The 72,089-nt window shown below is 38.0% G+C and overlaps 1 protein-coding gene, 1 long non-coding RNA gene and 1 pseudogene across 6 annotated transcripts; all 3 read right to left on the bottom strand.

Annotated features, from left to right (window-relative positions):
• Positions 1 to 27,121: 27,121 nt before the first annotated feature.
• LOC131257431 (uncharacterized) lies at positions 27,122 to 28,572 on the bottom strand. 2 transcript variants are annotated; one of them, XR_009177395.1, is made up of 4 exons: positions 28,361 to 28,572; positions 27,980 to 28,174; positions 27,491 to 27,583; positions 27,122 to 27,259 (listed from the first exon to the last, which is right to left on the bottom strand). It is a non-coding gene; the product is annotated as an uncharacterized LOC131257431 (long non-coding RNA). The 2 variants fall into 2 exon arrangements; XR_009177394.1 differs by having other exon boundaries at positions 27,980 to 28,135; positions 28,239 to 28,569.
• A 1,521-nt stretch (positions 28,573 to 30,093) lies between these two features.
• LOC131217486 (histidine-containing phosphotransfer protein 1-like) lies at positions 30,094 to 31,045 on the bottom strand (annotated as a pseudogene).
• Positions 31,046 to 56,417: 25,372 nt separating this feature from the next.
• Positions 56,418 to 70,663, bottom strand: LOC131258292 (condensin-1 complex subunit CAP-D2-like). Of its 4 annotated transcripts, XR_009178048.1 has the most exons (5): positions 70,225 to 70,663; positions 69,278 to 70,063; positions 68,991 to 69,182; positions 57,724 to 58,108; positions 56,418 to 56,759 (listed from the first exon to the last, which is right to left on the bottom strand). XR_009178048.1 is itself a non-coding variant. In XM_058259519.1 (3 exons), the coding sequence occupies exons 1-3, from the start codon at positions 69,338 to 69,340 to the stop codon at positions 56,727 to 56,729; spliced, it is 288 nt and encodes a 95-aa protein (XP_058115502.1). In that variant the 5' UTR covers positions 69,341 to 69,654; the 3' UTR covers positions 56,428 to 56,726. The 4 variants fall into 4 exon arrangements, 1 of the variants encoding a protein (XP_058115502.1); XM_058259519.1 differs by lacking the exons at positions 57,724 to 58,108; positions 70,225 to 70,663 and having other exon boundaries at positions 56,428 to 56,759; positions 69,278 to 69,654; XR_009178047.1 differs by lacking the exons at positions 56,418 to 56,759; positions 57,724 to 58,108 and having other exon boundaries at positions 68,904 to 69,182.
• Positions 70,664 to 72,089: the final 1,426 nt, after the last annotated feature.

Raw genomic sequence — 72,089 nt, 5'->3', positions numbered from 1 at the left:
ATATTAATCGTATGTCCACTCAACCAAGTGAATTTATGGCACCGACCACCTGACCACGTGGGAGCTTAATAAAGTTGTTACCAATAGATGTATGAGCTATGTAGTAAGAATAAGTAACCATGTGACCATATATCCTTTATTATGACAAGTTAGTGGCATTGTGCGGCCACTCAACCATACGAACTTATGATAATTTAGTATCCACGAGACTACGTAGACACATGATAATTGTGTGGTCACTTTGACTTGTGAACTATACTAATTACGTGGCCCTTATGTGTGTGAACTTGAGATGTGTGTTGGGTTGATTGACTAGACCTAACTTGTTGATGGTATGAGACCGCTTTGTGGTCTGTAATGACTTGTTCTCTATGGAATTAGAATGGTGAGCTTGCCAATCTCGACGCTCACCTTTAAGCAAATGCCTTGTGGGCCCATTAGTGGCAAGTGTATTGGGCCTATGTTTGCGTCTCTTGATAAGTGTATGAGACTCCTTGTGATGTGCGTATGCCAAGTTGTATTTGGACCTTGTGAATGAATTATGATTGAACTCTTGAATGGATTGATTGTGGTGATCAAATGGGTCACCCAACAAGCTAAAAATTTAAAATGTAGCGACCCACTGATTGGTTCATTCGAGAGTGGCAATGAACTAGGCTTTAGTCTGCTTAAGACGATAGCTAGACTCGTTGAGGTGTTGGATTGAAATCAAACTATGCATGTGGTGATGGCACATGTGCGGTGAATGTGTAATGTGGTACGTGTGGTGATGCTGATGTATGTATGTGGTTAGATGTGATGATTGTATTTGTATGGTAATGATAATTTATGTTCACATGCTTGGATAGTGACCAATTGAACGTAAGGATTGAGTGTACCACTGTATGTATTACCTTGAGTGATAAAAAGTGCACCTAACAACGTAGGTGGCACAACAATTATGCACCCACTTTCCATGGAACTAATGAGGTGGACCACTTAACTCTTAATTGTGAACGAATATGTTGGTAATATGTTGAGGGTCAAATATTGCATATTATCTCCCATTTATATCTTCGTTTTATGAACATGATATTGCTGAATGTCCTACTTTACTCATGTTTATGTTACAAGGAGAATTTAAGAGCTTGGATTGGTAAAAATGTTAAAAGCATGGATTTAGTGCTCAAGAATTTCTAAGGCAAAGAATGGATCTTTGGAGACCAAGATTGAAGATTCCAAGACTCAAAGATCCAAGAAAACCAAGTAGAGAAGGAAGTCAAAAGAACAAGCGCGGAATACATTGACTGTGTCATCGACCACCGTTCGATGACATTGAAGCGATCATTCGATGACATCAAAAACCTCTCAATGACATCGAATTTATACAAGAAAATCAAGTTGATAGCTAGACATATTAGGTGCCTTTATCGATTCATTGAAGCATCTCTCGATGACATCGAGGAGTTGCTTGATGACATCTAAGTTTGTTCGATGGAATCAAATTTAATGAAGAATTATGAAGCGACTCGCTGGACTATTTTGAACACTTTTTTGATTCCTTGAAGACATGCTCGATGACTCAAAGCTTCGCTCGATAACATTGAAGTAAGGTTTACGTAGTGCGAAAGAAGAAAATACGCATAACTTCCATATTCAAATACCTTCAATGTCATCGAAGGAGGTTCGATGACATCGAACGGGTTACGCAAAGTTTATGTAGATTGCGTAAATTTGATCCGATTTTGCGATTCTGCGGAACTTTGCCTATAAATATGGGTTTCGTAAGTCTTTTTAGGATATCTATGTTTTTAAGGAGCAGAGCAAAGGGGTGGAGCCATCTCCCAAGCGTTTCTTCTTCTCTTCTTCTTAGTTATTAATGCTTTCTTCTAGGGTTTTGAATCCAATCATGTCTATGGTTGGCTAAATTCCTTAGCTAGGGCTAAGGGGTGAAGCTTGTAGCATGATTGGGATGTTTTTCTAGTTTAGTTCTTGTTATTGTTGAACTCCTTTGATTCTACTTTGATATTTAAGGAATACTTAAAATTTTTAATGGTTTGTTGTGAGTCAAATTACAATAGATCTGCAATAGCTTGAAGTATCTTCTTTTACTAACATGACATTATGAAGTTAGTAAATCCTGTTGTCCACTATCATCCCTTGCGTTTGGTTGGGTGATGGAATCTCTTCTAACCCTCACAATTCTCCTATGTTGGTTGTTGGATCGGTATATCCTGTTGTTTGCCATAGTCTCTTGGGCATGGTTGAATAATGGAATTACTTCCAATCTCTAAAACTTCCATCTGTTGAGAATTTGATTGATGGAAGTTTAGATCTGAGTTTATTGATATATCTTCCAATTGGATAGGATAGGACTCCAATTCCAATTGAGTTTCTTGAATCAAATAAGGAGAAATATCCCAATAGCTATAAGTGGATCTTTGGAAACCCTAGTTCTCACCTTTAATTTCTTAAGTTTCTAATTTCATACTTCACCATTACTTTCTTATATTCCATATTTAGGTTTAGATCTTCTTCTAGTTCGGATTCTAATTACTTTCAGAATAGACACGAGATTAGTCCCTATGAATTCAACCTCGATCATACCGAGATTATTTCTACATCGTGACCCTACACGTGGGGTTGTGAACAAGTTTCTGGCGTCGTTGCCGGGGATTAACGATTGCATTTTTATGAGATTGACTAGTTTTGGAATTAGGTTAAGATTAGGATTTGTTTACTTTCTATTTTTTAGGGTATGGTTTTTCTGAATTATTTTTAGAAACTAACTTATCCTTCTATTTCTATTTTTTTATAGAAACTAATTCACTTTCCTTTTTCTTTTATAGGATCTCAACATAAAACCTTCTAATTTGGTAACTTCTTTCTATTTCTAGATTTCTATTTTCCTCTTTCTTTCTTTTTTTTTAAAAGGTTTATGTTAGATATTGAAATTAAGGGCTAAGAGTGTTTCATGCCCAAGTGGGTCCATAATAACACTCGATGTCTCTTGAGTGAAGGAGGATTGGTTAAGGGGTTATCTATCCATCACAGGATTAGACACCACGTGAGATCCATAGAGTTAACTGAAGTTATGGCTACCTATCAACCGGCCGATCAACCTCCAAATCCACCTCAACCTAAGGTTGAGGAAATCCAGGATGAAGACGAGGTGCATTAAGCACCCTCGCCTCGTACTTTATGAGATTATTTACAACTGGCGGGGGTGAGCACTGTCACGCCCCAAACTTGGAAACCGGGCTCACAAAATTTCCGATCGCCGAATCCGGCGCCGACAGCCTCCGTAGAACCCCATTCTCGGCTCCCAGCGCCCATTCGCCAGATTCCGATCCTGGGATGCTACAAGGAGGATTTTCAACATCAGTTTGATTCGTAATAAGCATAACCAAAGGCATAACCCACAAACAACAACCAAAAACTCCATCACATTTTCACTATGATCAAAAACTTTACAAGTACAATGAGCATAAAGGGAAATACAATGAAGATAGACCAAAAGCTCCAAAATGATCTGCTAAGTGCTCCTGCCTCAGCGCTGCTGCGATCCAACGTCACCTGCACGCAACGGTCGTGCATAAGCTTATAGAAAGCTTAGGAGGTGGTGAAAGTGTATGCTCAAGGTGGTAATGTAGTTATGCAGTATCAGAGTAATGCGGAACATGTTGATGAATGCCAAGAATACCATTAGCCGTACCAAGGACATACGGTGCAAAGGATGATGTCGACCATACCAAGGCCATGCAATGCGAAATGCAACTCAAGCATACAAATCCTCATCTAAGTCCACATATCAATACAACTCAAAATTTGGAATATCATCGGGGTCTAGTACACTCCAAGCCAGATTGCCGCCCCATCGCGTGCAATAAGGTGAGTGAAAAAGACCTCACTATCCGCCAGCCAAAATCGGGCTCGGCTCGTTAATAGCGGACCCATTCCTCGAGCTGGTCAGACTCAGCCTAGCATTGCCCCCTACTCTCGGGCGAGTAAGGCCGCACCCCCTTCCAACTGACCACGACACAGTGGAAACAGCAACCGTCTGGTAATCGGCACTCGGCGCTCATGCACCCACTCGGTCTAGACGTTAGAGCAACTTCTTGGTACCATAAGGGTTTAGGGACTTTCACCCAGGGATATCTATCGCACCCCATGTAGAACAGTATTTTCGGTATCCAATCCTGCCAACCACGATACGTCTGTGGAGGCTACGGCCCTGATGTCGCTAGGGCATACAGTAACCATATCACACAATGCGAATGCATGAATACACTATCCAGTCATGCAGTAATCCTGCGCGTATCGTGCGCTCATGTAGGGCAACACCCCCTGTACGGGAGCCCCTAAACAATCTGCCCAAAGGCATATGCTATGATCAGTCATTTCTCATATCAAGCATACGTATGATGCATATGATCATGAATCATGGAACTAAACATGTTATATGGGATGGATGATGTTCATAACGAAGATGGGCCTAGACGGCCTACACATAACATGTACGGGCCTATAATGAGCCCTAGGGTGAGTCATAATGCAGACATTTAACCAACACTATACTTGCAATGTGGACGTCAAACCACCATTGCTCCCAAGGCATAGCCCGACGTAAACATCATTACATAACTCATGTTGGGATCACACATTGCAATGGACCTTAGGTACATCCCATTGAGCCTTAAATACATCAAATGGACCAAATCACATGGGCCTTATATTCATTAAGTGGGCCACATCAATGGGCCGCACCAATGGGCCTTATGTACATTGCAATGGGCTATAACCCGTGGGCCTTAGAATGCATCAAATGGGCCTACTCACATGGGCCTTATATGTATCAAATGGGTCTCGCCAATTGGGCCCCATACATGCATCAAATGGGCCTCAACCCATAGGCCCCAATACATTTTAATGGGCCTCGACCCATGGGCCCCTAATGCATCAAATGGGCCTCGACCCATGGGCCTTACATATATATCAAAGTGGCCTCAACCATGGGCCACAAGTAAACTGAGGTGGGCCTCCCACCACCAGTGTATTAGATATAATATAATATATAATTTATATATATAATACATACAAAATTATATATAATATAATATTATATATATATATATATAAATACACACACGAACACATCCACACACGCACGCACACAACACGCCCACCGTCCCTGGACGGTGGGGAATAATACAAACATCACAGCTGGCCCCACCGTCCGCCTGGACGGTGGCCATAAAACACATACATCACTGTGGGCTCCATGTGGGGCCCACCATAATGTCTGCTTTCCATCCAACCCGTTGAGAAGGTCACGCAGACCTGGATTGACGTGGGAAAAACAAATTTCATATTGATCCTAAACTTCTGTGGACCCCAAAAAGGTTTCAAAGGTAGAGGTTCAATCCCACTGTTTCATACGGTGTGGGCCACCTGAGTCTTGGATAGACTCAAAATTTGGAGGGTGGTCCACTGACCTTAGGGCCCACCATATGAACGGATTAGATAACAAATAACATCAAGGTGGGGCCCACGGCTATAGCCATGCTTGGCTGTACGTCCGCCAGTCCGTCCGCCCGCTGGCGCTGGTGTGCAGGCAGCGCTGCTGCGTTCCTGACACAGCAGCAGCAGCTGCTGTGATGCATTTATATTTTTTTGATTTTTCAGTCTTTCTATGGTTTTCACAGGTGGGGTCCACATCCAGACAATCCACTCCGTCCAACGGTCCTCCGTGGCTCCAGACAAGCAAAACAAGCCCAATATTGGGCATATTTCGACGTATAAAAGGGTTAGAGAAGGTTTCAATGGTGCAAACCACCATTTGCAACGGTATGGCTCGCCAGGACCTCGGGTTGACACCATATTTTGGTTCAACGCCTAACCTGAGGTTTGGAACGGAATGGACGGTGTGGATTGAAGACATACATCAAGGTGGGGCCTACATGAGTGGGCCTCCCCCATTGGCTTGGGAACAAGCTGATATTTGCATTTATCCTTTTTGTCCAGCGTCCAGAGACGCTGGACGGTTGGTCTGGCACAACAGTGAGGTGGGCCCTGCTTAGGTGGGCCACCAAATGGGATATGGTGTGGGTGCAATACACACAAAGTGGGCCCCACTTGTAAATGGTTTGGATAACATACTAACTTCATGGTGGGGTCCATTCAAGTGGGCCACACAATCTCATTATCATCACAAAAAAATTAAAATAAAAGGGAGAGATAGAGAGTGAGACCCACGTGATGGAGGGACCCCGGCACTATGGGCCCTCCCTTGCACTAAATCATACATCAAGTGGGTCCCATTACATGTGGGCCCATTAAAATTAAATCCAACGGTGGAGATCCCTTCTCCACTAAATTAGATGGTCTAGATGACCCTAAATATGCAAGAAAATAAACATCATGATGGGGTCCATGGAGAATGGCCCCATCATGGAATGATCATATTAATCCAAGTGGGCCATTGGCCACATCTTAGGGTCCAAAGTGAGATCCAAACTATTGATCGGTTGGCCTCACTTGGCCCACCTTAAAAACATCAAAAACTACCCTATCAAGGCACCCACCGCTTGATCTTCTTGCTCCCTTGGCTTCCTTAGCTCCTTGTGCTTCTCTTTGATAGAGGAAGATGAGAAATGGATGGTTGAGATGAGAGATGAAGGGGTAGGAAAGGTGGGCCACACTTGAAGCATGGGAGATAAGGGGAGAGGCTCATACGTATGAAATTTTCTTGCTTGGGGAGAGTTTTAAAAATGAGAGAGAGACTTGTAAAGGGAGAGAGAGAGGGAGTGATGGGTGATGGAGTGATGGATGTAGTGGTGATGGGTGTAAAAGGCTCCTTTTTGACTTTTGTGGCAAAAGTTGTAAGAGGGGGTATGGGTGTAAGAAACTTTTTGACTTTTGGGGCTTGCTTGGGAATGGGTGAAAGGTGATGCGTACTTGACATGATGGGATTGATGGGTTGATTGATTGATGTGACACCTTATAGAAATTTTCTCAGAATTCGCACGCGCGGCGTTTTCTCGCACCGAACACTGGCCCACATCTCCCAAACAGGGTATCGCATCGGAACCGCGGCGACGACGCGGTCGCTAAGGTATAAGTCCTGGGTTGAGTCGACTCGGGTTGACGGCATGAGAATCAAGGTCACGCGCAAATACCGGTTAAGGGTCGAAGGTTGCTGGAATCGACCGAGAAGACCGTGGAAGCCTATGGAACGGTACGGTCTAGGATACGGGGCTTATAAGCACACCATGCATGATTTTTTCAGAGAATATATGACATATGGATATCAAGCCAGGGTTGATCCAACTCCTTCCTAAATTTTGTGGACATGAATCTGAAAATTCATATTTACACTTGAAAGAATTTGATGAGATCATACCCACTTTATATGACCCTTAATCATGTGGCACACTTTGGTGGAATGTATGTGGACCACCACCCTTGGCACAAGTTCCAAGGTACACTTCCCACACCACACAAAAGCTCCATAACTAACACTACCTATCTCACATACCACCAAGAAACCTATCCTAGCCTACAACATTGTAAACTTCCCCCCATAGGCAACGATTTCCTTTCTTACAAAGCAATCATGTTCTCTCTCTCTCTCTCTGTAAGACCCGTATCCTAATCTGTACCATTCCGTAAGCTTCCACGGTCCTCCCGGTTGAATTCCGACAACCCTCGACCTATATCCGACGTTTGCGTGCGATCCTAAGTCGAGTCCTGCATACCAATGTCGGCTCGATTCGAAACTTTTACCTTAGCGACCATGTCGTCTCCACGGTTCTAACGTCGCAACTTGCGCACCGAACCGATACCCAGGTCAGAAGATGTGGGCCTGCGTTCATTCCGAAGAAACACCGCGCGTTGCAATTTTTGAGGGAATCTTTATGACATGTCCCATCAATCAATCAATCAATCAATGTCAAGTACAAGTCATACCCCAAGTACAACAACCCATCCCTCCTTTTCCATAAGTCAACTCTCTCCCTCCCCTCACCATTCCTCTTTTACAAATTTTCAAACTCACCCATACCTCCCATCTCCCTTCCTTACAACCACTACATCATCCCATCCCTTTAATTCATTACTTCCCTCTCTCTCTCATTCTCTCTCTTCACTCCCAAGCAACAACATTCCATACGTCCAAGCCCCTCTCTCCCAAAGCCAAGTGTGGCCCACTTTCCCTCTCTCTCATCTCCCATCTTAACCATCCATTCATCATCAACCCTCGTCAATAGTGTAGGTAAGGAGCTAAGGAGGCTAAGGGACCAAGGAGAAGGCTTAGAGGTGGGTGATCCACCATTAATTCTTATTTTAGGGCCCACTTGTTGGTGGGACCCATTTTGATGTATGTGATGTATCCATGAGGGGCCCATAGTGGTGGGGTCCCTCTATCACCGTCTCTCTCTCTCTCTCTCTCTCTCTCTCTCTCTCTCTCTCTCTCTCTCTCTCTCTCTCTCTCTTCCTTTGTATGATGATGATGAAGGGGTGTGTGACCCATCTGATGTGTGTGTCCCACCATGAAGCATATATTTTATCTATACTATTCACTTTCATGTGGGACCCGCCTGATGGATCTACACCATTCAGCCCATTATCGGGCCTGGACAGAAGGAAAAACACAAATATCAGGTGATCCAAAGAGGTGGCCCACGTCCATGTGGGACCCACCATGATGCTTGTGTTATACCCATGCCGTCCAGCGTCCCTGGATGCTGGACAGGTGCGGCTAACATGGAGTGCGTGTACTGACATGGGTGTGTACTAACAAGATAACAAAAAAATATATAATAAAAATAATATATATATATATATTATATATTTGGGCTCTTGGGGTGGGCTGCCCATGCAGGCCCCACCTTGATGTATGGAGCTGATCCACACCGTCCATTCTGTTTCTCTGCCCGTTTTAAGCGTTGAGCTAAAAGATGAAGCCAATCTGATCATCTGGCAGGCCATAGCATAGAAAACAATAGTTTTCACCATTAAAAATTCATTTTGACCTTTCTACACACCGAAAAATGCCAAATATTGAGCTTGTTTGGCTTGTCTCGAGCCATAGGAGACAGTGGACGGGGTGGATTATCCTGATGTGGGCCCCACCTAGGAAAATCCCCAAAAACCTAAGAAAAATAAAAAGAAAAAAAAATAGGGGCAATAGCAGCTGTTGTCGCCGCTGCCAGTCAGAGGACGCCAGCAGCATCCTGCTGCCTGACGCTGGAGGCAGCTGTGGGCCCCACCATGATCAGTGTAAAACATCTACACCGTTCATTTGAGCTGGCCCCTTAGGGCAGTGGGCCACCCCCCAAAATCAGCCTATACATGGCTCAGGTGGCCCACGCCATAGGGAGCAAAGATGATTGAATGTCTGCCATTAAAACCCTTTCCGAGTCATGAAAGTTTTGTATCGATATGAAATTTGTTTTTTTCACTTCACCTGGGTCCGTGTGACCTCGTGAACAGATTGGATGATAGATAAACATTATGGTGGGCCCCAAGTCCGTATGACCTTATCAACAGGTTGGGTGGAAAATAAACATTATGGTGCGCCCCAGGTCTGCGTAACCTTATTCACAGGTTGGGTGGAAAATAAACATTATGGTGGGCCCCACATGGGACCCACTGATATATGTATTATATCCACGCCTTTCATTAATGTGGACCTCCACCATGAGGTATGTGATTTATCTATGCCGCCCATCCCTATGGGACTCACCATGATGCATGTATTGCATCCAAATTGTACAACCATTTTTGAAATAAAATTTTAAGGTTTGAGGCTAAAAATGAGACAGATCTAGGATCAAGTGGACCACACTATAAGAATCAGTGGGTTTAAACGTCCACCATTAAAACTCTTGGGGGCTACCAGGTTTAGACCAAAATGATATCTGTTTTCCTCTAGATCTAGGCCTTTGTGACCTTATGAATAGGCTAGATGGGAAATAAACCCTATGATGGGCCCCACTGGAATTTAATCATGGAAAAATCATTATCTCCACTATGGTCCAGTTGATCTTTTGATATGATTCATTTTATATTTATCGATTCCTAAAAATAGATGAGTTAGGTTCAGCCTATTTGAACTCGGCCCATTCAACTCGGCCCATTCAACTTGGCCCAATTGATTCGGCACTTTATTTCAGCCCATTTGAGTAGGCCCGATGTGTTATATGAGGCCCATGGGTCGAGGCCCAATAGGATGTACATAAGGCTCATTGTAGTGTGATTCCACTATGGTATGTGTTGACATTTTTAGCGGGCTATGCCTTAAGAGTAATGATGGTTTGATGTCCACATTATAAGGATAATGTTGGTTAAATGTCCGCATTATGACTCTCCCTAGGGCCCATTGATAGGCTCATACTTTGTAGTGTGTAGCCCGTCTAGGTCCATCTTCGTTATGAACAGAGCCCATCACCACATAACTTGTTTAGTATAGATCCATGATTCATGATCATACGCATAATATATATGTATGATTTGAGGAGTGACTGATCATAGCATATGCCTTCGGACAGATTGTTTATAGGCTCCCTGATAGGCGGAGTTGCCCCACATGAGCGCGTAGTATGCGTAGGATTGTTGCATGTCTGGTAGGATGATTGTGATTATTGGATGCTCTAGCAACATTAGGGCCATAGCCTCCATAGACACATCGTAGGTAGCTGGATTGGATACTAAAAATACTGTTTCTAGCATTGGGGCGCCATAGATGTCCCTGGGTGAAAATTCCTAAATCCGATGGTAATAGAGGATGACTCCAACGTCGAGACCGAGTGGATATAAGAGCTGTAACGCCCTGAAAATTGAGGGTCGAGGAAAAGTCCAACTCCCGAGTTCCAACGCATCATTTATGCAACATATTTAATGATGATTAAATGTTGTCTGTATTAGTGCATAAAACATGAATAAGGTTAAGCCAAATCAGCAATACATAATCCATGGACAGCTGTGATACGCAAGCGGAAGACTGAAACGAATATGTATAACTCTATAAATCAGTATAAGTCCCCAAAGTGCGTATGCATTGTCAGGTCAATAATTACATGTATTGTTTCAAATACAAAATGTAAAAATGTAATAGTCTACTACAAGTATAACCCTGAAGCCCCGTCAATCAGAACGGCCTATATGAATCCACCTGAGTACTGCATATATGAGAAAGCATCCCCGTCTTCTGCAAAGTCCGCCTCTGCCTCATCAGTCGGGTCTCCATCTGCAGCTAAGATAGAGTCTGGTTGGTGTGTACAACACCGTCCCGTAACGTGGGAGTGAGTGATCAACTCAGTGGAACAATAAAGCAAAGGTTAACATATTATCAATTCAGTCAAGCAGTAATGATAAAGCAATACAATCAAACATCCCTAAGTACTCTGATTAATGTAAGGATGGTATGTATAAATGATGCATGCCCTCGCCTGCACTCCCTCTGCGATCTTCATCTAACAGTCGCGCATGTCAGTCACTTCCTCAGTGCTCTGCTCAACGTCAAACGGCACATGCAGTGCGGTGCATGATCGTGATTACCAAGTTCTTATTAGTCATTTTCATACAGCAGGATTGGAAAGCTAAGGTATCTCCCTTATATCAATTCTCAAACGGTGATCCATTCGGTTCTAAGTCACTGCAAATGGCTCATCACCTTATCAGTGCAGGTCTAGTATGTACTCTTGTTGCTACGTAAGGGCTCGTTGCCTCTACGTGGTCTTAGAGTACGCTCGAGGTCACTACAAAGGGCTCGTCACCTTATCAGTGTAGGCCGACAGCTCGAATACAGTGTCTCATACCACCGTATTCGGCTCACGAGTTTGGGTTGCTCACTGGTCACTACGGGGAGGCTCGTCACCCCAGCGTAGGCCAACAGCTCGACCACGGTATCCCATACTACCGTGCTCGGCTCATGAGTCTTAGGGATCGAGGTACCAAGGTTTAAAGGGATTTTCACTGGTGAGTTTAGTACTTTAGATCCAAGCAGTAGCGTCCATACATGGTGAACATACATCGGGTCAATCGGATTACTTGACAAGATCGACTAGTACGAGCGCACGTTGAGTTGATTGACATGAAGTGTGTAAGCACTCCGTGTGGCCTAACCACTGCCAACATCCTAAGTACGGCTCGGATTCATCGATCACGTCCTACATGGCGAAATCAACCTCAGCTACCTATTCAATGCCTGTTACCGATTGCCTGGACTATTCCGTAGTCCCTAAACACATTCAATTATAACAGATAATCATACAAGCTAAATAGAACAATAATGGATCAACAATTCCAATTATACTAGCATATGAGCATTTGATAGATTTCAACTTAAACATGAAGTCACACATATGCAGTGCCTAAGTAAAACAAACAAAGAATATAAGTTACATGGAGGAAATCATACACATCGTTAAGGTAGTTGAGAATCTCTTCTCAACGCCCATATAAAGTACAATATATTACACACTTGTTCATTCAGACATTTCTACAAACACTTAGACTACATATTTCAACATATATGACGTATATTGGTGATAGCACATCTTAGGGCAAATCCTTTCGCTAAGGAGTTGTTACACATACAACTAACATAAACACACGAAAATTAATCATGGCAAACACACGTTCAAATTTCATACGTATACGACCCGTTCTACAAATACATGGAATACACTAGACTCCATATAGTTCATATATATCTAAAACGTGAAACAAACATCGCATTTGGCATGTGAAATAGCACCCACATCGGTAATAAATCATTAACCGACATTGAAAGCCTTGAAAACCATAACCTATACGTTTATAGTCTGCACCTTACGCCGATAAACGCGTAACGGATTCGTTTTAGACAGTTAGCCTTTGTCAACGGCGTATTGGCAACCTATAACATGAATTAGGTTAGCTATTTCACAACTTACACTATATGAAACCCTAAAACAGGTTAGGGTTAGGTTTTCTTACCTAAGAACGGAATTGAAATCGTCTGTATAGCGACACAGGAGTGGTGGCTAAGCACGTGGAGCGTCAGGGAAGGATCCCGACATCTATCTCTCACTCTCTCTCTCTCTCTTCCTCACTTTCTTCTCCTCTTTTCTCTCTTCTCTCCCCTTAGGGTTTGCAAAATTCGTATGGAATATGGGAGAGAGGGTTTAAGGTCCTTATATAAGCCCAGGGTTGATGGAAATGGCCCCAGGGCCAAGGTATACTTAGGTTATATCCAAATACGGTCCGTTCCGGTCCAACGGAGCACTTCTGGTGGCCCCTTTTCCACATGCGGTCGAACTTAAGCTCCCTAATCATGGATCTAGGTCAGGCTGAGTTTTCGTTCCGATCAAATTTACAGATCAGCCGTGGCGAACCCGTTTCAGTTCAACGGTCACGGTCACTCGATCAGGGTCACAAGTACTCCGACATGTGTGGGACATTTCTCTTGATCCGATGGTGTATTTGGGTCAGATTCTGATGGTCTAAATCCTTATATTTGGCCCGCAAGCGACACGACTCAAATTACTTAAATTCAAATTTTATTTCTGAATATTTTCACTTTTCTCACACTCTTCGCTCTGGGCTCAAGTAGTGCATTTCTAGACACAATTAAGACTTGATTTCCGAGGGAGTTATCAAGTCTAGTAATGCAGCCATATCCATATAGTTTCGGGGTAATCGGACTTTCGACGTGCGGTCCAGGTCCGATACGAAGTTTCAAGATGCTCCCGAGAGCAACTGAGTTTAGAGATGGATACTAGATTTCAGGGTAATGTAGCATCAATGATTTTGCACATTTTGGATCTTGCAGATCTTATTTAAAGTGATTAGTGCTAATTTCACAAGTACTCTAATTTAGCACTTGTTAATATTAACCTAATTTCTAAAGGTTTTGGTCCTGGGTGATTTCTGCCTGAGGTGGTACTCAGGTTTTTGTACGAATTTTTTCGAGACGTTACATGAGCGCAGGAGGGCCGAATACCAGGAGACAGCATTTCCCACTATGTTGTGGTCGGTTGGAAAGGAGTGTGGCCTAACTCGCCCGAGGGTAGGGGGCATTACTAGGCTGAGTTTGACTAGCTCGTGAATGGGTCCGCTATCGACGTGCCGGATAGGTATTGACAGACTATTGGCCAGGCAGATAGTAAGGTTTCTTACGCTCACTTGGACTGTGCTACTGGGAGAGCAATAATGTTATTTGGAGTGTACTAAACCCTGGTGATTATCCAGAATGAGAACTGTACTGATATATAATGAGGATTGGCATGCTTGAGTTGCATCTCGCATCGCATGGCCGTGTTATGGCCGATAGCATTCATATCCTGCACCGCATAGCCTTGGTACAGCTGATTGCATTTATGTACTCACCAGCATGATTTTGTATTACTCTAACCTTAAATTCTAATCACGCTTATATTGCGCACATACTTACACCACCCTCTAAGCTTTCTATAAGCTTATGCACGATTGATGCGTGCAGGCGACGCCAGGACGCAGCCATAGCCTCGCCGCCGTTGGAGCGTGGAGCCGAGCTTCTAGAGTTTCTGTTACTTTCATTATATTGTATTTCTCTTTCATACACATTATACTCAAAGTTTTTTATCATAATGGACTTTGTGATGGTGTTCTTGTGGTTATTGTTCATGGATTATGCTTGTGGTTATGCTTATACTGAATCAAAATCATGTTTGAAATCCTCCTTGTAGGATCCCAGGATTGGAACCTAGTGTATAGATGTCAGGAGCCGAGAATGGGGTACTACAAAGACTGTCGGTGCCAGATTCGACGATCGAAAATTTTGTGAGTCCGGTTTCCGAGTTTGAGGCGTGACTCTCTCTCTCTCTCCTCATTTTTTCCTCCATAGCTAGGAACCTTTCTTCCTAAATTCGTCAGCCCTCTAAACCCAAAAACCCCTCAAATCCCACCACTAAAAATACATCTCAACCATCAAAATCTTCTCCTTGCTCCAAGATCTTCATAGTGTAGAAGTTTGAGAGTTGGATTCCAAGTGGGTGACTATTTTTTTTACTGATTTCCTTTCTTTTCCTTAATCTCATTATTTCTTCATGGATGGATCACATGGGACCCACCAATCCATAGTGGGGATCCCATTTGATCCCATGGATGTGGCCCTTTGGTCCATCCTATATGCATGTCATGTTCCATGATGGTGTCATTCTTCATGGACCCCATCATAATGTATTTCATGATCCACTCCATCTCAAGGTCATCTACACCTTAAAGATCTTGTTGGGATAGCATCTCAACCATCTATTGTAGATATAGATCATGCATGTGATAGACTTAAGATTGTAGGTGTAAATCAATGTAGATCCATATGTGATTGATCTTGGGAGGGCCCATTAGTGGCGGGGCCTTACCCCATGGCCGGATTGTGTTTCTTCTCCATCTTTTCTTTCCTGTCTTTATAGTAAATCTGATGTATGTGTGGCCCACCTGATGTGCCATGCAACCAGGCCCAAGTGGTTGGGTGTCCGGGCCCACCTTGTTGCCCCATGTTGTTGGCATGTTTTGGACAGCCCTTGGGCTTGATTTCATAGATGATCTTGGAAGGGGCTTAGGTCTGAGAGTTGTGTGACCCAACTAGGTGGACCCCACCTTAAGGAAATGGTGATTTATTTCCCTTTTATTTATCTTTTGGGCTGGTTTGGCATATTGCTAGAAATTGTTGTTGCAGCTGATTGTTTGGTATGGATTTTGGTCTATAATTTTTCAACTGGTGGGCTACATCCCTGGACCCCACCTTGTATTACATATATGAGGAGACCTAAAACCTATTTTTTTCAATTTTTTTGAGGCCATAAATCCACCCCATTGGAGGCTCAAATCAGGGTCTATCAAAATTCTGCACTTAGCAGATTTGCTAGAGAGTTTGGATTCCATAAATTAGGGAAGGCGTTTTCGACCTTTAGGAAGGCATCCGTACAGCGGGGGCTTATTCTGGTAAGGTAAAATGAGGTGGGCTTCAACGGGTAAATGGGTCGTACAGTGGTAAATTTCTCGGAGATCAAAGTTACATGGTGGCTGGTGGCAGAGGGAGTAGCCAATCTGTTTCCGTTCAAAGGAGATCAAAGTTACATGGCTCGCAAATGATGTATTTATTATATCCACACCGTTCATCCATTTTGTGAGATCATTTTAGAGCATGATACAAAAAATGATTCATATCCAAACCTTAAGTGGACCACACCAAAAATAGCAGTGGGATAATGATTCTCACTGTTAAAATATTCGTAGCCCCACCGTATGTTTATTTTCCATCCAATCTGTTCATAAGGTCACACAGACCTCGATGATGAGGAAAGACAAATATCATATCGATCCAAATCTTCTGTGAAGCCCAAAAGGGTTTCAACAGTAAACGTTCAATCCCCATAGCTTTTTGCGGTGTGGTCCGTTTGATTTTTGGATCTGTCTTATTTTTCGGATCAAGCCGTAGAAGGAGCTCGCCAAATGAAAAGACGGTTGGGATATAACACATACCTCGTGATGGGACCCACAGAACTTGGTGACGTTAATACACAGACATATCAGTGTGCGGTACACCAGCCAATTCACTTCCCGGATACGGATTGCGTACTTACAGCGTGAGTAGTGAGGTGGATACTGACAACGCTCTGTGGGCCCATCACGATGTATGTATATTATCCACGCCTTTCATCCATTTTTTCTTTCCGGATTATGTCATGGCATGGAGCAAAAAATGAGGATATAGAAATCCCATACGAACCACATCATAGAAAAGAGTGGTGATTGAACACTCACCATTAAAAAATTCTTAATGGCCATAAAAGTTTTGGATTAATCTGATATTTGTGTTTTATATTTATCCAAGTGTGCATGACATTACAGTGAGCCCTGGGAAGTTTTTGACGGTGGGCATTCAATTGACACTGTTTTCTTGTAGTGTGGTCCACTCGAGATCTGGATCTCTCTAGTTTTTGGGTCAATGCTCTACAATGATTTATTAAAATAGACAAATCGCTCTCTCTCTCTCTCTCTCTCTCTCTCTCACACATATATATATCATGCAAGGCTCACTCAACACTGTCAATAGCCACCTGCCTACTAACACTGTCAGTATGCAATCCGCGTCCTACTTGGAAACACCAGCCAACGTGGCCCACTCATGCGACCCACCATGATTTAATAATTAATCCACACCGTCCATCTGCTTATTAAGCTTATTTTCTATCCTGGGCCTAAAAATAAGATTGGGCCAGATCTTAGCTGAACCACACCAAAAAAAATAGTGAGGATTTGACGTCCACCATTGAAGCCTTCATGATACCCAGCTTGGTATTTATTTGCCATCCAACCAACCAACAAGGTCTCACGGAACTGAAGGGATAACAAAAATGTCAGGTTGATCCAAAAACCTCTGAAAGCCACACGAGTGAGCCACACAAGTGCCTTGGCATGAAATTGGACTGCGTGGTGAGTTACTCAGTACCCTCTTAATGTACCGAGTAAACTCAGTTGGGCCCACCTTGAATGTATGTAATCTATCCAAGCCATAATTTAAGGGGTTGAGACCAAAATTGAAGCATATCAGAGATCAAGTGGATCATACCACAAGAAACAGTGGGGAATGATTTCCACCGTTGAAACCTTGCTAGTCCCCTCAATGATGTTTATTTTTCATCCAACCTATTCATAAGATCATACAGACATGGATGAATGGAAAACATAAATATAAGATTGATCCAAAGCTTATGGGGCTCACAAGAAATTTTCAACAACGGTAGACATTCAATTCAATTGTTTCCTATGGTGTGGTCCATTTGAACATTGTATATGCTTCATTTTTTGTCTTGAGCACTAAAATTATTTGATAAAATGGATGGACAGAGAGGATAAAATACATAGATTGTGGTGGACCTCGCAGAGTGTACTCATTACGCTAAGCCCAGTGAGTTAGTCACCACACAATCTACTTCCCCTTGGCACACTCCAACCAGGGGACCACCTCGTTGGGCCCGCCCAGATGTATGTGTTTAATCCACACCGTCCACTTCTCTTCGCCAGATGATTTTAGTCATAGGCCCAAAGATGAGATAGGTCTGGACCTTAGGTGATCCACACCATAGGAATCAATGGGACAATATTGTCCACCATTGAAACCTTCCCAGGGCCATCCATAATGTTTATTTTCCATCTAACCTTTTCATAAGTCACACAGGCATGACTGAAGGTAAAAACCAAATATTAGCTTGGTCTCAAACGGCCGGGGCCACAAGAACGCCCATCCGATAGCAGGACCACTTTGATGTTTGTATTTTGTCCACACTACCCTATCGGATAACAGGACCCACCATGATAAATATATGTTTCATCTATACCGTCCATTTATGTTTCCATATTCTTTTAGGTCATGAACATGTAGGTAAGGGCGATCAGACCCTCAAGTGGGCCACACCAAAGGAAATAGTGGGGATTGAGTACCTACCATTGAAAACTTCCACAAGTCCATTGTAACGTTTGTTGCCACTCATGCCACCCAACTTGTCTATAGGGCCTATTGTGGACCCCACATGGCACATGTTTGTTTAAGCCATCCCAAGTAGAATCCACCTTGATGTATATATTATATCCTCACCGATCATCCGTTTTATTAGATTGCCACATGCAAAAGGTCCAAGTGTGTGGTCGATTATAGTCTTAGGTGGGCCATGCCATGTAGACCCTTACATTCCTAGTGGCAGCTAGGATGGTCACACCAGTGTGAAGGAGAGCTTCCCATAAGAAAATTATATGATAGTCAAAGATACATAGAGTTTCCCGTGAGAAAATTGGATGATAGGAATGATTATTTAAAATAGTAGTACTTCAAGATTTTTATGATTTTCTTTTCCTATCCAACAGTGATGTTGCTGCCCTTAGTGCCCAATGCCTATCTTGTAATTGTTTTTTCCTTTTACTTCCATGGCTTCATTTAAGAATATGGCAACTCTACAGAGAAGGGAGATTGAGTTGGTAGACCTATAGAGGAAGTCCTTAGATTCATGAAAATAGCTTTCTTTTACACTAGCCTTCAATGACACAAAGTCCCATACTTATGAAATAGTAGATTTCACGGAAAGATGTTGACACCATCAGACATCATACAGGACATCGTGGGGATTGGTGGGGTCTCAAGAACTACAAATTCCAGAGTATCAAATAATTACTTCATCTCCGATAGTAACTTAGGCAACATAATGGGCAGCCATTTGATGCTTTGGTAGACAATGATGCTTGATACACAGGCACTTCAACATTACACTTGCGTACTCATTGTTTCTAAGTCACAGAAAAAATCAGATTGGGCGAACAATACTAACATTTAACTAGTGGACACTTTATTTCATGAAATATCATTGGGTTATATTAAATTGACGGTTAGAATTACATTTCATTTGTTTTGAGATCTTGTAGCTCTTAACCTAATTTTGGGTGAGACGCTCAAAGCAGACATGAGCCTCACATTGTGATTAATGAATGTGCCCGCCCAATCGATGCATGAGGAATTAAAAGAAAATTTTAGATTTTATAAGGTAAGCATTGAATGGAGAAAAGGAAAAAAAAAAAGCTAGCTCGCTTATCAAGTGTGCCAAACATGTAGGTCGAATATGGGAGAATAGGCTCCTAGTACTTAACAACCTTTCATTTTTTTCCAAATAAATATTTCTAAATAGTACCACTATCTTTCAATTTATTTTCAAATAACACCTATATTTAGTATTATTATATTCTTATTTTTATTTGTTTCCAAATAACAAACTACTTTTAAATATTTCCAAATATGCCTAATTTTTTCAATACTTTTAGATAAGCTCTACCTATTTCTAAATAGTTTTCTATCTTTTGCTTATTTCTAAATTCTACCTCTATTTTTAATTATTTAAAGATAAACTTTATCTTTTGAATATTTCAAATTAGCACCTTATCTTTCATTTATTTCATATTTTTTATGTAATTAAAGAGTATCTTATCTTTTAGATTAATTATAAATATCCATCTTTTAAATATTTGTAAACAATATCTTATTTTTGAATATTTCTAAATAACTCCCAATCTTTTGAATATTTCAAAATAACACTTCTGATTATTCCTAACAAAGCTCTACCTTTTGATTTATTTTTAAATAATGCCAAGCTTTTGAATATTGCTAAATAGTACTCCTATCTTTTGATTTATTTTTAATTTTTACACACACACACACACACCCCCACACACTCATGCCACAGTGGGATTTCATAAGTATTTCACTACTTATGGATATTCGAACCTATCTTTTGTTTTATTTCCAAATAACATTTATATTTCCTTATATTTAAATTATATCTTAACTTTTTTTATTTATTTTCCTATTTTTAAATATTTCCAAATTGGCTCAATGCTTTCAAAACTTCCAAATAAGCTCTGCCTTTATAATACTTCTAAATATTTCCCTATCTTTTGCTTAATTCTAAATAGTTCCCCTATCTTTTAATTATTTCTAGATAGCTTCTTATCTTTTGAATATTTCAAATTAGCACCTTACCTTTCATTTATTTCCTATTTTTTTATATTACTAAAAAGTATCTTGATAATTCTAAATATCTAACTTTTAAATATTTCCAAACAATATCCTATTTGAATATTTCTAAATAACGCCCAATCTTTTGATTATTTACAAATAACACCCTATCTTTTGATTAGTTCCAAATAACGTCCTATTTTTTAAGAATTTCTAACTAACGCTTTGCCTTTTGATTTATTTCTAAATAATGCCAATTTTTTTAATATTTCAAAATAGGCACTATCTTTTGATTTATTTCTAAATAGTACCTAATCTTTTTTAATATTTCTAAATTATGTCCAATTTTTTAATTATTTCCAAATAATCTTAATCTTTTGATTATATTCCAAATAATGCCCTATCTTTTGATTATTTTCAAATAATGCCCTATTTTTTATATCTTTTCAAATAATACTTATATTTCCCTATAGGTATTATTAGAAATATACCTATATTTTTTAAAATATAGGTATATGATAGTCACAAACATCACATCAATCAATCAAGCACACATCCCATCTCAATCCTTTTTTTACATCGTAACTTCTTTTTTTAAACCAAATAACAACCTATTTTCAAATATTTCCAATTACACCCAATCTTTTCAATACTTCCAAATAAGCTCTAACTTTATAATATTTCTAAATATTTCCCTATCGTTTGCTTAATTCTAAATAGTACTATATTTTAATTATTTCTAAGTAGTCCTTCAAATTAGCACCTTATCTTTTATTTACTTACTATTTTTTATATTATTTTTTATATTACTAAAAAGTATCTTGATTCAAAATATCTATCTTGATTTTAAAATATTTCTAAATAATCCCCAATATTTTGATTATTCACAAATAACGCCCTATCTTTTGATTATTTCTAACTAATGCTCCACTTTTTGATTTATTTCTAAATAAAGCTAACTTTTGGATATTTCAAAATAGCCATTATCTTTTGATTTATTTCTAAATAGTACCTAATCTTTTTTAGTATTTCCAAATAATGCCCAATCTTTTGATTATTTTCAAATAACTCCCTATCTTTTATTTATTTTCAAATAAGCCCAATCTTTTGATTACTTTCTAAATAACGCCCCATCTTTTGATTCTTTTAAATATTTAATAAATAGCGCCTCTATCTTTTGATTTATTTCCAAATAACACCTATATTTGATATTATCATATCCTTATGTTTAAATTATACCTTAAACCTTTTTGATTTATATCCAAATAATACTCTACTTTTTAATATTTATAAATAAGCCCAATTTTTTCGATACTTTCAAATAAGCTCTACCTTTAGAAATTTATAATATTTCTAAGTAGTTTCCTATCTTTTGAATGTTTCAAATTAGTACCTTATTTTTTATATAAAAAAAAAAGTATCTTATCTTTTAGATTAATTCTAAATATCTAGCTTTTAAATATTTCCAAACAATACCCTATTTTTGAATATTTCTAAATAACTCTCAATCTTTTGATTATTTCAAAATAACTAACTAGCTCTGCCTTTCGTTTTATTTCTAAATAATGCCAATCTTTTGAATATTTCTAAATAGTACCCCTATCTTTTGATTTATTTCCAAATAACACATATTTCTCTACATTTAAATTATAATTTAGATTTTTTGATTTGTTTCCAAATAACACCTTATTTTTAAATATTTTCAAATAGGCCCATCTTTTCAATACTTCTAAATAAGCTCTACCTTTATAATATTTCCATATCTTTTGCTAAATTCAAAATAGTACCTTACTTCTAATTATTTCTAGATACCTCATCATCTTTTAGATTTATTTACTATTTTTTATATTACTAAAAAGTATCTTGATAATTCTAAATATCTATATTTTAAATATTTCCAAACAATACCATCTTTTTTTAATATTTCTAAATAACGCCCTATCTTTTGATTATTTTCAAATAAAACCCTATCTTTTAAATATTTCTAAATAATGCCCAATCTTTTAACTATTTATAAATAACGTCCTATCTTTTAAATATTTCTAACTAATGCTCCACCTTTTTTATTTATTTCTAAATAAGCTCTTTTGAATATCTCTTTTGAATATTTCAAAATAGGCACTATCTTTTGATTTATTTCTAAATAATGCCGAATATTTTGAATATTTCCAAATAAAGCCCAATCTTTTGATTATTTCCAAATAAACCCTATCTTTTGATTATTTCAACTAAAAAGTATCTTGATAATTCTAAATATTTATTTTTTAAATATTTTCAAACAATTCTCTATTTTTAAATATTTCTAAATAATGCCCAATGTTTTGATCATTTACAAACAAAGCTCTATCTTTTGATTATTTCCAAATAACGCCCTACCTTTAGATTATTTCAAATAACACTATCTTTTGATTATTTCTAAGCTCTGCCTTTTGATTTATTTCTAAATAATGCCATTTTTTGAATATTTCTAAATAGTACCCCTATCTTTTAATTTATTTTCAAAACCTATATTTTCTTATATTTAAATTATACTGCAACTTTTTTTATTTGTTTCTAAATAACACCTTATTTTAAAATATTTTCAAATAAGCCCAACATTTTCGATACTTCCAAATAAGCTCGACCTTTATAATATTCTAATTATCTTCTTAAATTTTGCTTAATAAATAGTACCCCTATCTTTTAATTATATCTAAATACCTCATTATCTTTTGAATATTTTTAATTATATCTAAATACCTCATTATCTTTTGAATATTTCAAAATATTTCAAATTACTTTTCTTTTCTTTTATTTTTTTTTATATTACTAAAAAGTATTTTGATAATTCTAAATATCTATCTTTTAAATATTTTCAAACAATACCCTACTTTTGAATATTTCCAAATATGCCCAATCTTTCAATTATTTTCTAATAACTCCCTACCTTTGAATATTTTCAAATAAAAATATTTTCAAATAAATCATCTTTTGAATATTTTCAAATAACATGTCTTTTGATTATTTCCATATTATGCCCTATCTTTTGAATATTACTATTTAAGCTCTTTTGAATATTTCAAAATAGACACTATCTTTTGATATATTTCTAAATAGACCTAATCTTTTTTAATATTTCCAAATAGGCTCAAACTTTTGATTCTTTCCAAATAAAGCCCAATTTTTATTATTTCCAAATAACGCTCTATCTTTTGATTATTTCGAAATAATGTCTTTCAGATTAGCACCTTACTTCATTTATTTCCTATTTTTAGATTAGCACCTTACTTCATTTATTTCCTATTTTTTATATTACTAAAAAGTAATAATTCTAAATATCTATTTTTTAAAGTATTTCCAAACAGTACCCTATTTTTAAATATTTCTTAAATATTTCTAAATCTGTTTTGATTATTTACATATATTTTATTTGGATTATTTCCAAATAACACCCTATTTTTTTATTATTTCCAAATAATGCCTTATCTTTTGAATATTTAAAAATATTTTCTAAATACCCTATTTTTAAATATTTCTAAATAATGCCCAACGTTTTGATCAAATAATGCTCTAATCTATAAAATAACGCTCTAATCTTTTGATTATTTCCAAATAACGTTCCAAACAAGCCCTATTTTATTTATTTATAAATAACGATTATTTCCAAATAAGCCCTATCTTTTGTTTATTTCCGAATAATGCCATGTTTTGATTATTTACAAATAATGCCCTATTTTTATTTATTTATTTGTATTAGCTTTTATTTTCAAAATAGCTATGTATCTTTCATTTATTTGGAAATAACGCCCCATCTTTTGATTATTTCCAAATAGCACCCATCTTTTGATTATTTCCAAATAATCCAAATCTTTATATAGCGCCTTTCATTTATTTCCTATTAACGCATCTTTTTTAATCTAAAAGGCACCCTCTATCTTTTGATTTATTTCCAATACCTATAAAACAATACCCATCTTTTGATTATTTCTAAATAATGCTCGCATAAGGGACCCACCAAATACACTGTGTGGATGTCCAATGCACATCACAGTGGAGCCCACACAGGTCGACCTCTTGGAAAGCTCGCATAAGGCCCTAATCCGCTCCCCAAGTGGGCCTCATGATGGACTTGCCGTCCTAAAAGTCAATCCGTTCTCCCGTTTGCATTGCCAGTTGGCTGCATTTCTTTATGAGTTTTTCACCCCTCCACTCGGGGATTGAACGGCTGGGATGATCCGATGTGGTAGACACTAGTGCAGGGCAGGGCCCATCTCATTAGTGTAGAGGCATGCATTCCGCATTTTGTTTCTCGTTTACTTTACACACGTAAGAGCGTGGAATTGAACATCAGCTGGATGGTGCGACCTCACACTCGTGTGCCACGGATTCACGTGTTTGGGAAGAAAAGCCACACGCTTCTACAAGTTCCTTTATTCTCTGCAACACCTGCCTAGCTCTGTGGAATCCACCAGGTTGTGCGTGTGACATTCAATCCGTCCATCAAGTGCGTATTCTCATTTTTAAGATAAAAAAATCAGCCCGCTCTAAATCTCAGGTGGGCCACCACCGTGAACGATGTAAACCACGTCTGAAAGCACTACGCCAAACCCTGGGCCCACCCGAGTTTTGGATAAGGCTGCTTTCTGGAGTGAGTGTTCGTCCTTGCGAACCCAACTAATGAACGGGTTGGATGGGATGTGCAGTCATAGTGGCCCAACAAATGAACCTATGGTTGACGTCACCTCGCGAACCCAACTAATAAACGGGTTGGATGGGATGGGATTTTCTCCTGTGGGGTCCTCTAGTACATTGATGATCGAACTTAGCACTGTCAACGGGCTGGGCCAGTTGGGCTTATTCAAAATTTTAAATGTACTAGTGGACCCCACAAGAGAAAATCCCTAATTGAAGGCAGACACATGCCTTGTAAAATCCAAGTAAGGTACAATCATATGGATGGGCCAAGAGATTGTACAGTAGTGCTTAGGATTTCGGTTTGTACAAAGTGGGGCCCATTGTTCACAAATCTAAAGTGGTAGCAATGTGGACCCCGCTGTGAGTGGTGGATGCAAAGTGGGGCCCATTGTTCACAAATCTCTCTCTCTCTCTCTCTCTCTCTCTCTCTCTCTCTCTCTCTCTCTCTCTCTCTCTCGGCATGCTCACCTATGCACGTGCACACCTTATCACACGTGTCATGGGCATCTAATCGAAACGGTCCATAAGATGCGGAATCCCATGAAACCCCAAGGGACGAATTTTCACCCTGATCTAAGTTGCTGGTGGGCGATGTCAAAGAGAAATGCAAATCAAGGGAAGAAACTATTTTCATTTTTCATGGCCCACCAAAGTTTTGGTTCAAAGTAAAAATTTTGTAATGAAACACACACACACACACACATATATATAATTACAAAATTGCCCTTCCTAATCCTAATGAGGGGATAATAGTATTGAACATGGTCTAATCATTAAAAAAAAAACGAGCTTGAATTTTAAGCCTAAGCTCCAAAAAGCCCAACGGGTAAGGTTGCAAATGGGTTGGGTTGGGTTGGGTTGGGTCGGGTCGGGTCTAGGGGGTGCCTCATACCCGACCTATTTAAGAATCCACTTGGAATTTTGGACCTAGCCCTGACCCACTAAAATTAAGACCCGTTTAGGTTAGGTTGAAATCAAAAGGAGTCGACCCTCTAATTTTATGGCTCGATACTGGCCCCCTATCCAAACGACCTATTTATCACACGAGTCGCATTAAAGTTGATAGGGATGCCAATGGGTACCCAAAGTTGTGGGTACCCGATGAACCCAACCCATGAACCCAAACCAATTTTAATGAGCTCAAGTTCAATCAATTGGACCCAATAAATCAAGTTGAGTTGGGTCCAGACAATAAATTTATCAATACTTTTCTTCTTATTTTGTTTTGGGTTTTGAGTGGAGTCAAGGCTCAACCCATTAATAACCTATGTGGGTAGGTAGGGTTCAACCCAAGCCTAACCCATTAGGAAAATTTTCTAAACCTGACCCATTAAAATTTGGGCCAGTTTAGGTTAGGTCAAAATCTAAAGCAACCGTCCCACTAATTTAATGGGTCGATACTGGCCTCTTATCCGAATCCAACCCCATTTATCATAGGGGTCATATTAAGGTCGATAGGGATGCCAAAGGGTACCCGAAGCCGTGGCCTATGAACCCTACCCAATTTTAACGAGCTCAAGTTCAATCAATTGGACTGAAGAAATCATGTTGAGTTTGGGTCCAGGCAATAAATTTATCCATACTTTTGTTCTTTATTTTGTTTTGGGTTTTGGCTCGAGTCAAACCAGCTCATCTAGCTCAACCCATTAGAAACCTATGTAGGGTCATCCTGCTCAACCCATTAGTAACTTATGTAGGGTCATCCGGCTCAACCCATTAGGTAGGTTCAACCCCAGCCTAACCCATTATTTAAATGGACAAATTTCTAGCTCGAACCCAACCCACTACCCAATTAGTTTGGCTTGAACCCACCTCAAAAGCAGGTTGGGTCCGTTAGGCTAACCTGACTTAGGCCTAAGGCCAACCCATTTTAAATTAGAGCTAGGCCTGCCAATGGGTCTATATTAGGCCTAAGTCCAACCCAGGTTGGGACTCAAACCCAGACATGTTCCTTCCTCATGCAAGGTACAATTTCCACAAGGAAAATAAACAGCAACCAAAGTTCAAAAGTGAAGTGGTTTTCCTTACCTTCGTTAATTATTTCTTACCCCGTTGCCTTCATGATCTTTGGTAGCACCACTGGAAAATAAAAAAGAAAAAGAAAAAAAGTAAAAACCAACAGGAACTGTAACTAATTGCTTTGACAAACAGTTGATGACCTGAAAGTGGCTATGCTGCATCAAACCAGCGCATTCATTTTCAGGTTTAAAAAAAAAAAAAAAACTATATATATATATATAAAGAATATGGCGACAGGCAGCGACATGTTCATCTACCCCCTGTTACAACAATTTATAACAGCATGCATACCTTACAATCACGGGCCAGCCCAGCAGGAGTTTTCCCATATGCAATAGAGAAGTTGAGCATTTTCGCTTTTCATCTCTCAAAAGCAAAGGCATCCTGAAATAAGGACGCATATATATAATTAAAAAGAGAAAAAAAAATCATTATCAAGAAACAGGTTAAGCAGCATAACATAGTTAAAATATGTTCACGAATATTTTCAAACTTTGCCGGTGTGTTTAGATTGGCTATTTGAATTCAGATGACAATAACTATTAGTCTAGTATAGTGTGGCTCCAGATTGCAACTATCCTACTTGAAGTTGGGACTTAAGAGACCTATAACTAGTACTACAATATAAGAGTTACTTCCTCATCACTTTTTAGTAATTCATGAGGCACTGTTCATGATTGTCTTAGTCGTTCATATTATAATTCTGTATTCCTAGGGTCATTGTCTTTTTTTTTTCCTTTTCATAAGATCAGTGAAATGAGAAGTTTTCTGTATAATTACCTTTAATAGAGGAACTGGAGGTCTGTCTTCCCCGGGTTGAGGCTACCATTCAAGCAACACCCCTTTTCCCTCTACAGCCTTGCGAATATGTGGGTACATATTCATTGCCATCCTTGAATAGAAATCCCCACCAGCCTTGAAGGCATTCAACATGCTCTGACAGTTTGCAAGATGCAAAAAGATCCGAAGCTCCAGCTACAAGATAAAGTTTGTTTCCATAATTAAATCTAATGTGGCAATTTTAAAACACACCAATCACCTTGCTGACTCAGCTAAGTCAGCCTGGTTTGGCTGAGCTCCAAGTACCAGCCTGAACTCAAATCTTATATGAAAATGGCCCTGCGGATCAATTTTTATATAATTGGTAAGCTTGCAACTGACTTGGCTAAATTGTACTCAGAACTCAGGAAACAAGCTCTGTAATGCCAACTATCACAAAGGATAACAAAGAGCGGAAGCAAATGCTACCAGGGGCTCCGTGTTATCAATAAAATATTTTCTTTGCTCCTCTGATATCTTGATTTTATGAAGGACCGAACCAAAATCTGACAAGAGAAGCATAGTAGTACGAGTAATATCAAGCTTCCATAGAAAAATATAATGAAAGATAACATGAGACTTGGAGAAAACAACAATACCCACTATGTCTCCACCATTAAATATACATATAAATAGACACACAAACACTTAGCATATCCTTACATAAATATTGACTCATACATATAGAGCACAAAATGAGGTATCCATTTAAATAGAAAGACATTAAGGATATGTTTGGGTGTATGTAGAAACTAAAGATGTAGGTAGGCAGGATGCTTTCTGCCAAATAATATCATTTGTCTCAAATCCTAACTGATGTGCAATGGATATGATTTGGGGTACATAATGTCTTTCTGGGTTAGCACATGGCCACAAACGCTCTCAGCAGAATGGAATATCTGTCTAATGTGTGTGGTATCACTTAATGCACCCAGCCCAAGAAGCACAGTGACCCTGGAGGATTTCCAAAAACTCTACCAATTTTATACCCACCATACATCAATTCAGAAGGCCAAGTCATGGACCTCAATTTAAATGGAACATACCCCAAAATCAGATTGACTGGGGACATGCAAAACCTCATAGAACTGTTTGTTAAACCGTGTTCAGACTCACTTTTGGATGAATAAGGCACACATTTTGAATGGTCTAGATTGTGGTGGTTGTGCACATTATCATGGATCATCACACTCTGCCTTCACATCAACAGCTTCTCTTATACACAAAAGTTCCACCTGTACAACCTCTTACAAGTTGGAACTAGTTGATACCCATGAGAGAGATTGAGAATAGGTTATGTTATTGAAGCAGGTCGACATTTTTTTATTCCCAGACCCTGGAATAGTTGTGGCATAGTGTGATAAATAGGCGCACGTTAACTACTTGATTAATGGATATGCAGCGTATCGAATTACTCAAGTTTGTCCTTGTAGAGAAGCATTTTCGTCATTTACAAAAATAATAATAATAATAAATTTTAAAAAAAGAAAAGAAAAGAAAAGAAAAAAAAAAGTCATTTCAATTTTCAACTAGCATTCATTACAACAATCTAATGGAAGGTACCAAAATCTAAAATCCTTAAGAGGTATCTCAACGGAGGTAATTAGATTAGGTACAGAATGAAAATTCCCGCCTAATGAGTTACTATCCACTACCACACTGTTCCCGTTAAACACTGATAACCTAATAGGGAATTAGGGATTGGTGCTTTCCAAATGCCGTGGAGTGTGGAGGCCACCCTCCAGAGGTAGGAGAATGAAAGAAAAGATGGGGTCAAGAAAAACACCTCGAGAAAACTTCTGCTCATATTTTTCAGTAGTGCGGCAGTCAATAAAGATGACTAGCCTAGGAATCTGAGAAATTTAATTTTTGCTGTAAAAGAATTATACTTGAGAAAACTTCCACTCAATTTATCAGTCATGAGGCAGCCAAAAAGATGACAAGGTTAGGAATATGAGAAATCTAGTTTTTGCTGTAAAAGACTAAGAGCTTAAACAATGGATTCAGGGATACAAACAAGCATGGTTTAAAAGCAACACCCACACCAATTTCACCTTTTCCTTGAGAATCCCACCAACTGCCTTATTTTCCGACACCACCAGATCCTGAAAACCTTGCAACAACTGTTAGAAAACCTCTCATGTTGCAGCATAGTTTAGAAATCTGAAAACTCAACTGACTCAATTATTGGAATTCAATGCGTGCCAAATTCTCCAGATTCATGCTTTCACATAAGCATGCAAGTCATAGAAAATGCATCACTATTGTGGAAGTTCACCAACAAATAAACAGGGGATCATGTATATATGCATGTGTGTATACACACCCCCACACGTGTGCACACACTCACATCCATATATACATGATCCCTTGTTTATGTATGAGAGGGAGAGTGGTGTTTATGCACGTCCAACACAAGTCAAGTGGTCTCTATTCCAAGGTACACATTTTAATATTTTCAAGCACGTCCAACACAAGTCAAGTGGTCCCTTGTTTAGTTTCACCTTTTTTGAGTTGAATGTGAGCCTATGATGTGATTTATTTGTTAAGCATCTTTGTCAGATTTCTATTGAAGGATTAGGATTTCTGTAAATTTGGGGGATTTCTGGTGCATGGACCATCCACAACAGGTTTCAAAGAAGTAGGTTTGTCATAGAATTAGGAAGTTGGGTTTCTTGAGAGAGATGGAAACAAAAGAATGACGTATTGGATATTTGGATGGAGTGAAATACCTGGAGCTGCTGCCCTTCAACTGATGAACATGGGCATTAACCTTTTTGAAATCTACAGGCTGCTGATCTCTTCAAGAAAAGAAAAACATAGAAAAGGTGAACTTTTTGATATCCAACAAGAGAGAGAGAGAAGCAAATTCCTCACAGAGCTCTGCTCAAATCATTACAAAGCTTCTCAGAATCATCAAAGAAGAGAGACCACTTCAAAAACAAAATCTGGGTTGCTCTCATCTTGCAACTGCTGCAGCTGTGTGTATTGATCATCCAAGAATCCCTTCCAAACAGGATGAAAAAAAAAAAATCAGATGGTTACACCCATATGATAGTTCACCAACACTTTGATAATGGTGGTTATTACCCATACCATCCAATCATCCAAATTGTGGGGCACATTATGGATGGAGCATATCTCAAATACCATACTGATCAAGCAATCCAAACCATCCAATTAATGGTACTTATCAAATGTATGGTTAAGAATAAAACAGTAAGTACTGATCAAGCAAACCAAACCATCCAAGTAATGGTACTTATCAAATGTATGGTTAAGAATAAAACAGTGAGTGGCCCTAGTTCCAACTGAAAAAAATCAGATGGTTCCAATATTAAATTAAATCACAAAATGTAGGCCCAATCATTAAGAATGGCTTAGATATTAACGATTTAAATCACAAAATGTAGGCCCAATCATTAAGAATGGCCCTAGTTCCAACTGAAATGTAGGCCCAATCATTAACGATTTAAATCACAAAATGTAGGCCCAATCATTAAGAATGGCCCTAGTACCAACTGAAAAAAATCAGATGGTTCCAATTATAATGATAGCAGGCACCCTACAATATTAACGATTTAAATCACAAAATGTAGGCCCAATCATTAAGAATGGCTTAGATAATTAAAATGAGTCCAATCATTTTAACAATTCGGACTTTTTTTTTTTTTTTTTTTTTGACTGATAACAATTTGGACTATTAAAAATGGACCCAATCATATGATCAATTTGTAGCATTCATAGTGGGTTGGGAAACATTAACTTAGATAATTGAATATGGTCCACCATTGATGATTCATGTACTGATCTCTTACATGTGAAAAATCACAATTTAACATCCACCATGAGATGTATCACATCAACCAATTAGATTACTAAAAGCATGCCTTAATATATCAATCATTGGAAACAGACCGATCAAAAGAATTGGACCATTGAAACATGCCCCATTATATGAAAGGCTCGAAACACTGAATAAGGCCCCAATCATATATAGGATCTCTGAGATTTGAATCAATCATAGGCATGTTTTGATCACTAAGTATGAGGCCAATCATATGAAAGGTTCGGATCATTGAAAGCATGTCAACTACGGATGACCCATGCACCAAGTATCACAAACAGGAAATATCGCAATTACAGAACAAGCAGCTCACAAATAGATAGTTAAGAACTGGAATACCTAAACAATCTACATTCAATTGCAAAATGCTGACAAATTTTATAACTAACTTCCTCCACCCTTAAAGAACTTGGCTGTATGTGGCATCCACCTGGGCTACAAAACAAGAACTAAATTATCAATTGCGGGAAACAAAGTACAACATATCAATTGGTTTGGAACTGAAAATGGCCCAATCACATAAACAGTTTGGAATACTAAATAAGGTCCCAACCATACCAGCGGTTTGGATCACTAAAAATGTACACAATCATGGTAATGAAACAATCATATGCATAGTTTCGATCATTGAAAATTGGCACAATCATTTGAACAAGCTTACAAATAGTCAATCATGTGAATGATACAGATCAACTTAGCAAATCAATCTGCTTGCTTCATTGAAAACAACCTCAGTCATGTGACTAGTTAGAGATTGGATTGTTGAACACATTTATTATTATATCAATTGGTTCATATCACTAGAAACTACCTAAATCATAGGAATCACTAGAAACAACCTAAATCATACAAAGAGTTTGGATAAACTGAAAATGGCCCCAATCATATTAAGGATTTGGATCACTACAAGCCAACTACATTAATGGATTGGATCAATTGAAATATCCATGCATATTAAATTAAAAGTTTGAGACATTGAAAACTGACCACATCATATGAATTGTTTAGATCACCCAACACACATTACCATAATAACGATTTGTATCACCAAACAGAAGCCCATCACATGAGTAGTTCGGATTATTGAAAATTAGCACATATATACCAAGATTCCTCTCCAAATGATTTTTCCGTGCTCGGTGCAAACCAACAAAGAGTATTCATTGACCTAGTAAACGGATTCGCTAGGTACATCAACTAGTTTGGATCCAATCAGATGAAGGGTTCCAATCACTGAAAACATTCCCTTTCATATTAAGCACAATTATACTGAATTGGTGAAAGGAGGCATAAGTATATCGATTGGTTTGGATCGCTTGTATGTCCTCAATTAGATGAAGGGTTTACATCACTAAAAACAGCCCCAATCATATGAAGAGTAAAAAATCATTTGGGAAACATAAAACATGCCCAAGCATATGAACGGGTTAATCACTTAAAATGTGACGCAAACACATCAAAGGTTAGTGTCACTGAAAACAAGCCCAATCATTAGAACAACTTGAATTACTAATGATTTTTTGTGCATGTGGCATTCACTAATTGTTTTTCTGAGCATATGCAAAGTTGCTACTTAACATACTCCCTTCACTCATTTAACATATTTAAAGATGCAAAAAAGAAGGGAAGAAGCTTAAACAACGAAACCAAATAAAAGAGTCCAAATACTACTCAATAAAAATGCTACGACTATTACATGATTCTGAAAAGAGACTGTTTGATCACAAACACAAACAATGAAAAGACTGACACTTTGTCATTTATGGCATGAAATGGAACATGTGGCAAATCTCATGCTGCAAGCACCGCTATACTGTATACATGTGGAAAATTGTGGATGAGATCTGAACTGTTCACTCAGCTATTGTGGTAGTGAATGGGGCAAATACCAAAGATCACGTTGATTGGAGGATATAAAACAAATAACTTCGGGATATCCATGATATGGATATGAGTATGGAGGTACCTAGCCATTGACATGATTATAAATTCACAACAATCTCTTTAATGTACACTACTCAGGCTAGAGTTAGTACAGGTGCTCGGATTCTCAGTTGGTGCGATGGTTTGAAAAAATCATCCGATAAGACTCAGGCATTGTCCGAGTCATATCGGTTTTCAAACTGAAATGAAGTTAGTCAGCAAACTGGGACCGGACCAAAACAGTCCAAGTTGGGGTAAGTCATCTGGTTTCAGTACCCAGGTGAATCACAATCCAAAATCGCTACTTAAATCCATTGTTGCTACACGTGGGGCCCATCTTTCAGTGAGCTGAACTGTTGATATGATGGGCCTTTGGTGGATAGCTAATAGAACAGATTGGGAAAATCCTAACCCATCAAATGGTGGTCAGCAATGCATGATTGAGAACAAAAATGCAACAAAGTTCCACATTCAACCAAGAAAACTATTTTCAAACCCCCTCTTTGGCCAGGGTCCAGCCCTGTGCCACTGCGAATTTCTGGAAGGGCCCCCACTAATCATGGGTAAGGCTCTATGATAGGGGAAAAAAAGGAAAAAAAAAAAAAAAAACCAAGAAATAGCCAAGGATATCATGGCTAGGATTTTCTAATATGGGGATTTCGGTCGAGCGCATGAGATCTAGATTATTAGACCAGTCTTATCAATGGTTTGGATACTGGGAACATGTTGATAATAAATGCAAAGTGATTGTATTTTCAATAAAAAGAAAAGGAGAAGAAATTGAAACAAGAATTGCTATCACTACTTACATGAGTAGAATTTCAAATCATATTGAGGAAGATGATTTCAGTACAAAATTCTACTTACATGAGTAGAATTTGAAATCATATTGAGGAAGATGATTTCAGTACAAAATCCTTTAGCCATATAACCTTGCATATTTCAGACAACAAAACTGGAATTTTTGTGATAAAACATCAAATATAGGTAAAATAGTCATCATCAAATGTGATAATGCCATGTCGTATTAAATTACAGTCTTGTTCCAGCTATCTGGAGTCAGCTTGGCAAAAGTTTTGTTGCTCAAATAACTAACAAAGGCAATGCCATTATGCCTCACCAAAATTTGACAATCATCATCATCATCTAAGCCTTATCACAATTAGTTGGGGTCAGCTACCTGAATCATGTTCCGCCATTCCACTCTATTGAGGGCCATTTGACAAAAAAAGTAAAAAAGTAAATAAATAAATAAATATAGAAAAGAAAAAAAAAAGAGCACAAATACAAAAAGCTTGTACAATGGATATCAATGAGTTATAATGGGGTTGAGCAACTTCCACATTCAACCAAGAAAACTATTTCCAAACCCCCTCTTTGGCCAGGGTCCAGCCCTGTGCCACTGCGAATTTCTGGAAGGCCCCCCACTAATCATGGGTAAGGCTCTATGATAGGAAAAAAAAAAAAAAAAACCAAGAAATAGCCAAGGATATCATGGCTAGGATTTTCTAATATGGGGATTTCAGTCGGGCGCATGAGATCTAGATTAGACCAGTCTTATCAATGGTTTGGATAAGTGAAACATGAGCTGCACTTGTACAAACTGACAACCTAACATACTGTACAAAGTACAAGCTCTCACCCTCAAACTTTAGTACCAAAGCATACTGTACAAAGTACAACATGCTCTCCCATATACCTCTCAACATGTTGGCTCCGCCCATATGTGAATATGTAACGTATGCATCGATTAAAAAATTGGTAGGTTTTAATTGATGACAGTTCTAATAATTCACTAATCATAGAATCAGTCACATTTTTTAATATTGTGGCACAAGCACTCCCATCATCAACAGCTAGCATAAATAGAGGGGCCATGGGAAGAGCATAGGGAAAGCCAACTTCATCAGCAACTCCATCATCGGCCAACTTCTCCACAAGCACCGACACCACCCATTTTGAATAATATGTAACGTGTTGGCTCCGCCCATATGTGAATATGTAACATATGCGTTGATTAAAAAATTGGTAGGTTTGACAGTTCTAATAATTCACTAATCATAGAATCAGTCAGATTTTTTAATAGTGTGGCACAAGCACTCCCATCATCAACCATCATCGGCCAACTTCTCCACAAGCACCGACACCAACCAATCCAAAAGAGATCTAGATCATAAGATGTAACCCAATTGACAATAACACCGACAGCCATCCATTTAGAACCCCCACAGATCATCACCAATAGATCAACAATACCAGGCCTCGCACTATACAACTCCAGATAGCCCAAAATATGCAACCAAGGAACTAGAACAACCTACCTCCAAGAAAAGAAAATGTAGCAACACCGCTACCGGGCCTCTTTTATTCATTCCATGCTGTATATTAATTGGATGTTTATAATCATCCAATTGGTGTTCTTTTTGCACCATGGGTTGCCCATATTTGTATGAAGGAATGGACAGTCCAAATGGACGATTGGTCATCCTTGTGTCATTTAATAGAAGGACGTTGCTAACCTCCCAATGAAGGTGGGACATTAGCATTTCCTATTCAGTGTTTTAAGTAGTGAATAGCGTGTAGCATAACGCTCACCCCTTTGAAGTGTGAGCGTAAGCTACATAAGCTACACAACTTCTAGATTTTTAATCAAGGCACTTGGATGCACCAATGTCATGATATTCTATACTAGATTAGATTGATTAATAATGAAATTTAACAAATTTCAAGACACTTGATGCAACAAAATGCAACCAAACGTAATAGGAAAGGGCAATTACAAAGGTTAATTAATTTTTATGGGAAATGGAAAAATGTAACAAATCATTGAAAACATAATGTGAGCTACACAGTGTGTATTGTTTGTTTTTTTTTTGAACTGTTTAAATGACATCCTAAGATTATTCTAAGCAATGGTTTAAAACATGGATTGGACTTGGGCGGCGGTTCGATCCAACCGCTAGTCCATCTGGTTAGACCCAACTCTGTTTCACTTTAGCCTGAAAATCTGCTCAATCCAAAATCATAAAAATAGGGAAAAAAAAAAAAACAAGTATTCGATTATTAGCATAGTGGAACTGTCTGATTTTGAAGTCCTGTGCATAAGCTTTGATTGATATAGTTCTTTTTTTTTTCTTTCACTAATTGTTTCTGCTTTGACTAATATAGTCCAAAACCAATCCGATCATACACTTAGGAGTTGGGTCTCTGGGTTTTAGAACTGGTTCTAAGATCACCAAAAGAAGTTAAATGAAACAACATATAACAATATAGGCTATTTAATTATATCTCTAATCAAACCAATCAAACTATCACATACGAGAGTTTCATATAGTCAGTCAATGAAAATCATTACTTTTAATAGAAAGCAAGTAAAACATGGATGTGGAAAACTAATATGAATCCTCTGGAAATAAATAACTGCAGATTCTAACAGAGAAATTCTATTATTTAGCTTGGAGTTCTGTTTTTCATGAAAATATTAAAAGTAAGAAACCACAGTTTTCACCAAAAGCTTGAAAATGAAAAAAAACCTTGAAAGTCTAGCGTTTTGAAAGAAAGCCAATATCTATAATTTCCTTGAAAAGCTTGAAAATGGAAAACAGTTTGCATCAATATTTTTCCACAAATAGGGGAATATATATGTGTGTGTGTGTGTGTGTGTGTGTGTGTGTGTGTGTGTGTGGAGGTCTTCTTTTCTTTTACATCTGAATAAACGCTCATCTGAATAAACATCTCCCTGACCTGTAAATCTCTTTCTTTTACATTTTCTGAGATTTGGGCTTTTCTTTCTTTCCCATTTTTTAGTCTTCTTGTTTACTGTCTTTGGATAATAGATTAAATTGATTTTATTTTTTTTGTTTCAGATCAAGCCAAAAAAAACCTCAATGGTTTGACTATCTTGTATTTGTGCCCTTTCGAAGCTGTATATCAAGTATTGCAATCTCAGCCTCATGGTATAGACAGTCCTAAAACAACAATCGGAATCAGAAACATATAAAACTGAAAAGGTAAAGATGAAGAGATGATTGAATCTACTGAGAGAGCTACCTGATTCTTGGGGATTTCCGCAAGTTCATACATAGCCCATTCTATTGTTACCAGAGTAGTATCTGATGGTCAGTTGTTCTTCTGTCAGCATTTTCCCTTCCGACAGCAAGAAGTCAAGATAACAGCCTATTTTCTGTTTGAGAGTGCAATTACAATGCAAGGATTCAGTAGTTGATTTCTGTCATTGTTACTGCCCTTTTACCTCGGTCCCTTGATGGATGGCTTACATGAAAAAGAAAAAGAAAAAAATCCCACTGATTAGAGATCCTCATTGTTGATAAATGGGTTGAAATCTGGACCATTTCTCTAACCTTTGCAGAAATTTTGCCACATGCCACATTCAATGAAGGAAGACCAAAGATTTGATGGCTAGGATCTGCCAAATCTAGAGAGTTGAAGGGGGGGAGGGGGGGGGTGGGGGGGGCGGCATGGTCTTTCCATGACAGGGGCTTTGCTTGGATAAGCCAACCATGAATCCCACATGTACAAACTCAGTGTGCAACAGGGAAGCTCTCTATTTGTCACCAACAGGAGTTCATCTCTACAAATATGCAACTTCCAAAAAAATTCTGCACTTGCTTTAGAGGGTGTTTGGTTGCACCAAATTTCATGAAATATCATGAAATTTTGCACCCAATTAGACTGATTAATCATTATATTTCATGACATTTAGCACAACCAAACGCACAATTTGATGTAAATGTTGGGAATCAGGTAATGGGTTGGGCTACCTGAGAGAGCTACCTGATTCTTGGGGATTTCCGCAAGTTCATACATAGCCCATTCTATTGTTACCAGAGTAGTATCTGATGGTCAGTTGTTCTTCTGTCAGCATTTTCCCTTCCGACAGCAAGAAGTCAAGATAACAGCCTATTTTCTGTTTGAGAGTGCAATTACAATGCAAGGATTCAGTAGTTGATTTCTGTCATTGTTACTGCCCTTTTACCTCGGTCCCTTGATGGATGGCTTACATGAAAAAGAAAAAGAAAAAAATCCCACTGATTAGAGATCCTCATTGTTGATAAATGGGTTGAAATCTGGACCATTTCTCTAACCTTTGCAGAAATTTTGCCATATGCCACATTCAATGAAGGAAGACCAAAGATTTGATGGCTAGGATCTGCCAAATCTAGAGAGTTGAAGGGGGGGAGGGGGGGGGTGGGGGGGGCGGCATGGTCTTTCCATGACAGGGGCTTTGCTTGGATAAGCCAACCATGAATCCCACATGTACAAACTCAGTGTGCAACAGGGAAGCTCTCTATTTGTCACCAACAGGAGTTCATCTCTACAAATATGCAACTTCTAAAAAAATTCTGCACTTGCTTTAGAGGGTGTTTGGTTGCACCAAATTTCATGAAATATCATGAAATTTTGCACCCAATTAGACTGATTAATCATTATATTTCATGACATTTAGCACAACCAAACGCACAATTTGATGTAAATGTTGGGAATCAGGTAATGGGTTGGGCTCTGGCTGACCCTAAAATAAGGTTTTAAATATCAGTAACAGGCTTCAATCACTGAAATGATATAGCCCCACATCCGCCTATATTGCCCTGTAACTGCCCCTGTTTCACGCATGGGATGGGCAGCCATAGATATGATACATAAAACCATGCCCCGACCCGACCCAATCCCGAATCCGACCCATTGACTAATTTTCAGTGAGGCCTACCCTGGCCAATAAAAAGAAAAATACCATCCATGGACTAGTTTGGATCTTGTTTGCCTGTAAATGTATGAGATCAACCTACACTTAGGCATGTGCTTATGCTATAAATATGATTTGGTTAAGGGTCGACGAGCCTGATCTGGGTTTGGCTTGGGCTTGGCATGCATAAGCTGGTCAATTTTCGGGCAGGGTCAGGGCTCAAGTCATTTTGGTGTGACCAGACTTCACATGTACATGTCTTGTATCCTAAAAATATTTCATTCTAACCCTTAGATTTATCAACTGATACATCTTAGATGCAAACTATTGTCTTAAGTGTCTATTTCTTTGTAGATGTGTGGCCCACTTGATTGATGGATGGATTAGGAGCATTCAAGTGGTAAATAGGAGTTTTTCAATTTCCAAGCCGGGACGAGTTGGCCTACCTTAGAAAAGAGACATATACTGATCCTGATTGACAAAAAAAAGGTAAAACGATCTTCCTATAAGGGTGGCAATGAGTTGAACTCGGCCAGGCATCCTAGTTGCCCCTTTAAGAAAAAGAGTTAAATGATCAAAGGTTTGAAAATTTTTAATTTAAGAATTTTCTATGTATCCTTAAACAACCATAGGTATTATGAAGGGGTGCATGGCTTCTAAGTACTAGGTACTTACCTCATCATCTATTCTCTTCTAATACTTGGACTTGGCATACTGGACATGAATATCTGTTGGGAAAAACACAAGTTAAGAAATTTGTACTAAGCTCTTTGCCCCAAGTGCAATAGGAACGAAATAATGGGAAAAAAGAGGAAAATCAAGGCGTGTACCACCCGTGCTTTGCCATCGCATGAACACATTCCACGTGCATTGGGTGCCCGCATTTTAGAGCATTCATAGCTTTCATCGAATTGAAAAGACACTGCAATATAGTAGTGATACACTTTTAAAACATTTAATATGCAGTTGCATCCAATATAATCGCTTCTACTTTAACCTTAACATACAAATCGACATGTGTGGCCCACCATAATGTTTTTGTGACATTTAATATGACCATCATTTGTGCCATCTATTTTTTCCTTAGATATTAAAAATCAGGCTGATTCAAAACTCAGGTGGGCCACACAGGGAACAGTTGGGATGGTGACGCCAGGGTCCGCTGTGTATTGCATGTTCATAAAGTGCATTTTACAAGGATGAATGCATGTCCAAAAATCAAGGATATTCCAAAACTCAAGTGGGGAGGCCACCCTCCAAATGTAGGAGAATGAAAGAAAAGATGGGGTCAAGAAAAACACCTCGAGAAAACTTCTGCTCATATTTTTTTCAGTCATGCAGCAGTCAATACAGATGACTAGCTTAGGAATCTGAGAAATTTAATTTTTGCTGTAAAAGAATTATACTTGAGAAAACTTCCATTCAATTTATCAGTCATGTGGCAGCAAAAAAGATGACTAGGTTAGGAATCTGAGAAATTTAATTTTTCCTGTAAAAGAATAATACAATTTTGTCTCTAGGTTAATCTGAAGATATGGCACGAATTAATCAACATACAGAAACTTTTCATCAGAATTCTGGAAAACTGAAACAGTTATCCCATATTCTAATAATGAATTCATGACTCTAAACTTAAAAAGATGCTACAAAAAAATGTGTAAAGGAACTCGCAGCCAAAAAGTAAGCTGAATAGTTCCTCAAGAAAATGTATTTCTGATTCAGATAAGCCCCTCCTGTAAAAGAAGATGTTCAACAAATGAAACTAAGGAAATACTGTCAAATACAAAGATGACGGGAATACATTGAAATCAGGTCTAATAAAATTTGACTTCTTCAAGATCCTACAGAAAATAGATTGTCAGAGACAGCAAACAGAATATTCAGATCAGGTGTAAGACAGATTTTTCCACACAAATTGTACTAAATTCGAGCAGCCAACCTATCCCGCAGAAAGAGTAGAACATGCACTACCATTTGTGCTTTTCATGAAACAGAGTCTATAAATGATTAGCAAGATAATTTGTCATGAAAATGGAGTCTTTACTTCTAGTTTTGTCAATTCACTTCTAATTTAAAACCTCCAGCATCAGAAAGAAGAGCAGCCATTGATATAAAGATGCATTCCTTTTTTTTTGAACAATGCCGGAAGTCTTTGCACCAAAGGAGAAGGCCCACTTGTTTTCATAGGTTTACCATTCCAACTTTCTCGTGTTCGGTAGCATCCCCGGCAAAGAATTCAGCCTGCTGGGCTTCAACATAACATGCAATGATTTGAAAGAATAATCTTTCTAGGAGGTACATTGCGTTTGCGAAGTCTAATTTGCCATTATGTGTGTGGTATCACTTAATGCACCCAACCCAAGAACCAAGGCCATACACACAGTGACCCTAGATTGGAGGATTTCCAAAAACTCTGCCAATTTTATACCCACCATACATCAATTCAAAAGACCCAAGTTGACCTCAATTTAAATGGAACATACCCCAAAATCAGATTGACTGGGGACATGCAAAACCTCATAGAACTGTTTGTTAAACTTGGACCGTGTTCAGACTCACTTTTGGATGAATAAGGCACACGTTTTGAATGGTCTAGATTGTGGTGGTTGTGCACATTATCATGGATCATCACACTCAGCCTTCATATCAATAGCTTCTCTTATACACGAAAGTTCCACCTGTACAACCTCTTACAACTTGGAACTAGTTGATACCCATGAGAGAGATTGAGAATAGGTTATGTTATTGAAGCAGGTTGACATTTTTTTTTTATTCTCAGGCCCTGGAATAGTTGTGGCATAGTGTGATAAATAGGCGCACATTAACTACTCGATTAATGGATATGCAGCGTATCGAATTACTCAAGTTTGTCCTTGTAGAGAAGCATTTTCATCATTAAAAAATAAAAAATAAAAAACCCCACCATTTCAACTAGCAAGCCGTGGAGTGTGGAGGCCACCCTCCAGAGGTAGGAGAATGAAAGAAAAGATGGGGTCAAGAAAAACACCTTGAGAAAACTTCTGCTCATATTTTTCAGTAATGCGGCAGTCAACAAAGATGACTAGCTTAGGGATCTGAGACATTTAATTTTTGCTGTAAAAGAATTATACTTGAGAAAACTTCCACTCAATTTATTAGTCATGTGGCAGCCAAAAAGATGACTAGGTTAGTAGGTTAGGAATATGAGAAATTTATTTTTTGTTGTAAAAGAATTATACAATTTTGTCTCTAGGTTAATCTGAAGATATGGCACAAATTAATCAACATACAGAAACTTTTCATCAGAATTCTGAAAAACTGAAACAGTTATCCCATATTCTAATAATGAATTCATGACTCTAAACTGAAAAAGATGCTACAAAAAAAAAATGTATAAAGCAACTCGCAGCCAAAAAGTAAGCTGAATAGTTCCTCAAGAAAATGTATTTCTGATTCAAAGAAGAGGTTCAACAAATGAAACTAAGGAAATACTGTCAAATACAAAGATGATACGGGAATATAGCCAGACTGCATTGGATCTGCAGAATATTACTAAATGGCCAATTTCATTGTGTTGGAAACATCCACATTGGTTGTAAATATCAAAACAACTTATTAGCTAAGATCTGAAAACATAATCCTCCGCTAGTATTTGCAAGTTCGAGGTAGTCAACAAGACCTGTGAAAAGAAAAATCTATCCATGTCTACTTGACAAAGAACAACTTCACTGTCCTTGTGCATTTTGGACAAAATAAACTACTCAGTAGGGCAGGATCATAAAAGTTGCATAAAAATCAACTACTTAGGTTAATCTTAAAAGTTTCAATTCGAGCAGACCGACCATAAACTGAAAATAAAATCAGTTTACCTAAAACAGAATATACATTAGTTACCATCATTGTGTGAGAACAGAATCAGCATATTAGATCACCACAATTCATACAACTAAGAGCTTAAACAATTCATACTACTATAATAAATTTCATTATGCAATTCCGATTGAGGCAAAACAAATTCCTAGTATCAGATACATCATCCTTATGAGATAAAACCTTTATGGCAATACAAAATGCCCCGTATCGTATGAGCACCATATTATTATGCACAGAGAAACAGAAGATTTATGGCAAGACTTGGAAGCATTTGGATTCAGGGATACAAACAAGCATGGTTTAAAAGCAGCACCCACACCAATTTCACCTTTCCCTCGAGAATTGCACCAACCGCCTTATTTTCTGACACCACCTCATCCTGAAAACCTTGCAACAACTGTTAGAAAACCTCTCATGTTGCAGCATAGTTCAGAAATCTGAAAACTCAACTGACTCAATGTTCAGCCATTGTCCAATCCTGTACCCAACTCAATAACTAGATCTAAAGACCTAATGGGTACCAAAACTCGAGTGGATCCAAGTCTTCAATGCTTTAGCGGCTCTGGGAGAACCAAACCCGGTTAGCTAAGCCCAGGTATGGGCACTAGGAACCGACCCAAACCCAACCCATCTACAGCCATATCAACAAACTTTTCCAAGAAGTTTGCTAAGGCCAAGCACATATAAGGCAATGTTGTCTACTAGGCATTGCATGTGTAGAACAATGGGATATAAAAGTTGTGCATCATTTATGTCCGATTGTCAAGATACTCTCACTAAAAATTAAATAGTAGGCTCCCCCAGGGTGTTTGGGTTTACCTAGTGAATCTGACCCGATTTTAATGGGTATAGGCCTCATTTATTGGGCAGATTACTAAATTAGGTCAGGTTCATGTCTCACATTTTCGACCCAATCAAAAATCATGTCTAATTGGGTTCTTGATATGCAAATTATCAAAGTGGCACAAAACATTGTTGCTATTTTGAAAAAGGTTTAAACATTCCCGAGTCCTCCAAATCAATACAGTGAGACAATCGCCTGTTTGTGAAATAAGGAGTGCATATGGTTAGGTTGGGTCAAGTTTAGGGGTGCCCATGCCCAACCCATTTAAGAATCCAATTGTTGTTTAACAACTAGACCCAAACTATATATATATATATATCATGTTTATCTTTATTCATTGTTAGCCAGTCACTTTGAGAATACAAGTTTAGATTGGAATTTAGGGAGAAAATACTTTGATGTATTGATTTTATTTCAGAGTATATAGTCAGAGAAACATTTTGTTATGAGTAACTTCCTAATCCAAGTAGTATCCTTATCTAGGCCTAACTTCATCTTCAGATAAGAGTCTGACCGTTCTTATTTGTCTTAATCCTAATTAAGGATCGACCATTATTACTTTGATTCCATGGCTAATCAACCCTTGTGTAAAGTGGTATGTGATTTTGCTTATTGAAGATAGTCCAATAAAAGGGAAGCCGTGTGCACACTCATGGGAACTTACCTTAATCCTTTCATCAATGAGAATAGATAATGAAATTGAGGGTTAAGATTTCTGGAGTCTCTAGATGTGAGGATTTTTTTTTTTAAGAATAAAACTTTCTTTAAGGCGAGACTATTCCCTGCAGATGCACACAATCACCCACCAACTACGTTCATCGGGTAATCCATGGGGAGGGGAATCAAACTCGTGTCTGTGGGGAGCAAACTCATGACCAAAGTCGTTCACCCTGACAGGTAATCCACAAGGAGGGGAATCGAACTCGTATCTGTAGAGAGCAAACCCATGACAGTTTGCCAAAACTCATGACAGATAATCCACGAGGAGGGGAATCAAACTCATGTCTATGGGGAGAAAACCCACGACCAAAGTCATTCACCAAAACTCATGATGGGTAATCCACGAGGAGGGGAATCGAACTCTGTGTCTGTGGGGAGCAAACACGCGACCAAAGTTGTTCGCCCAAACTCGTGACAGGTAATCCATGGGAGGGGAATCGAACTCAAGTTTGTGGGGAGCAAACCCACGACCAAAGTCGTTTGCCCAAACTCGTGATAGGTAATCCACACGAGGGGAATCGAACTGGTGTCTGTGGGGAGCAAACCCACGACTAAAGCCCTTTGCCCAAACTCATGATAGGTAATCCCCACAGGGAGGGGAATCGAACCGGTGTCTGTGGGGAGCAAACTTATGACCAAAGTCTTTTGCCCAAACTCATAACAGGTAATCCACTCGGGGAGGGGAAATCGAACTCGTGTTTATGGGGAGCAAACCCACGACCAAAGTCGTTCGCCCAAACTCGTGACGGGTTTTGGGAAGTAAAACCTCACATCTTTTGTATCCTTAGATCTGAGTAAAAGGTGGGAAAAAAAAAAGGATTAGAATAGGCTCATCCTCGAGTATGGATTTGACTATCCTTCTATTGGAGGTGAATGATATTACATTTAGTTAAGTTGTGTCTTGTGTGTTTAGGGTGTAATTAGATATATGTGTAAACTGTCAAACCTCACTAAGATTAAGAGTTTCCTAAAACAGGAAAGACCTTTAGCATGAAGATTAGTTTGCCTCGAAGAAAAATACCATTCGTAAGTGGTATTTTCAAATAATCTATTTTTAAGAGATCATAAGTAAATCTATATATGGACTTTCATTGATTGATAAAAGGTCATTCCGACCAAAAATTTGAGGCATTATTTAGTTTTCACCTGCTTGGAAATCTTGCTCAAGAACCATCTTTTGTTTAGATTCTTCTTTCTTTTTTACTTTTCTTCTTCTTCTTCTTCTTCTTCTTCTTCTTCACCTAAGCTTGCATGGAGAGCATCGAAAAAGTAGTTCCACACCTTTCAAGCAATCATGCAGTCAATGAAAACGTGATCAATTGACTTCACATCTCCCATACACATTATACATATGTTAGGAAGGATAAGGGATCTTATTTGCAAATTATTGATTGTCACACCCTCTTTCTTCTCACAAGTCAAGTGAACGCTACCACCCTTTGTGGAGCTCTATATGACCATACGAAGAAGATATGGGTGACCAATGTACTGACCTATGTACTCAACTGTCACAAATGGGTGAAAATACAATCACAGTTCCACTAAGGGTTGTATCACACCGACTATTTAGATCACTAACAAGGGCCTTAGCATATTCATGGTTTGACAGTAGTGGCATATCAATCCTACAAACACAAGCTAAAAACAACCTCAATAATACGAGAGGGTTTGTATCAATAAAATAGCCCAAATTACGTGAAGGGTTTGGATCACTTTGCTTGGTTGTTTAAACACGGGCCTTTGCATATCAATTGATTTGGATCACTGAAAATGACCTCAATAATATAAAGCTGGTGGATCACTAAAATGGCCCAAATTATATAAAGGGTGTGGATTACTAAAATGGCCCAAATTACGTGAAGGGCTTGCATCACTTTGCTTGGTTGTTTAAACATGGGCCTTTGCATATCAATTGATTTGGATCACTGAAAACGACCTCAATAATATGAAGCATATTGATCACTAAAATGGGCCAAATTATATGAAGGGTGTGGATCACTAAAATGGCCCAAATTACATGAAGGGTTTGCATCACTTTGCTTGCTTGTTCAAAAATGGGCCTTTGCATATCAATTGCTTTGGTTTGGATCACTGAAAATGACCTCAATAATGTGAGGCGTGTGGATCACTAAAATGGCTCAAATTATACAAAAGGGTGTGGATCACTAAAATGGCCCAACTTATATAAATGGTGTGGATCACTTAAAAAGAGCTGATAACGTGATAAATTTGGATCACTCCAAACAACCCAAGCATTTCAAAAGGTTGCCCCACTTAGATCACTTCTTATGGCACCAATTATCCAAAAGGTAGGCCCATCCTAGAAATGGTATGGTTAGCGAAAATAGAACCATGCTTGTAAATCGTTCGCATTACTAGAAGAGAGTCGAGTCATTAGATTTAGGTCATTGCAAAGGGACCCATTGTGCATGACTCATGCACTCAATTGTCTCAAAATTGTGAGAACACATTTACAAATCCAGCAAGGGTTGTATAACATCAATTGCATCGATAGCTAAACGTGGACCTCATTAAATATTCATGGTTGACATTAGTGGATCGGATAACAAAAAAGGCGCAGTAATTATTTAAAAAAATTATTAAAAAAAAAAAAGTTTTAGCTATGAATCATTTCAATTTGCATTCTTTTTTCTTTTCTTTTTTTGAAAGAGAACTTATTAAAGGCGGACAAAATGTGCTAAAGAAAACAACCCACCTCTACAATTGAGGGGAATCAGATGAGATTTTAGTAGGATTAATGGCCTTCACATAAAAAGCGCAACCCAAACATTACATTTTATTTCCCTAACAACCACAACATGCAAAGAGGTCCTACTTTGAAAACATCTCCTATAAAAAAAGCAATCTCCGCAAATCTTTCCCCACTTTTCCCACTCCTCCTACATGCCAAGACCATAGAAGGTCCACAAAAGAATTCAACCTCACCTAAGCTTGTATGGAGAGCATTCAGAAAGCAGTTCCACACCTTTCAAGCAAACATGCAGTGAATGAAGAGGTAATCAATGACTTCGCATTTCCCACACACATTATACATATGTTAGGAAGCATAAGGGATATTGTTTGAAAATTATTGATTGTCAGCTTTCTTACCACAAGTCAAGCAAACACCACCACCCTTGGTGGAGCCCTATATGACCATATGACAAAGAAATGGGAGACCAATGTACTAAACTATGTATAAAACATTTGATTGGATTGTTGAACATAAGCCTTAGCATATCAATTAATTTGGATCACCAAAAGCGACCTCAATAATACGAAGGTTTTGGATGACTAAAATAGCCCAAGTTACATATATGGTTTGGATCACTTTGTATGGATTGTTAAAACATGGGCCTTCACATATCAATTGATTTGGATTAATGAAAACGGCCTAAATAATACAAGCCTAGATTATATGATAGGTTTAGGTCACTTAAAAAGAGCCACTAATATGAGTAATTTGGATCATTCCAAACAACCCATGCATTTCAAATGGTTAACCCAATTAGATCACTTCGAATGACCTAAGCATTTGAAAAGGTTGGCCCATCCTCCAAATGGTTTGGTTACTAAAAATGGGACCATTCCTATAAATAATACGCTTAACTAGAAACGAGTTGAGTGATTAATAGTTTTGGTCACAGCAAAGGGACCCAACCATAAGAACGGTTTCTATCAGTAAAGACAGAACAAGAGATATTAATGGTTTTGATAATTGAAAATGGGCCCATTATGCATGACTTATGCACCCACCAATTGTCTCAAATGGGTGAAAATACAATTAAAGAGCTACTACTAATGGTTGTATAGCACCGACTATCTGGATCACTAACATGGGCCTTGGCATATTCATGGTTTGGATTGTTGAAAATGAGCACGTTGATATGTCAAGATTCCCCATAATGAACTTTTGTGCTTGTGTAACCCAACAAAGAGTATAAAACATTACTTTATTGGCTTGGTAAACAGAAGCCTAAGTTTTCCATTGGGTTTTCATCCAATCAGATGATGGGGTTTAGATCACTTAAAACAGCCAAGCATATGAACAGTTTTGATCCCTTGATTAGGCGCACACATATCAAAGCTTTGTGTCACTGAAAACGAGCCTGAGCATAAGAACAATTTGAATCACTAACAATTTTGGTGCATACAACACCCACTAATTGAATTGTTGAGGACAAGACTAACTATATAGATGGTTTGGATCACAGAAAAAAAAAAAAAAAAAAGCAATCATATGAATAGTTTACATCATTAAAAACAAGTCCAATCATTTGAACCGTTTGTAGCACTGAATAAGGGCCCTAAAATAATAACAGCATGGATCTTTGTGAACCAACTCAATCAAATGAAAGATGTGGATCAACTTAGCATATCAATTACCATCAATCACTGAAAACAGACTCAATCATACGATGAGTCTGGATCACTAAAAGTTGCTCAAATCATATTAAGCATTTTGATCAACCGATATGAGCCCAATCATATGAAAAGTTTAGATTTGCTAAAATGGCCCAAGCATGTCATAGGTTTGGATCACTAGAGAGAGGCCAAATCATATGAACAGTTTAAATAATTGTAAACAGATCCAAAAATATTAATGGTTTGTTCAAATTGAACAATTATGCAAATAGTTTTAATCTCTGAATGGGTCCATGTTATAAAGGTTTGGATCATGGAAAACATGCCCAATCATGTAAAAGATTTGGAATACAAAATAAGGACTGTATTGTAAGACCACTAAGGATCACAAAAAATCAGCTCAATCATATCAATAGTTCGAATCATTGAATATGATGCCTAAAAATGAATGGATTGGATCCCAAAAAACAGGCCTGACGCAATTGACCTAGGCAACAAATGTCTCAAACAAGAAAAGATCCCAAGTCTAAACTTAGTGGCTAACCAATTGACAGTCAAGAAGGAAAATACCTCAACAGTCTGCATTCAATGGCAAAAGGTCAAAATATTCTATGACTAAATTCCTCCACCCCTAACATTTTTTAGTGGATGTTGCATCCAACAAGCATTGTAAAACATCAATAGGTTTGATTGTTGGACAGAGATCTAGGCATCCAACAAGCATTGAAAAGCATCCTCATTTCAGCACTTGACCGAAATACCTATATGCTTGTACCTAAGCCACAAGAACAGACTTTTAAATCAAAAGTCAATCTATAGTAAGGCTTTGGAAGTGATGAGACAATTTTTTGTAGATGTCACATCCAACGGGCATTGTAAAACATCAACTGGTTTGATTGTTGGACAGAGATCTTGGCATCCAACAAGCATTGAAAAGCATCCTCATTTCAACACCTGACCGGAATACCTATATGTTTGTACCTAAGCTACAAGAACATAGTTTTAAATCAAAAGTCAATCTACAATAAGGCTTTAGAAGTTATGAGACAGTTTTTTTAGTTTAAAAATAGGTTACCAGCATCTTTATAGGTACTGTGGATTGGTACATCATTTGAAAAAGTGGGTTTAGAGATCCAAAAGTTCCATGGTAACTATCACATAAATGAACAAGTGGAATCAAATAGTTATCACAATTCTTGATGCAAACTGGGTGTAATTCTCAAATGTGATATAACTTATAATTATAAGACATTCAACTTTCGAATTTGTTACAAGCATGAATATGATCCTAAGTGTGCAGAAATCGGCACACCTAGTTCTTATTATCTATGTCAAAGAATGGAGAAAGAACACCGATGTATAACTTCCAACAAAGTCGGTGAATCATATTGATAGAAGCAACACCTCAAATTAAGACAATCGAATAAACACACCGTGCTCGTAGAAATATCCCCTGCAGATACCCATGAACTAACTATAAATCCGAAGCTACTAGATCACCAACACTGGATTATATCGTAAATTTCAATAGATTTGCAGCAGTTTCTGTAGAGCTTTTCGTCAAATTAATTGTGATGAATTTGGATTGTTGTAAAAAGAAACCTGATTGTTAGAATTGTGTATAGAACTAAAGAGGGTCCTGTAAAATTAACGATGTGGATCACTGAGAACCAACCTCAAATGTTATGATTAGATGGATCAACTTAACATATCCATTGGGATGGGTCATGGAAAGAGGGTTCAATCATAGGATGATTTTAGATATGATGCATTTGGATCACAGAATGGGCCGAATCATATAAGAAGTTCAAATCCGCTGAAATGGGCCAAGCACGACAAAGGTTTTGATCCATTGAAATGGCCCAAGCATGTTAAAGGTTTGGATCACTAGAAATGGGGCAAATCATATTGTCAGTTTGGATCATTTGTAAAGCTAAAGAGAGACCTACAATATTTAGGGCATGGATCAACTTAACATATCCATTGCCATGGACTATGAAAAGCAGCTTTAATCATATAATGAGTTTGGATCATGAAAAGCAGCCTCAATCGTATGATGAGTTTGGATCGCCGAATGAGCCGAATCATATGAACAATATGGATCTATTGAATGGCCCAAGCATGTCAATATTTTTATCGATCAAAATGGCCCATTTCAAAGGTTTGGATCACTAGAAATGGGATAAATCATATGTATTTGGATAGTTGTAAAAAGAAACCTGATTGTTTGAATTGTGTATAGAACTGAAGAGGGTCCTACAAAATTAACAATGTGGATCACTGAGAACCAACCTCAAATATTATGAATAGATGGATGAACTTAACATATCCATTCGGATGGGGCACGGTAAGAGGATTCAATCATATAATGAATTTAGATCAATAATAGCAGCACGAATCATAAGATGCATTTGGGTCGTTGAATAGACCGAAACATATAACAAGTTCAAATCCGCTGAAATAGCCCAAGCATGTCAGAGGTTTGGATCACTAGAAAGGGGACAAATCATATGAACAGTTTGGATCATTTGTAAAGCTGAAAAGGTTCCTACAAAATTTAGGGCATGGATCAACTTAGCATATCTATTGCCATGGATCATGAAACACAGTTCCAATCATCTGATGAGTTTGGATCATTAAAAGCAGCATCAATTGTATAATGAGTTTAGATCACTGAATGAGCCAAATCATATCGACAATTCAGATCCACTGAACGGCCTAAGCGTGACAATATTTTTTATCCAACAAAATGGCCCATTTCAAAGTTTTGGATCACTAGAAATGGGATACATCATATGAATTTGGATCGTTGTAAAAAGAAACATAATTGTTTGAATTGTGTGTAGAGCTGGCCTAAGCATGTCAATATTTTTTATCCATCAAAATGGCCCATTTCAAAGGTTTGGATCACTAGAAATGGGATAAATCATATGAATTTGGATCGTTGTAAAAAGAAACATGATTGTTTGAATTGTGTGTAGAGCTGAAGAGGGTCCTACAAAATTAACAATGTGGATCACTGAGAACCAACATCAAATATTATGCATAGATGCATCTAACTTGACATATCCATTGGAATGGGTAATGGAAAGAGGATTCAATCATATAATGAGCTTGGATCAATAATAGCAGCATAAATCATAAGATGCATTTGGATCGCTGAATGGACTGAATCATATAAGAAGTTCAAATTCGTTGAAATGGCCCAAGCATGTCAAAGGTTTGGATCACTAGAAATGGGCCAAATCATATGAACATTTTGGATCATTTGTAAAGCTGAAAAGGTTCCTACAAAATTTAGAGCATGGATCAACTTAACATATCCATTGACATGGATCATGAAAAGCAGCTTCAATCATATGATGAGTTTCGAAGATGAAAAGCAGCCTTGATGGTAAGATGAGTTTAGATTGCCAAATGAGCCAAATCATACAAACAATTTGGATACACTGAAAGGCCCAAGCATGTCAATGAATTTTATCCATCGAAATGGTCCATTTCAAAGGTTTGGATCACTAGAAATGGGCCAAATCATATGAATTTGGATCGTTTGTAAAGCTGAAAAGGTTCCTACAAAATTTAGAGCATGGATCAACTTAACATATCCATTGACATAGATCATGAAAAGCAGCTTCAATCATATGATGAGTTTTGAACACGAAAAGCAGCCTTGATGGTAGGATGAGTTTAGATTGCCGAATGAGCCAAATCATACAAAAAATTTGGATACACTGAAAGGCCCAAGCATGTCAATGAATTTTATCCATCGAAATGGCCCATTTCAAAGGTTTGGATCACTAGAAATGGGACAAATCATATGAATTTGGATCATTGTAAAAAGAAACCTAGTTGTTTCAATTGTGTATAGAACTGAAGAGGGTCCTACAAAATTAAAGATGTGGATCACGAGAACGAACCTCAAATATTACAAATAGATGGATCAACTTAACATATCCATTGGGATGGGTCATAGAAAGAGGCTTCAATCATATCATGAGTTTAGATCACTCACGACAACACGAATCATATGATGCATGTAAGTTCAAATATGCTGAAATGGCCCAAGCACGTAAGGTTTTGATCCATTGAAATGGCCCAAGCACGTCAAAGGTTTGCATCACTAGAAATGGGCCAAATCATATGAAAAGTCTGGATAATTTGTGAAGCTGATGAGGGTACTACAAAATTTAGGGCATGGATCAATTTACCAAATCCATTGCCATGGATCATGAAAAACAGCTTTAATCATACAATGAGTTTCGATCGTGAAAAGCAGTGTCAATCGTATGATGAGTTTGGATCGCCGAATGAGCCAAATCATATGAACAATTTGGATCCACTGAATGGCCCAAGCATGTCAATGTCTTTTATCCATCAAAATGGCTCATGTTAAAGGTTTGGATTACTAGAAATGGGACGAATCATATGAATTTGGATCGTTGTAAAAAGAAACCTGATTGTTTGAATTGTGTATATAATTGAAGAGGGTACTACAAAATTAACGGTGTGCATCACTAACAACCAACCTCAAATATTAGGAATAGATGGATCAACTTAACATATCCATTGAGATGAGTTATGGAAAGAGGTTTCAATCATTTGATGAGTTTAGATCACTAACAGCAGCACGAATCATATGATGCATTTGGATCACTGAATAGGCCAAATCATATAAGAAGTTCAAATCTATTGAAATGGCCCAAGCACGTAAAAGTTTTTGATCCATTGAAATGGCCCACGCATGTCAATGGTTTGAATCACTAAAAATGGGCCAACTAATATGAATAGTTTGGATTATTTGTAAAGCTGATGAGGGTCCTACAAAATTTACGACATAGATCAACTTAACATATCTATTGCCACAGATCATGAAAATCAGCTTCAATCATATGTTGAGTTTGGATCATGAAAAGCAACTCCAATAGTATGATGAGTTTGGATCGCCGAATGAGCCGCGAATCATATGAACAATTTGGATCCACAAATTGGCCCAAGCATGTCAACGCTTATTATCCATCGAAATGGCCCATGTCAAAGGTTTGAATCACTAGAAATGGTCCAAATCATACGAATTTGGATCGTTGTAAAAAGAAACCAGATTATTTGAATCGTGTTTAGAACTGAAGAGGTTCCTACAAAATTAACGATATGGATCACTGAGAAACAACCTCAAATATTACGAATAAATGGATCAACTTAACATATCCATTGGGATGGGTCATGGAAAGAGGTTCAATCATATGATGACTTTAGATCACTAACACTAGCACGAATCATATGATGCATTTGAATCACTGAATGGGGCGAATCACAGAAGTTCAAATCCGTTAAAATGGCCCAAGCATGTCAAAGGTTTAGATCATTAGAAATGGGCGAAATCATATGGACAGTTTCGATCTTTTGTAAAGTTGAAGAGGGTCCTACAAAATTTAGGGAATGGATCAACTTAGCACATCCATTACCATGGATCATGAAAAGTAGTTTCAATCATACGATCGATTTGGATCATGAAAAGCAACTCCAATCGTATGATGAGTTTGGATAGCGAATGAGCCGAATCATATGAACGACTTGGATCCACTAAATGGACAAAGCATGTCAATGTTTTTATCCATCGAAATGGCCCCTTTCAAAGGTTTGGATGACTAGAAATGGGCCAAATCATATGAATTTGGTTCGTTGTAAAAAGAAAATTGATTGTTTGAATTGTGTATAGAACTGAAGAGGGTCCTACAAAATTAATGATGTGGATCACTGAGAACCAACCTCAAATATTACGAATAGATGGATCAACTTAACATATCCATTGGGATGGATCCTGGAAAGAGGCTTCAATCATATGATGAGTTTAGATCACTAATAGCAACACAAATCATATGATGCATTTGGATCGCTGAATGGGACGAATCATATAAGAAGTTCAAATCCGCAAAAATTGCCCAAGCACATCAAAGGTTTTGATCCATTAAAATGGCCCATGCATGTAAAAGGTTTGGACCACTAGAAATTGACCAAATCATATGAACAGTTTGGATCATATGTAAAGTTGAAGCGGGTCCTACCAAAATTTAGGGCAAGGATCAACTTAACCTAAGCATTGACATGGATAATGAAAAGCAGCTTCAATCATATAATGAGTTTGGATCATGAAAAGTAGCTTCAATCGTATGATTAGTTTGGATCGTGAAAGAGCCGAATCGTATAAACAATTTTGATCCACTGAATGGCCCAAGCATTTCAATGTTTTTTATCCATCGAAATGGCCCATTTCAAAGGTTTGGATAATTAGAAATGTGCCAAATCATATGAACTTAGATCGTTGTAAAAAGAAACCTGATAGTTTGAATTGTTTATAGAATTGAAGATGGTGCTACAAAATTAACGATGTGGATCACTGAGAACCAACCTCAAATATTACGAATAGATGGATCAACGTAACATACTCATTGGGATGGGTCAAGGAAAGAGGTTTCAATCATATGATGAGTTTAGATCACTAATATCAGCGCGAATCATAAGATGCATTTGGATCACTGAATGGTCCAAAACATATAAGAAATTCAAATCAACTGAATTGGCCCGAGCATGCCAAAAGTTTGGATCATTTGTATCGGTTTGTATCGTTGATACATTCCATAGAAATGAAGTCCCAGATAATATTAATTGACTTCAACAACATTTAAATGTCAATAACATCGGAATGTATCAAATTCATATTGAAATGAATGATGATGGACTCATACAATTACAAAATGTATCTGAAACTTGACAAGAAGCACAAGCGCTCCTTCTCCTATACAGTACAATTTGCAACAAGTGCTCATCTGCTTATCATATTCTAGAAAGAATTTGATGAAGATAACAGAGTCAAAACAGTAAGGAAATGGAAGATTTAAATTTGCAGACCAGCACAACAACTAGAAAGTTGGCACAGCTCTAGGAAGAAAACCGGGAAAAAAGCAGCTGGGAAGCCAGATAAATCTAAGATCTACAATGTTAATTAAAAATAGACCACTCCTGTCATGCTACGGCTAGCTATCCACAACTGCTAATAAAAGTAAAATTCTCTAAATTGAATATGAATCACATCCATCTCCAATGAGGATCGATTTCTGCAAGTAGAGGGAGTGGGATGCAGGAAGTGCATGCTCCTAAAAAACAACACATAACAGATCTTTCTCTATTTTCCTAATCTGCACTCCAGATCAAAATTTAACATTACACAGTTCATGAACCAGGTATTTATCCTAACAAAAACAATAGCTTCCTATGAAGAAAATAAAAAACCACTGTAACAAGCAGAAAAAAAATAAAATAAACAAAGAAGTAGGATTGTCATAGAATTAGGAAGTTGGGTTTCTTGAGAGAGATGGAAACAAAAGAATGATGTATTGGATATTTGGATGGAGTGAAATACCTGGAGCTGCTGCCCTTCAACTGATGAACATGGGCATCAACCTTTTTGAAATCTACAGGCTGCTGATCTCTTCAAGAAAACAAAAACATAGAAAAAGTGAGCTTTTCAATATCCAACAAGAGAGAGAGAAGCAGATTCCTCAGAGCTCTGCTCAAATCATTAATCATTACGAAGCTTCTCAGAATCATCAAAGAAGAGAGACACCACTTCAAAAACAAAATCCGGGTTGCTCTCATCTTGCAACTGCTGCAGCTGTGTGTAATGTATTGATCATCCAAGAATCCCTTCCAAACAGGAGGAAAAAAAATCAGATGGTTACACCCATATGATAAGTTCACCAACACTTTGATAATGGTGGTGACTCATCCTCCTCAAATGTGGTGCCCATGTACTGCCCAGACCATCCAATCATCCAAATTGTGGGGCACATTATGGATGGAGCATATCTCAAATACCATACTGATCAAGCAATCCAAACCATCCAATTAATGGTACTTAAAAAATGTATGGTTACGAATAAAACAGTAAGTACTGATCGAGCAAACCAAACCATCCAATTAATGGTACTTATCAAATGTATGGTTAAGAATAAAACAGTGAGTGGCCCTAGTTTCAACTGAAAAAATCTGATGGTTGATGGTTCCAATATCTGCTTACTTTTACTTTTGTGTTGTGCTCCATCCATAATTCAGTCAAAGATTTGGGAGGCAATGAGGTTCCAAAGGTTTATGGTAAATGGAAGAGCCCTAATGGATTTAGTAATGTAAATCTAGGCAAAAGTAAGACTAAGGGAACCAGTCATTTAAAAAGAAAAAAAAAACAAATAAAGACACCATCACTTGTCAGTTTTCTTTACCAATTTCGTGCAATCGTGTGCTTCAGTAGATAAGCTAGGATCCAGCCCATGATCTTAAGGTTGAGACACGGTGATAATCCAATCAAGTTACAAGTGTTATCAGTCTTGGTAAGAAGTGTTTCAGAATACAAAGAAAGAAATATCTATTATAAGAGGCGTCACTATAAAAATTGAAACCTGCTCAATCTTGATAAACTTTTCTCCACGCCCACGATCAAGGATTTTACATACTTTATAAAACTTAGACAACCTTTCAGCCTGCAACAGGGAAGTAGCTTAAGGCATGGCGAATAGGCAAAAATTTTCAACTTAAATCAGCATGTAGTGAGTGATAAAGGGCATATGGACAAATTGGATGAGGAGAACAACTGCCTGCTGCCCTGATTTCCGGTATATCTCAAGGGCTTTGATAGCGTAATGCCGCTGCATCCCCAAGTATTTCCATAGAAAAAAAATAATAATAATAAAGAACCAACATCATCAATTGCCCACATCCCCGTTAAGCAAAAGTTTCCTGACAATTTATATCATGATCGCTTATTTTCGATGAAGGCTTACTCTTCTGAAAATAATCAACATATAAACAAGTTAGAAGAGTCATCCATGCAAAATACACTGCAAATGAAGGAGAGAAAAATAAAATCGCATACGTTATTTTAGAGTAGATCGTCCTTTGGTATTCTTCCTATCAATTTATTTCTTAATCGTTAAAATTTTCCTAGTTTTTTATTCTGGCGCGGAATCCTTTTGAATATGATGTATAAAATTTGTCTATTTTAAATGATGCCCAAGTATTTTCAACTAAAAAAAAAAACATTTTGTTATGAGTGACTTCCTAATCCAACTAGTGTCCTTATCCAAGCCTAACTTCATCTTCAAGTAAGAGTCTGATTGTTCTTATTTGTCTTGATCCTAATTAAAGATCGACGGTTATTAATTTGATTCCATGGTTAATCAACCCTTGTGTAAAGTGGTGTGTGATTTTGCCTATTAAAGATAGTCCAATAAAAAGTAAGTCGTGTGCACATTCATGGGACCTTACCCTATCTTCTAGGAGACAAGGAGTGAAATGATAGGAGGCAAGGCAGGATTTCTAATTCAAATAGGGGATGTAGGTGGACTTTTTGGTCTAGCGAACAACTTATAGGCAATCAGAGTCAGTCAACCAACACCAAATGATAAGCCCCTTCGGGGGGTCAAGCAGGTCTGGCCCCTAATAAATCCACTTTGAAGAAAAAAGATATCTATAAATTGAAGTTCGGGCCGAAGGCTTTGACTGGAAACGCCATGTCATTCATGTAATTCTGCTAGTCTAAGAGTAGCTCCCATGCTTCAGGAGTCGCCATAGGGGCCATATAATAATAATTAAATGGATCACTAAAAGATGGCTCAATCATATCAATGATATGGATCAACTTAGCATATTAATTGGGTTGGGTCACTAAAAATGGCATCATCATGTAAACTACTTCGGATCATTAAAAGCAACTCCAATCATATGAAACATTTCCAGCGTCAAATAAGCCTAATCATATGAACAGCCCAGATCCAATGAAATGGCCCAAGCATGTCAAAGGTTTGGATCTCCAAAACAGGCCAAATCATGTGAAAAGCTTGGATCACTATAAACAAACTCAACAATATTAGCGAAGCATTAGTATGAATGGTTTGGGTCCATGAAAACAGGCCCAATCCTTGAATGGTTTGTAAACTGAAGAGTCCTGTAAAATTAACAGTATGGATCATTGAGATACAACCTCAGTAATATAAATAAGATGGATCAACTTAGCATATCCAGTAACATGTGCCATGGAAAGCAGCTTCAATCATATGATGAGTTTAGATCACTAAAAGCAGCACGACTCATATGATGTATTTGGATCACCGAATGAGCTGAATCATATGAACAGTTCGGATCCGCTGAAATGACCCAAACACGTCAAAGGTTTTGATCCATTGAAATGGCGCAAGCATGTCAAAGGTTTGGAACACTAGAAATGGGCCAAACCATATGAACAGTTAGGATCATTGTAAAATAAAACCATATCATTTGAATCGTTTGTAAAATAGAAGAGGGTCCTAAAAAATTAATGGTTTGGATCAGTAAGAACCAACGTCAATAATATGAATAAGATGGATCAACTAGACATATTAGCATGTGTCATGGAAGGCAACTTCAATCATATAATGGGTTTGCATCACTAAAACTAGGACGAATCATATGATGTATTTGGATAATCGAATGAACCAAATCATATGAGCAGCTTGGATCCGTTAAAATGGCCAAAGCAAGTCAACGGTTTGGATCCATTGAAATGGCCCAAGTGAGTCAATGGTTTGGATCACTAGAAATGGGCCAAATCATATGAACAATTTGGATCATTTGTAAATCTGAAGAGGGTCCTATAAAATTTAGGGCATGGATCAACTCCGCATATCTATTGTCATGGATCATGAAAAGCAACTTTAATCATATGATAAGGGGACGCGGATTGCATCCTACCCAGGGCTCTGTGGGGCCCATCGTGATATAAGTATTTTATCCACATCGTTCATTGCTTTTCACAGATCATTTTAAGGTACTAATATAAAAATGAAGCAGGTCCACAACTCCAATGGACCACACCAAAGGAAGCTATAGTATTAATGACACCCACCATTGAAATATTTCTAAGGGCCAACGTGATGTTTTTTTACCATACAACCCATTCATAAGGTCATGTAGACAGGATGAAGTGAAAAAACAAACATCAGCTTTATCTGAAACTTTTCCAGCTCCCAAGTTCTTAATGGTGGACATTCAATCCACACTTTGTGGTCCACCTAACACCTTTACGTACCTCATTTTTTGGATCATGCATTAAAATGATCTTAGAAAAATGATGAACGGCGTGGATAAAACGCTTACATCACGGTGAGCCCCACAGAGCCCTGCCCGAACGGTAATGCGGGGGTAGGATGCAATCCGCATCCATGATAAGTTTGGATCATGAAAAGTAACTTTAAGTATATGATCAATTCAGATCACTGAATGATCTGAATAACGTGAACAATTTGGATCCACCGAATGGCCCAAGCATGTCAATATTTTTTATCCATCGAAATAGCCCATGTCAAAGGTTTGGATCACTATAAATGGAAAAATCATATAAATTTGGATCATTGTAAAAAGAAACCTGACTGTTTGAATTGTATATAGAATTGAACAGGGTCCTACAAAATTAACGATGTGGATCACTGAGAACCAACTTCAAATATTACGAATAGGTGGATCAACTTAACATATCCATTGGGATGGGTCATGGAAAGAGGTTTCAATCATATGATGAGTTTAGATCACTAAGAGCAGCAAAAATCATATGATGTATTTGGATCGCTGAATGGGCCAAATCATATAAGAAGTTCAAATCCGCTGGCACGTCAAAGGTTTTGATCCATTGAAATGGCCCAAGCATGTCAAAGGTTTGGATCACTAGAAATTGGCCAAATCATATGAACACTTTGGATCATTTGTAAAGATGAAGAGGGTCCTACAAAATTTAGGGCACGGATCAACTTAGCATATCGATTTCCATTGACCATGAAAAGCAGCTTCGAACATATGATGAGTTTGGATCATGAAAAGCAGCTTCAATCATATGATCAGTTTGGATCGTCGAATCAGCCAAATCATATGAACAATTTGGATCCACTGAATGGCCTACGCATGTCAATCTTCTTTTTTATCCATCGAAATGGCCCATGTCAAAGGTTTGGAACACTAGAAATGGGTCAAATCATATGAATATGAAACGTTGTAAAAAGAAACCTGACTGTTTGAATTGTGTATAGAACTAAAAAGGGTCCTACAAAATTAACTGTGGATCACTGAGAACTGACCTCAAAAATTATTAATAGATGGATCAACTTAACATATCCAATGGGATGGGTCATGGAAAGAGGCTTCAATCATATGATGAGTTTATATCACTAACAGCAGCACGAATCATATGATGCATTTGGATCGCTAAATGAGCCAGATCATATAAGAAGTTTGAATCCGTTGAAGTTGCCCAAACACGTCAAAGGTTTTGATCCATTGAAAAGGCCCAAGCATGTCGAAGGTTTGGATGACTAGAAATGGGCCAAATCATATAAAACAATTTGGATCATTTGTAAGTTTAAGAGGGTCGTACAAAATTTAGGGCATGGATCAACTTAACATATCCATTGCCACGGATCATGAAAAGTAGCTTCAATCGTATGATGAGTTTGGATCACCGAATAAGCCGAATCATATGAACGATTTGGATCCATTGAATGGCCCATGCATGTCATTGTTTTTTTATCCATCGAAATGGCCCATGTCAAAGGTTTGGATCACAAGAAATGGGCCAAATCATATGAATTTGGATCGTTGTAAAAAGAAACCCGATTGCTTGAATTGTGTATAGAACGAAAGAGGGTCCTACAAAATTAATGAGGTGAATCACTGAGAACCAACCTCAAATATTATGAACAGTTGGATCAACTTAACATATCCATTAGGATGGGTCATGGAAATAGGCTTCAATCATATGATGAGTTTTGATCATTAACAGCAGCACGAATCATATGATGCATTTGGAATGCTGAATGGGCTGAAATGGCCAAATCATATAAGAAGTTCAAATCCGTTGAAATGGCCCAAGCACGTCAAATGTTTTGATCCATTGAAATGGCCCAAGCATGTCAAAGGTTTGAATCCCTAAAAATGGACCAAATCATATTAACAGTTTGGGTAATTCGTAAAGCTGAAGAGGGTCCTATAAAATTTAGGGCATGGATCAACTTAACATATCCATTGCCATGGATCATGAAAAGCAGCTTCAATTTTATGATGAGTTTGGATCATGCAAAGCAGCTTCAATCATATGATGAGTTCATATCACCGAATGAGCCTAATCATATGAACAATTTGGATCTACTTAATGGCACAAGCATGACAATGTTTTTTATCCAAGGAAATGGCCCATGTCAAATATGTATCACTAGAAATGGGCCAAATCATATGAATTTGGATTGTTGTAAAAAGAACCCTAATTGTTTGAATTGAGTATCGAACTGAAGAGGGTCCTACAAAATTAACGAGGTGGATAACTGAGAACCAACCTTAAATATTATGAATAGATGGATATAACTTAACATATGCATTGGGATGGGTCATGGAAAGAGGCGTCAATCATATGATGAGTTTAGATCACTAACAGCAGCACAAATCATATGATGCATTTGGATCGCCGAATGGGCCAAATCATATAAGAAGTTCAAATCCTTTGAAATGGCCCAAGCACATCAAAGGTTTTGATCCATTAAATTGGCCCAAGCATGTCAAAGGTTTGGATCACTATAAATGTGCCAAATCATATGAACAGTTTGGATCATTTGTAAAGCTGAAGAGGGATCTACAAAATTTAGGGCATGGATCAACTTAGCATATCCATTGCCATGGATCATGAAAAACAGCTTCGATCATATGATGAGTTTGGATCATGAAAAGCAGCTTTAATCATATTATGAATTTGGATCATGAAAAGCAGCTTCAATCGTATGATTTGGATCGCCGAATGAGCTGAATCATATGAACGATTTGGATCCACAAAATGGCCCAAGCATGTCAATGTTTTTAATCCATCGAAATAGCCCATGTCAAAGATTTGGATCACTATAAATGGGTCAAATCATATGAATTTGGATCATTGTAAAAAGAAACTTGATTGTTTGAATTGTATATCAAACTGAAGAGGGTCCTACAAAATTAATGATGTGGATCACTCACTGAGAACCAACCTCAAATATTATGAACAGTTGGATCTAACTTAACATATCCATTGGGATGGGTCATGGAAAGAGGCTTCAATCATATGATGAGTTTAGATCACTAACAGCAGCACTAATCATATGATACACTTGGATCGCTGAATGGGTCGAATCATATAAGAAGTTCAAATCAGCTGAAATGGCCCAACCATGCCAAAGGTTTTGATCGATTGAAATGGGCCAAATCATATGAGTAGTTTAGATCATTTGTAAAGCTAAAGAGGGTCCTACAAAATATAGCACATGGATCAACATTACATATCCATTACCATGTATCATGAAAAGCAGCTTTAATCATATGATATGTTTGGATCATGAATAGGAGTTTTATCGTATGATGAATTTGGATCGCGAATGAGCCGAATCATATGAACAATTTATATCCACTGAATAGCCCAAGCATGTCAATGTTTTTTATTCATTGAAATGGCCCATGTAAAAGGTTTCGATCACTAGAAATGGGCCAAATCATATAAATTTGGATCGTTGTAAAAAGAAACATGATTGTTTGAATTGTGTGTAGAGCTAAAGAGGGTCCTACAAAATTAACAATATGGATCACTGAGAACCAACATCAAATATTACGAATAGATGCATCTAACTTAACATATCCATTGGAATGGGTATTGGAAAGAGGCTTCAATCATATGATCAGTTTAGATCACTAACAGCGGCACTAATCATATGATGCATTTGGATCGTTGAATGGGTCGAATCATATAAGAAGCTCAAATCCGTCGAAATGGCCCAAGCACGTCAAAGGTTTTGATCTATTGAAATGGCCCAAGCATATCAAAGGTTTTGATTGTTTGAATTGCGTATCGAACTCAAGAGGGTCCTACAAAATTAACAATGTGGATCACTGAGAACCAACCTCAAATATTATGACTAGATGGATCTAACTTAACATATCCATTGGGATAGGTCATGGAAAAAGGCTTCAATCATATAATGAGTTTAGATCACTAACTGCAGCACAAATCATATGATGCATTTAAATCACTGAATGGGCCATAAGAAGTTCAAATCCGTTGAAATGGCCCAAGCACGTCAAAGGTTTTGATCCATTGAAATGGCCGAAGCATGTCGAAGGTTTGGATCACTTGAAATGGGCCAAATCATATAAACAATTTGGATCATTTGTAAAGTTGAAGAGGGATCTACAAAATTTAGGGCATGGATCAACTTAGCATATCTATTGCCATGGATCATGAAAAGCAGCTTCAATCATATGGTGAGTTTGGAAAATGAAAAGCAGCTTTAATCATATGATGAGTTTGAATCATTAAAAGCAGCTTCAATCGTATGATGAGTGTCGATCGCCGAATAAGCCGAAACATATGAACGATTTGGATCCATTGAATAGCACAAGCATGTCAATGTTTTTAATCCATCGAAATGGCCCATGTAAAATATTTGGATCACTAGAAATGGGCCAAATCATATGAATTTGGATTGTTGCAAAAAGAACCCTGATTGTTTGAATTGCGTATCGAATTAAAGAGGGTCCTACAAAATTAACGAGGTGGATAACTAAGAACCAACCTTAAATATTATTAATAGATGGATCTAACTTAACATATGCATTGGGATGGGTCATGGAAAGAGGCGTCAATCATATGATGAGTTTAGATCACTAACAGTAGCATTAATCATATGATGCATTTGGATCGCTGAATGGGCCAAATCATATAAGAAGTTCAAATCCGTTGAAATGGCCCAAGCATGTCAAGGGTTTGGATCACTAGAAATGGGCCAAATCATATGAACAGTTTGGATCATTTGTAAAGCTGAAGAGGACCCTACAAAATTTAGTGCATGGATCAACGTAGCATATCCATTGCCATGCATCATTAAAAGCAGCTTTAATCATATGATAAGTTTAGATCATAAAAAGGAGCTTTAATCATATGATGAGTTTGGATCGCCGAATGAGCCGAATCATATGAACAATTTATATCCACTAAATGGCCCAAGCATGTCGATGTTTTTTATTCATCATAATGGCCCATGTCAAAGGTTTGGATCATTAGAAATGGGCAAAATCATATGAATTTGGATCGTTGTAAAAAGAAACATGATTGTTTGAATTGTGTGTAGAGCTGAAGAGGGTCCTACAAAATTAACAATGTGGATCACTGAGAACCAACATCAAATATTATGAATAGATGGATCTAACTTAATATATCCATTGGGATGGGTCATGGAAAGAGGCTTCAATCATATGATGAGTTTAGATCACTAATAGCAACACTAATCATACGATGCATTTGGATCGCTGAATGGGCCGAATGGACCAAATCATATAAGAAGTTCAAATCCATTGAAATGGCCCAAGCACGTCAAAGGTTTTGATCCATTGAAATGGCCCAAGCATGTCAAATGTTTGGATCACTTGAAATGGGCCAAATCATATGAATTTGGATCGTTGTATAAAGAAACATGATTGTTTGAATTGTGTGTAGAGCTGAAGATGGTCCTACAAAATTCACAATGTGGAATACTGAGAACCAACATAAAACATTACGAATAGATGGATCTAACTTAACATATCCATTGGGATGGGTCATGGAAAGAGGCTTCAATCATATGATTAGTTTAGATCACTAACAGCAGCACTAATCATATGATGCATTTGGACCGCTGAAAGGGACGAATCATATAAGAAGTTCAAATCCGTTGAAATAGCCCAAGCACGTCAAACATTTTGATCCATTGAAATGGCCCAAGCATGTCAAAGGTTTGGATCACTAGAAATGGGCCAAATCATATGAACAGTTTGGATCATTTGTAAACAGAAGAGGGCCCTACAAAATTTAGGGCATGCATCAACTTAACATATCCATTGCCATGTCAAAGGTTTGAATCATTTGTAAAGCTGAAGAGGGATCTACAAATTTAGCGCATGGATAAACTTTGCATATCCATTGCCATGGATCATGAAAAGCAGCTTCAATCATATGATGAGTTTGGATCGCCAAATGAGCTGAATCACATGAACAATTTGGATTCACTGAATGGCCCAAGCATGTCAATGTTTTTTATCCATCGAAATGGCTCATGTCAAAGGTTTGGATCACTAGAAATGGGCCAAATCATATGAATTTGGATCGTTGTAAAAAGAAACATGATTTTTTGAATTGTGTATAGAACTGAAGAGGGTCCTACAAAATTAACGATGTGAATCAACCTCAAATATTATAAATAAATGGATCAACTTAACATATCCATTGGGATGGGTCATGGAAAGAGGCTTCAATCATATGGTGGGTTTAGATCACTAACAACAACACTAATCATATGATGCATTTGGATAACTGAATGGGCCGAATCATATAAGAAGTACAAATCCACTGAAATGGCCCAAGAACAAAGGTTTTGATCCATTGAAATGGCCCAAGCATGTCAATGGTTTAGATCACAAGAAATGGGCCAAATAATATGAAAAGTTTAGATCATTGAAATAAGAAACCCAACCATATCAAGAATTTAGCCTACTAAATACAGTTCAAACATTTGAAACAGTTTGAATTTAATAAAATGAGCCCACACATTGACAATTTCAAATTAGACCAAATTATAAAAATAGATTGGATCACTAGAAATGGTCCTCCTATAGCCAACTCTTGTACCAAAGTCTCTAAAAAGAGTAAAGTCACCATTGTACCTCTCAAGGGCCAAATTAATTCAACTAACTAGATTAATGAATATGGGCCTGAACATATTGATGGTTTCGCATAAAAAATTGAAATGCTATATTCCTCCAACCCAAAGGGGTATGGTTCATTCAAAACAAGCTACATATATGAACGGCTAGGATCACTTAAAATGGCTCGGGCACATCAATGGCTTTTGTCACTAAAAGTGAAAATGAGCCCAACAATTTGTTGGGATAAGTATTAGATGATGATGGTGGTTCATATTATTGGAAACGCACCAAATCATATGAGTGGTTCATATTATTGGAAACAAACTCTACCTATTAATAATTTGAATCACTAAATACTGATCAATGTAACCAGCTTGGATTATTGAAAATGAGCATAATTCTGAGACGAGACACCTCCTCTCTTAACATTTTTCTACGCTCGTGCAATCCAACAAGGAGTATTTAGCATTAAGTGATAAGATAGGTAAACAAAGGTCTGATTATATCAAACCGATCTAGATCCAATCAAATGAAGGGTTTAGATCACTGAAAACAACCCCAAAATATTAAGTGTTGTACTGATGGATTGGTGAAAAGATGCATAAGTATACCTACTGGTTTGGATCACTAAAAAAGGCCTCAACTAATGAAGGGTTTACATCACCGAAACAACTCTAATCATATGATGGGTATGGATCACATAAAACAAGACTAAGCATATGAAAGGTTGACATCACTTGAAATGGTTCAAGCACATCAAAGGTTTGTGCCACTGAAAATGAGCCCAATCATTAACAAAATTTGAATCATTAATAACTTTTGGTTCATGCGACATTCACTGATTGATTCGTTAAGTGTATGCCTTAATACGAATGGTGTGGATCACTAAAATAGTTGAATTATAAAATGGGCCAACTATAGCCGACTCTTGAACCAAAGTCTCTGAAAATGGAAAATTCATCGGTGTACATCCCCCAAGAGTCGAATCACCTCAACCAACTAAATTGGCAATAAGATGAAGGATCGACGAAATCAGGCCCAATCATTTAAATTGTTTGTAAAGTTAAAGAGGGCTCTGCAACATTAACAATATGGATCACTGAGAACTGATCTCTATAATATGTATAATATATTAATATAGATCAACTTAACATATCTATGGGCATGGGTCATTGAAAATAACCTCAATCATATGATGAGTTTGGATCAATAAAGAAGCGAAAATAAGATAAAGGACCGAATCACCTCAATTAGCTAAACTAGAAGCAATAATGAAGGATCAGCAAAAATAGGCCCCATCATTAAAATTGTTTGTAAAGTTAAAGAGGGCTCTACAAAATTAGCAATGTCTATCACTGAGAATTGATCTCAATAATATGAATAATATAGATTAACTTAACATATCCATCGACATCGGTCATTGAAAGTAGCCTTAATCATATGATGAGTTTCGATCACTTAAAAAGCACAACTCGAGCATTTGGATCACCAAATGAGCCAAATCATATGAACGGTTCAGATCCACTGAAATGGCCCAATCATGTCAAAGGTTTCTATCCATTGAAATGATCCCAATCAATATGTAATTACTATAAAAATTTCAAATCCAAACAGCAACATCAGTGTATTTTGGTGGCGATTTGACATTCAGGCAATGTAAAAATGCCATCATTTCAATTTACCACAGCAATCAGTGGTCAAATGCATATGTTGTCAGGAGGCAGGTAGAGCAATTTGTAATTATTGCACATTTTCTTTACATTACCATGGTAATTGGTGGAAAAAAAAAAAGGCCCTTAAGTGTGCAAAAATCAGCACTCTTAGTTCTTAGTCTAAGTGTCTAACTATGCATGTCAAAGAATGCCAAAAGAACACCAATGCATAACTTCTATAGCAAAGTGAGTGAATCATATTGATGGAAGCAGCACCTGAAATTATGACAATCAAATAAACATACCTTGCTTGTAGAAATATCCCCCTTAGATACCAAGGAACCAACTATAAATTCTAGAGCTGCTAGATCGCCGATACTAGATTCTATAGCAATGCTCGATAGATTTGCAGCAGTTTCTGTAGGGTTTCTCGTCAAATAAATTGTGATGAATGCATCCTCAACAGCTGCATGGATAGACTTGTCCTGCGAAAATACCTACAGAAATCCAATGCAAACACACCCTTAAATGCTTGCCAAGATTGCTTTGGAAGTCTAGAAGAATTGTAACAGAAATAAAAGAGGATGCTTACAAGTGGCAACATTTTCCGGAGAGAGGCCTCAGAGTTATCAATTTGGAACTGTCTGCACCTCATCAGCAAAAGAATCGTGTTCTCAACATCAGTGGCAGAAGATGAAGACTAGAGTCGGCATTGTGGAGGATATGCACTTTGAGAACCTCAAACATGTCTCAAGTGATGCAACCAAGGCCCTGGTCTGCTCCAGGTTCCCAAATCCACCGTGGAAGAATCCTTGTTGACCCCATCTTCCACACCAGGCAAACGACTGTCAGTAACACTGTCTTGCTGCTCTGACTTCAGCCTGATAAACCTTTCCATCTGCTTCACACGTCTCATTGTCTAAAGGTATCCTGTCCAAAAACACTCTCAGAAGGTGCATTGGGTTCCGTCTCTTCCAGTTTCTCCTTGTATTTCTCCAAGGGCACTTCAAATGATGCAATGCAAAGTTGTGGACCAAACGGGTTATGCTGCAACATCATGACGAGTAGATTCAATGCTGCTTTCCTCACGAATGCACTCTTATCCTCCAATCTCCCAGAAGCAACTGAAGCAACATCATTCCACAGACCAATTGAAATAGCATGTTCTTTGCATAGTTCTGCCCACACCTGAAGAACATTACTCCTTGAATAGGCTGAAACATCCCAACACCGCTTGAGCAAGATGTCCAGCATAGCTTGATTGCTGCGCAATCGGATGGACCTGGTACTCGAATCACCATCTACATCCTTAAATGCCTTTGAAACCAACTTCCCCAAAACCCCAAGAATAGATGGAGAATACAGATGGAGAGATGACCTGGTGGAGAATACAGATGGAGAATCGATTTCCCAGAGGCCAATCAATAGATCAAATCAAAAGAATAGAGACAAAATACATCTATCTGCCCTAGAAATCCCTGAATCGCACATCAAAGAACAAGAAATTAAAGGACATTCAACCAGAGAGAGAGAGATGACCTGGTCGTTGTTGTCGGGGTTTGGCTGCCATGAAAATGCAGACTAACGGACCAGATCATATCATCATCTTCTCACCAACATCGCCATTATAGATAGGAGATAGATCGAGGGTTTCATGGGGCGAGAAGAGACCAGTGAGAGAGGGAGGTGGGGGGTTGGGTCAGCAACATGAGTTGAAACAAAATCGAATTTGTGGATTAGTTGCATTGCATCATTTGGGGAGAAGGAGGAGATGGAAATTGGGGATTCGACAGAGAGGCGGATGATGTCGTCACATCCGTCGAATTCGAGGTCGTGGAGGTTAGATGGGAAGGTGGGAGGTGGCCATCGACCGATATCGATCGAGAGAGAGCTCTGAAACCCTAGAAAAAGCGGAGAGAGAGAGAGAGAGAGAGAGAGAGACGCTTCTTGGGACCGAGTCGAGAGAACGAAAGAAGGTGGAGGAATGTCATCGGTGGAGAGACGACCGTTCAAGACCTATTTCTTGCGTATTAAGCAAGATTAGTTAATAACCAAGATTGGGTGGCCAACCGTGGTTTTTGAAGTCGGATTGCGTGCTGAGTTTCTCAGTACGCTCTTATCGTATTAAGTAAACTCGGTTGGGCCCACCTGAATGTATGTCGTCTATCCACACCGTCCATCCGTTCTTCCAAATAATTTAAGGGGTTGATTCCAAAATTGAAGCATATCCAAAGATCAAACAGATCATACCACAGAAAACAGTGGGAATAATGATTTCCACCGTTGAAACCTTGCTAGGCCCCACAGTGATGATTATTTGTCATCCAACCTGTTAATAAGATCATACAGGCATGGATGAATGGAAAACATAAAAATAAGCTTGATCCAAAACTTATGTGGCCCCAAGAATTTTTCAACGGTAGATATTCAATTCACACTGTTTCCTGCTGTGTGATCCATTTGAGGGTTGAATATGCTTAATTTTTGGGCTCAAGTCCTAAAATTATCCGATAAAATGGATGGACAGAATGGATCAAATACATAAATTATGGTCTACCTTATAAAGTTCACTCAGTAGGCGCTAAGCGTACTGTGTTACTCAGTACGCAGTCCGCTTCCATGATTTTTCTGAGAAATCCTTCGTACGGGAAACGGATTAGCTACTCCCCGGCCACCAACCCCATTGCTGGTGGTCGGTGCTATGTGGGCCCCACCATGATGTATGTGTTTCATCCATTCCGTTCATCCATTATTAAAGATAATTTTGAGGCTTTATCTCAAAAATTATAAGGATAGAAATCTCAGGTGGACCACACCACAGGAAAAAAAAATAGTGATCGGATATCCTCCATTTAAATCATTCTAACGCCCAATGTACTATTTATTTGACATCCAATCTATTGATTAGGTCATACAGACCCAGATGAAGGGAAAAAACAAAGATCATATTGATCCAAAACTTTTATGGCCCCCAAATAGTTTTCAATGGTCGAAGCTCATTCAACACTCTTTCCTGTAATGTGGCCCACTTGAGCTTGGGATATACTTCATTTTTGGTTAATACTAGAAAATGATCTAGAAAAATAGATGGACGACATGGATGAAACGCATACATCATGGTGGGGCACACAGAGCACCGACCATCAGCCTTTGGCTGGTGGCAAGGGAGTAGCCAAACCTTTTTGCTGGAAGCTCCTGCGCAATAATGTTGGGTGGGCCCACCGTCATGTTCGTGAGAAATCTATCTATTCATTCGTTTTGCGAGCTCATTTTAGGATATTAGACTAAAAATGACATGGTTCCAAAACTAAAGTGGCCGCATAGAGGATACAGTGGGGATTCCGTGAGAACCGTTGAAACATTCTCATGCCCATAAAAGCTTTGTGTCATGCTAATTATTTTTA

The sequence above is a fragment of the Magnolia sinica genome, chromosome 10 (assembly GCF_029962835.1).
Source record: "Magnolia sinica isolate HGM2019 chromosome 10, MsV1, whole genome shotgun sequence".
In the NCBI taxonomy this organism is placed as follows: domain Eukaryota; kingdom Viridiplantae; phylum Streptophyta; class Magnoliopsida; order Magnoliales; family Magnoliaceae; genus Magnolia; species Magnolia sinica.
This window is presented reverse-complemented; position numbering and strand designations above follow the sequence as displayed.

Bases quoted from the DNA above. Each gene is read 5' to 3' on its own strand.
- LOC131258292 (XM_058259519.1), bottom strand. From the start codon at position 69,340: ATGAGGTGCAGACAGTTCCAAATTGATAACTCTGAGGCCTCTCTCCGG. The intron at 69,183-69,277 runs GTAAGCATCCTC...GGATTTCTGTAG, and splicing joins TCCGGAAAATGTTGCCACTT to GTATTTTCGCAGGACAAGTC. The intron at 56,760-68,990 runs GTATGTTTATTT...GTTTTCTTGAAG, and splicing joins GGGATATTTCTACAAGCAAG to AGATCAGCAGCCTGTAGATT.